The sequence below is a fragment of the Pleurodeles waltl genome, chromosome 3_1 (assembly GCF_031143425.1).
Source record: "Pleurodeles waltl isolate 20211129_DDA chromosome 3_1, aPleWal1.hap1.20221129, whole genome shotgun sequence".
NCBI classification, from domain to species: Eukaryota; Metazoa; Chordata; class Amphibia; order Caudata; family Salamandridae; genus Pleurodeles; species Pleurodeles waltl.
In genome coordinates, this window is record NC_090440.1 from 1,103,168,013 (window position 1) to 1,103,240,101 (window position 72,089).

Sequence of the window (72,089 nt, forward strand, 5' to 3'; positions counted from 1 at the left end):
CAGCTGAGCGGTGCAGAGACGGCGGTGCCCAGCGGAGCGGTGCTTGAGTTGAAGGGCCCAGTGGAGCGGTGCAGAGACGGCGGGGCCCTGTTCAGCGGTGCTTGTCTTGAAGGGCCCTGTTCAGCGGTGCTTGTCTTGAAGGGCCCTGTTCAGCGGTTCTTGAGACGGCGGTGCCCTGTTCAGCGGTGCTTGTCTTGAAGGGCCCTGTTCAGCGGTTCTTGAGACAGCGGGGCCCTGTTCAGCGGTGCTTGTCTTGAAGGGCCCTGTTCAGCGGTGCTTGTCTTGAAGGGCCCTGTTCAGCGGTTCTTGAGACGGCGGGTCCCTGTTCAGCGGTGCTTGTCTTGAAGGGCCCTGTTCAGCGGTTCTTGAGACGGCGGGGCCCTGTTCAGCGGTGCTTGTCTTGAAGGGCCCTGTTCAGCGGTTCTTGAGACGGCGGGCCCTGTTCAACGGTGCTTGTCTTTAAGGGCCCTGTTCAGCGGTGCTTGTCTTGAAGGGCCCTGTTCAGCGGTGCTTGTCTTGAAGGGCCCTGTTCAGAGGTTCTTGAGACGGCGGGGCCCTGTTCAGCGGTGCTTGTCTTGAAGGGCCCTGTTCAGCGGTGCTTGTCTTGAAGGGCCCTGTTCAGCGGTTCTTGAGACAGCGGGGCCCTGTTCAGCGGTGCTTGTCTTGAAGGGCCCTGTTCAGCGGTTCTTGAGACGGCGAGGCTCTGTTCAGCGGTGCTTGTCTTGAAGGGCCCTGTTCAGCGGTTTTTGAGACGGCGGGGCCCTGTTCAGCGCTGCTTGTCTTGAAGGGCCCTGTTCAGCGGTTCTTGAGACGGCGGGCCCTGTTCAGCGGTGCTAGTCTTGAAGGGCCCTGTTCAGCGGTTCTTGAGACGGCGGGGCCCTGTTCAGCGGTGCTTGTCTTGAAGGGCCCTGTTCAGCGGTTCTTGAGACGGCGGGTCCCTGTTCAGCGTTGCTTGTCTTGAAGGGCCCTGTTCAGCGGTTCTTGAGACGGCGGGCCCTGTTCAGCGGTGCTTGTCTTGAAGGGCCCTGTTCAGCGGTTCTTGAGACGGCGGGGCCCTGTTTAGCGGTTCTTCACATGTGTCTCCAGGGCACCAGATCTGGCCAATATCTGGTGTTCACTCGCCATCCGACTTCTCGCTTGCGGGGCCCTCCTGTGCTGGTGTCCCGTGCCCGTGGGTGTACTCCTTCACCCCCGGAATGGGTCTGGTGGGGCCCTCCTGGGCAGCTCGCCTGCTGCCGGACTTGTCGGCCGTGCTGCCCTTGCCATCCTTGCCTGATCCTCTGTGTCCCTTGCCTCCCTTTGGAGATGTGCCAGGTGGCACCCCACTTCCTGACGGTGCCTGGGTGGTGCCTGTGGAGGCTGCCGTCTCTGTCCTCTCGCACCGGCCCTTGCCTTTTTGGGATTTTTTCCCAGGGGGTGGGCTGGCTGTCCCTTTGCTGCTGGCCGATGTAGCTGCCCTCGAAGGTGGTGGCCTCCAATATCCCTGGACTATGGTCCTTGTAGGTCCAGGGCTTGTGGTGGCTCAGGTGCTGATTGGACTTTTACGAGATGGAGGGGGTGGGTCAGGTGATGGAAAGAGGTTAAGTTTGGAGAGGAAAAACTTTTTAGGAGCAATGGGAAGGGTAGGTGCAGTGGGTATGGGAGTGGAGGAAGAGGATGTGGTTGTAGGAGAGTCAAGTGTGCTGTTGTTGGGTGCAGGTGCTTGTGACGGAGGCTGTTGTGAGGTGGATGGCTGTTGGGTGGGTGGCTGCCTGCGTTTGTGTGGTTTGGAAGAGGGGGTGACAGACACACTGGGAGAGGACACAGGGGACGTGTAAATGGCAGTGGGGGTGGTGACTGCACTTGTGCGGAGTGTTCTGGTGGGTGTGCTGGTGATGGACGTAGTGGCTGATGAAGTGGTGCATGCAAGTGTGAGTGGAGACGTCACAGGGAGGGAGGAGGGAGACGAGGAGGAGGGGGACACAGAGGAGGCAGTGGCTGTTGGCATGTCTGCATGTGGATGTTGCTTGTGTGAATGCTTGTGGGATGTGTGGTGCTTATGTTTGGATGAGCTGACCTTGGGTGTTGAGGTGTGTGCAGGCTGGTCTGTAGGTGTGTCTGGGATAGGCAGAGGAACAGGGGAGTGGGACTGGGTGGAGGGAGTTGGAGGAGGGAGGCAGGAGACAGGGACAATGGCTGCCGTCAGTGCTGAGGCCAGAGCGTTGAACGATCGCTGATGGGCAGCCTGACCCGAATGAATGCCCTCCAGGTATGCATTGCTCCGATGCACCTCCCTTTCCACCCCCTGGATGGCATTCAAAAGGGTAGACTGCCCAACAATGAGCGTCCGGAGGAGGTCAATGACCTCCTCACTGAGGGCAGCAGGGGTAACTGGGGCAGGGCCTGAGGTGCCTAGGGCGAAGGAGATGCCCGCCTTGGTGTGCGAGCGGGCACGGGGCGAACGCTGAGGGGCTGCTTGGAGGGCAGAGCTGGTGCGCTGGGTGGCGGCTGTACCTGTTGTTGCGGTGGGCACGGATGTTGCCGCCACCACAAGGGAGCTCCCTTCCGAGGACGTGTCGGTGTATGATGTCTCCACGTGTCCCCGTTGTGGAGCCCCCCTCGCCCTCCGTCTCACTGGTGAAATCAGAATCCGTTGCATGGCCCTCCGGGGCCATGTGAGAGGCAGCTCCCTCGTGCTCCAATGCCACTTCTCCTCCGCCAGATGATGCTAATGCACACATGAACAGGAAGAGCAGACAAAAAAAGGGGGGGGAAATAAAGACATGTTGAGTGCATGCATTGGCAACACAGTTGGCGGAGAGGACAGACACAGAAGCCCCCTGCACTACGCCGCGCACTTGGGGTACACTACTCAATCAGTGAGACTTGGCCTACAAGCCAATGGACGACATCTGCACACATAGGTGACACAAGGCCATGGATAGGTGTACTTGGCACCCTACAGAGGTGGAGGGCGGGGGCACAGGGCCATGCCTTACGGAGGGGAGTAGCCTACAGAAATCGCCCTGGCCTAAGGATACCCACATCCCTCCTCCCCCACCCAGACACCTCCACTGCGCGCGAAGATAGCAGAATGTGCTTGTACTCACCCCCTTGTGTCTGCTGTGATGTCCTCACGCGCCCATCCAAATCTGGGTAGGCCACCGCCAGGATCTGAGACATCAGGGGGGTCAATTGACGGGTGGCACCCCTCCTACATTGGGAGGCCATCCCCAACAGAGCCTCCGCGGTCTTTCTGCTCCCGCGGCAGATGTCCTCCCACCTCTTGCGGCAGTGGGTGCCCCGTCTGTTGTGGACCCCCCAGGGTCCGGACGTCCTTGGCGATGGCACGCCAAATGTCGACTTTCTGATGGGCGCTGACCTATGTGACACGTACAGGGAGAGAAAATAAAATATCAACATTTTCTGCATGCTCGATGTGAGTGTCCCTCCATCCCCACCCTTGCCATGTGGCACATTCTCTCATCTGTCGTTTGATGCATGCCTCATACGCTCCCCTCCGCACCTTCGTTCATTCACCCCACTCAACCCAGGCATTGCCCACAAAGCATGGTCCCAGTGTACTAACCTGTTGGTCTGGAGGACCGTAGAGTAGCGCATACTGGGGGAGGACCCCATCCACGAGTTTCTCCAATTCTTCAGAAGTGAAGGCAGGGGCCCTTTCCCCAGTAGCAGCAGCCATTGTCTCTTCCAGACCGAGGTCACAGCATCACTTGCAGTATAGGTCCTCTCCTGTGGATGATCAGGTCTAGAGTGATTAAGCTGATAGAAAATGGCGGTCACGTCATTGGCTCCTGAAAGCCATAGGGTTCTATGTTAACCAATGCGGCTTTGCACCGCGGTCTTCGACCGCCTACCCCCACGGTGTGCCACACCAGCGTATTCACCTCACATCCCATTGTCACACTTCACAGGTCAGGCAGCCGCCATTTCAAGGGCCCACATGGCTTAATTTCTACTGCGTCACACAGGCCTAGGCCTTGCATTGCCACTCATACAAGCCATTCAATGCATAGCGAATCGTGTACTGTGCAAGCTGTGGGAACGTACCTGGGGTTTGCTTGACTCTGTTCTCCATGTTGTCCTTCCTAGGCACCGTCCGCTGGGACTTGCGAGGAGATGGAGGAATGTTCCTGTGTACAGACCGCTGGTGGACCTGTCGACAATGGAAGAAAGACATGTCATACTGACATACAGACTTGACCGAGCCACTATACAGGAACTGTGTGCCCAGCTGGAGCCAGACCTGATGTCACCCATTCGCCAACCCACAGGGATTCCCCCTCTGGTGCAGGTTCTGTCAGCACTCCATTTTTTGGCAAGTGGGTCATTTCAAACAACAGTGGCCATTTCATCAGGGATGTCTCAGCCTATGTTTTCTAAGGTTTTGTCCAGAGTGTTGTCTGCCCTGATGAAATACATGCGGACCTACATTGTTTTCCCTGAGGTGGGCGATTTGGCTACAGTGAAGGGTGATTTCTATGCCCTTGGACATATTCCCAACATCATTGGTGCCATTGATGGGACCCATGTGGCTTTGGTTCCCCCCAGTGAAAGTGAACAGGTGTACAGGAACATAAAAAGTTATCATTCTATGAATGTCCAGGTGGTCTGTTTGGCTGACCAGTACATCTCCCATGTAAATGCCAAGTTCCCTGGGTCAGTGCATGACGCGTACATCATGCGAAATAGCAGCATCCCTTATGTGATGGAACAGCTACAGAGACACCGTGTGTGGCTAATTGGTGACTCTGGTTACCCCAACCTGTCGTGGCTACTGACCCCAGTGAGGAATCCCCGGACCAGGGCAGAGGAACGGTACAATGAGGCCCATGGGCGGACTAGGAGGGTGATCAAGCGGATCTTCGGCCTCCTGAAGGCCAGGTTTAGGTGCATGCATATGACAGGTGGATCCCTAATGTACTCACCGAAGAAGGTGTGCCCGATCATCGTGGCCTGCTGTATGCTTCACAACCTGGCTTTGTGACGCCAGGTGCCTTTCCTGCAGGAGGATGGTCCAGAGGGTGGTGTTGTGGCAGCTGTGGAGCCTGTGGAGAGTGAAGAGGAGGAAGACGACGGGGACGACACAGACAACAGGGACACAGTGACACAACAGTATTTTCACAGGTACGAATCAACACCGCCATTTTACATGTACTTACAGTCTCCTGCCTCTCTACTGTCTGAGTTTCCCCCCAGTTTATGTTAACTGAGTTGTGACTTTCCCTTCCGTTTTCAGAGATGTGGGCCCCACTGCGTGACCTCTGCTTTGTTTGCCCATGGACTACAGCTGTGTGACAGTGGTATGTTGTCATCACAATGTAACTGAACATTTTGGCACCGTTATGTCTAATACATTTGTTCAAAATACAAGCAGACTCCAGATAATTTTAGTGCAATAAGTGATTTTATTTAAGTGCTAAATTTAGGGACATGCTTGAAAATCGGTGATGGGTGATGGTGGAGTAATGTCCATGGCAGAGTCCAGATTTTCAGTCTCACAGGTGCATTGTCCATATGCCTGTGGAAGGATGGAGCAGGGGCAGTTCAAAGTTGGACAGGGTGACAATGTGGGACAGTGGGATGACATCAGGGGGTATCCTTTGCTGGCGGGGGTCTTGGCATCCTACTCTGTCTTCTTCCTAGATCTCAGGTACCGCTTGCGGGGTGGTTCTTCTTCTGCAGGAGGTGGGGTTCTGGTGGCCTGTTGTTGTGTGGGGGCCTCCTGTCCACTAGCGCCGGCGGAGGTGGTAGGCTGTTCCTGGTCCATGCTAGTGACAGGGGCCCTTTGTGGTGCCACATGGTCTTGCAATGTGGTGACAATCTGGGTAAGAGCCACGACGATGGTCCCCATTGCGGAACTAATGGCTCGGAGTTCTTCCCTGAACCCCATGTACTGTTCCTCCTGCAGTACCTGGATCTCCTGGAACCTGGCCAGTACCGTAGCCATCGTCTCCTGGGAGCGGTGGTATGCTCCCATGATGGAAGAGAGGGCCTCATGGAGAGTGGGTTCCCTGGGCCTGTCCCCCCCCTGTCGCACAGCAGCCCTCCCAGTTCCCCTGTTTCCCTGGGCCTCTGTCCCCTGGACCGTGTGCCCACTACCACTGCCCCCAGGTCCCTGTTGTTGTTGGGGTGGTGGGTCAACCTGGGTGCCCTGTAGTGGTGGACACACCGCTGATTGACGTGTCCTAGAGACAGAGGCATGGGCCCGCTGGGTGGGAGCTGTGCTGGTGTTCCCAGAGGGGGGTAGGTCTGCTGTGGCCTGTGGCTGTGTGAGGGGAACCGACTGTCCCGAGGTCCCCGATGGGCCAGGCTGGTCATCTGGGTCCAGGGAGACAGAGCTGCTGTCATCACTGGGGGCCTCTTCTGGGGGTGGGATGGACATTTCTGGACCCTCCTGGGCGGTGTGGTGGCGTTCGGGTCCTGCAGGAGTGTAAGAGTATGGTTATTGCTTCTGTGTGTGCCATAGTGTGCAATGGGTGGGTGGCCGTGTACCCCAGTGCTGGCATTCCCTTGTGGGGGCTGTTGTGATGGTGGCTTGTGGGGGAGATGGGTATGTGAAGTGGGCATGCTTTGGTGATGGGTGTCCATGCTTTGTGGACGCATGCAGGGCTAGGTGTTGGGATGGGTGGGTTGTGATGGTGAGCCATTTGCAAGGAGTTGGTGTGATGGGAGTGGGGGTGAGGGTGGGGGTATGATTTGGCATGCAGGTGGGGTGGGGGGAATGAAGTAGTGAAGATTTGACTTACCAGAGTCCAGTCCTCCAGCTACTCCTGCTAGGCCCTCAGGATGCAGGATGTGCAAGACTTGCTCCTCCCATGCTGTAAATTCTGGGGGAGTAGGTGGGGGTCCGCCGCCAGTCTTCTGCACCGCAATGTTGTGCCTTGATACCATGGAATGCACCTTCCCCTGTAGGTCGTTCCACCGCTTCCTGATATCGTCCTGATTTCGTGGAAACTGTCCCACAGCGTTGACCCTGTCCACTATTCTTTGCCATAGCTCCATCTTCCTGGCAATGGTGGTGTGCTGCACCTGTGTCCCGAAGTGCAGGGGCTCTACCCGAACTATTTCCTCCACCATGACCCTGAGTTCTGCGTCAGAAAACCTGGGGTGTCTTAGGGGGGGCCATGGGGTGGTGTGGATGAGGTGTGGGGTGGTGTATGTGTTGTAGAGTGTGGTGAGTGTGGTGGTGTATGGTGTTTTGTGCGTGGATATTGTGTGGGTGATGTTGTGATTTGCCTCTGTGTGATGGTGTACTCTATTCTGTGCTGTCTCTCTCTGGCCTTCAGTTGCAATTGTGGTCGTAAGAGTTTGTGGGTGATGTAGGTGTGTGTTTTATATTGTAATGGGTGTGTGGGAGTGGTGTGTGTATGTGTCTCAGGTGTGTGTATTTTGAATTGTCCAATGTGGCTGTGTTTAGTAAAGGTGTGTGTATTTTGAGCGCGGCGGTGTGTACCGCCAATGGAATACCGCGGTTGAAAGACCGCTGCGGGGATTTGTGGGTCGGAATAGCATGGGCGTATTTCTGTTGGCGTGACGGTGGAGGTTTGGTCATCGCCAGTTTTTCGCTGGCCGTTGGTGTGGCGGACTTTTGTTGTTGTTGGTTTTTGGCGGTTTGCCAGTTGCGGGTCAGAATGACCGTGGCGGTTTACCGCGGCGGTGTTATGGCGGTCTTCTGACCGGCGGTAAGCGCCTTTTGCCGCCGAGGTCAGAATGACCCCCTATGTGTGCACAACATCAAGCATGATGTGTTGTACCCAGCTTACCTTCAAATCCAGGCAGGAGTTCCCATACATATATGTCAAATGCCAAAGAATGCAGTTAAACTTGTTAAAGTCACTATGAAGAGGAAGAAGAGTGGAACTGAAAAACACTTTCCCTCCCACTCCAACTCTGACATAGAGGAGCATTAAATAGTATCATACCCAGGGCCACTGGCATTATGTAACAGGAGAAGGCCAAATTATGCAGAAGGTTTGACTAAATTATGCGGCAAGAAAAGGCCAATTATGCAGCATAATGCAGCACACTTTGTAATGGAATTACTTCATTATTTTCTCATTTTTACACTTATTAGCACAGGTCATAGGTTGCATCTCATTAGTACTGGTCTAATACTAAAATAACGCATTAACCAACAGAAAGGTGACCATTCAACCTTTGGAAAGGGTGATGCTCTATGCGGCACATTGTGTTGCAGTGCCTTCAGTAACTTTCGCACTGTTTGAGCTAGGAACAAACAAATGTTTATGTCAAAATCCAAGGTACAAGGTCCTAACACAGCATAACTTCATCACTCTTTCTGAACCATTCTGAACTGGTTTACTTATTGTGTACTTCGCTGGACCCTTTTCCAAGTAGTTTGCTTGTATTCAATATAGCTACTTTGCAGAGGACCCCCTTTGTGTAAATTTTGCCTTCAGAGGAGGCAACGTAGCAATGCTTTATTCTGTCCTCGACCTCACCACATCACATCCCCGTTTCTATCCCTAAAATCAAAGAGTATCCTTTCTAGGTATTACTCATAGTTAGGAGCATGGATTTGGATGACACAGTCAGATCCCTTAGCAAATATGCTTTTCTATGTTTTTGGGGGGTTTATATAAGTGTTATGTGGTATTTTCACTGATTGTGGGGGTGTTGAGTGTGGGAGTTGAGATGGTAAGGGAGGAATGTGTTTACAGAGAGAAACATGAAATGCTACAAAAGTATTTAAGAATATTTTCCATATTAATAGGTAACCTGTCCATTATTAATTGGCATGTAATTTGAAATGCAGGTGCTTAGTCTTTTAACTTGGAAGAAAAGGGGATTGGAAAACCCGAAAAACATGCTCATGATTATGGCCTACCTGATGAAGCATAAAGTGGAAATAGCCATGTTGCAAGAAACACATTTGGGAACTCAATCCAGTAGCTTCTTAGCATGTTCATGGGGCCCGGTACAGGTATTTCCCTTCTTTCAGCCCACATTAGTGTTGAATAGCAATACTGATAAATAAAACCTCACATGCATGCATACACTCAAGACAGAACATTGACAGAACATTGATGGTTAAGGGAGTGATACACAGCTCTCCTGCTATTTTGATAAATACCTATTTCCCCAAGGTAGGTTCCCCAGAATTCGTTGGGGGAGGGAATTTAATTGTATCATCCACCCTGCAGTGGAGAGTGATAATCAACACTAGGTGAACCCCTCCCCCTGTGCCAAACTCCAGTGAGTTTTGTTTACATGGACAGACTACACAATGTCTGGCTTGCTACGAGACAGGCATATAGAGCTCACACTTAATATTCAAGAGTGTATGTCATACGTTTTCTCATAGATTTCTGTCTTGAATCAGTAGAGGTTCTGCAGCGCATCACAGAAGTCATATTCCTACTGCGGACTCTATTGGATCACATTCAGGAATTACTAGAGATCTCGGAGCAGAAGCATCATGTTCGCTTTTCGTCAGTCACACTTAGAGATGCTACATTGAGGGACGACTTGTAGATGGCCATAGCTGAGTTTTTGAACATCAATGTTGGATCTGTGGCCCAGCTGTCTACGAACTGAGAAATCAAGAAGGTGTTCATTTGGAGAGCACACTGGAATATTGCAAGCAAGAAGAATAGAGTTAGATAAGCTTGAGCAAACTCTAATGGCACTGGAAGTTAATTACGCTAAAGAATATGACCCAAAGCTCCTGAAAGGATTAAATGAGGCTTTGATCTCTTTTAGGGAACTAGAACACAGAGAATACAAATTCGTTGGTATAAAGACACTAGAACAGAAATATGATGAAGGGTAGAGACCCAGTAGGACATTAGCGTGGGTATTAAAATGCATTGATAGACAAACAGCGGTTCATGCCCTGAGAACTCACTCTGATGAGCTAATAGGAGGGGCTGAACATATCCACCAGGCATTCAGGAACAGTACACATATGTGTATGCACACAAAATCACCCCTTGACCAGAATATATTGAGCATTATCTAGATAGTATATCACTTATCTGGGTACAGTCCGGTAACTGTCCTTACTTGTAAGCGCCTATCATTGGGCAGGAAAGTCTAACATCTACTGAGGGTATGCCCGGTGGTAAGCATCCAGGATCCAATGGATTCACAATTTAGGAATATAAGACCATTCTGGACCTGAGACAGCAGAGCTGTGCCAGGAGCCTGAAGATCAGGGCACAGTACTAACAAGTACAATGGAGTCGGAGGGGTTATCATTGCTATTTTAAAACCTGAAAAAATGACATAGACTGTAAATCGTGCAGGACTCTTTGTCTAAAGAATTAAGATAAAAAGATTATTGCCTGAGCAACAGCCAACCAGCTAAACCCATTACAGAAAACTCTGGTTACCTATAAACAATCTGGGTTTATGACTGGGAGGGTGGCATTGAACAATTAGAACACTTTCTTTGCATTGGTGCATCAGATCAGGCCTGAGATAAACGCCCCATTTGTCCGACCCACCCAAGCATATTGGAGCAAAGATTTGAAATATTTTGCAACACAAAAAAGGACATTTTGCAGCACAAAAATTCAAATTCTGCTGCATTATTGCAGCACTTTTTTTTACTCCTGATCATTCCTTTTCAGTCTGAAATCAATAGAAACTGTTTTAGCAACGTGTTTCACTTTAAAACAGGAATGTTTGAAGTGTCTGAGAGTGTTTGTTTGCTATACAGGAAGAGGGAGTCCTGCTGAACTCAACGAGTCATTTCAGCAAATAAATTGGGATTACACAAATTCCCAAAACAAATGCGCAACTCAACACAAATCACAAACACATTTTCAATTACCGATGTGGATCAGCAAAGTAGCCACTGGCTTCCAACAGTTAAAATTAAGTCTGCATCTGCCATCAAGGAGGCCAACCAGGCAGCAGTATGCAACATATGATTGATACAGAATATTGTTAGCACGCTGGATCTTGGCACTTGTGTAGTTTGAAGGATCAGGTTTTGTGGGTCGTGCATTGAACTGACTGGACAGGTTACATTTTCATTGAGGCAGGTACTACTGTGACATTCACAGTTTACTGATGACTATGCCTCTCACTGGGGCATTGCTTCCATTGGTGCAGCTGGTGCAATGGTACTGAGGCCTCAACACCAAGGGTGAATTTGAACCATGATTATTGCAATACTTTAAAATTCAAACAAATATCTGGGGCTCAGTAGCATTTCCTTCCTTGTATTTGGGTCAATGACACACTGGCTACGCCACTGGCTCCCCCAGGGTCGGCCTTTGGACCAACCGTACCCTTGGCGAAAAGCAAATTGATGCACCCTATTAACTCATGTCTGCACCTCTGAACATCGTGGTCAATGCACACAAAGCACCATAAATGTAATTATTTCCTATACCCAGAACAGTTACTGTACTGGCAGCAACAGTACAAGCTTTGGTTGCAAAAACAAAATAGGTACAGGACAGATAGACAGGCAAGCTTCTTTGCCATGCTTGTGGATTGCAGGTACATTCTAGTCAGAGGCAATATTCCCATGGCTCATGCAAGTAGTTCATCTTGTCCTGTTGATTTTGTCTCGTGCTTCCTACTTTAGTTAAACGTTTTGATGTCAGAGTTCTAGGTTACAGAATATGTAGCCTTCATAGTCAAGAAAAATGATTGTCATCAAATTGGGTAACATGGCACCTATGCTAAGAAACGGCTGAATTGAACAAAGAAGAGCTATACAACAGCAGGTTATTAGAAAAAAATCGATTTGCAAACATTCATTCATTACAAATGTATCGAATTGAGGTAGATTACCACTGGACGTTATCGAAGTAAAAGTTGTCTCTTAAAATAACTGGCTAGTAAGTAAAAAAAAAAAAAAGCCGAATTCATATGCAGACAGACAAAAACACAACAAAGTGTCTCACTGATTGCATTTTAGAAACAATGGCCTGGCCCATCCGATGAAGGGTTCTACAATGAAATCTTATATTACAGTCACTGACTTCTTAAAAACGGAACCATAGATGCATGCCATTGCAAGAATAAGGCAAGAATTCATTCTACGCCATAAATAAAATATAGTCAGTTTCAACTGTATTATTGAAGTTCTAGGCCTGCTGCTAGGGGAGAAGGTGTACTTTCAATTGAAATACCTTTCTAAAATCACAAAGCCCCAAAAAGGCACATCTTCCTCGAGGGGCTGACTAAGAAGGAGAAACTAGCGGTGATTTATACCAAAAGTGATTGTACCCACCATGAGGCCCCCAAGCCCGGAAAGAAAAACACCCCTTTCCTTTCGTCTGCACAGCCAAACTCGACTGTGCACCGGCCGACCGCCGCATGGTGTGCCCTTCTTCGTAGTCTCAGAATGGTGCAGGAAGCTGTGACATAAAGAGGTCAAACTCCATTAACAATCATAAAAAGAATACTCATCTCCACATCAAAGGACTAAGAGGCAGCGTTAACCTCAATTCATGCTTTAGAACCGTGGAAAATGGAACTTGCATGGGAACTTGCATCGGAAGAGCCGAAGGTGTTTAGGCCCATATTTATACTCCCTTTGTGCTGAATTAGCGTCAGTTTTTTTAGGCTAATTCAGAGCAAACCTAACTCCATATTTATAGGAGGGGAAAATCTACCTTGCGTCAATGAGATGTAAGGTAGGCATTCCAGTCCAGAAAATGACGATATGGCCTTTGCGCCATATTTATCTCCCCATGCTAAAATCCAACACTGGGGGTTGGGGGCCTTAAATAATGGCAAAAAAGCTTTCTTAGTGCCATTATTTAACACCTGGGTCTGGGTAGGTATAAGGGGACCTGTAGGCAGATTTCCATGGTCGCAGACCATGGAAATTGCCCACATGTGCCCTTACCTGGCCCCAGGGACACCCCCACCCACCACCACCCACACTAGGAGGCCACTTATGGATGAGGGACCCATCCCAGGTAAGTCGGGGTGAGTATATAATGTTTTTATTCCCTACACCGCTCTGGCCCCTGACTTCGGGCCCCCTGCACGGCACTGGCCCCAATGGCCATGCCCAGGGTATTGGCATTGGGGTGGTGGGCATGGCTCCTTTCTTTACTAAGACACGAGCCATGTTCATGGGGATTGTGCACCAGAAAATGGCGCTACACTGCTTAGAGGCAATCTCTTTGCTTCTAAACAGTGTAGCACCATATTTTGCGCACAAGCCAGGGTTCCCCCCACGCCTCCCCAGCACTGTTAGCATCCTTTCCAAGGACACTAAGAGGGCCTTAGCGCTGGCTAGTGCCATTCAATAAATATGGTGCCCGGCCGGCGTCTAGGAATGGTGCTAGCCTGCGCTGTAGCGCAGGTTTGCAGCAAAAAATATAAACATGGGCCTTAGTGTGCCTAGATTTTGTTCCACTGTTCTCTCTCCCTGGTGCTCTTGTCCTTAATCTGTGCCGCTCCCAGTTTTGGAGGCCTGTTTGAATACGCATCACACATCACACTCACCGTAATGAGTCTAAGCGGCGGTGGTAGCACAAGGTCTCTCCGAATAGGCTGCCAGTACCTTGAAGGCAGATAGGGAGACCTTTTTATCTGCCCACAGTGACTGCCGGGGGACCTTTTTTTCTGCCTACGGTGTCTGCGAGGAGACTTTTATTTTTGCTTTTTTGTGGCCATTGCGCTTCATAGCTGATTTTGCGATTATTTAGCAAATCGCAAAATTGTGTATTGTGTAGAGATTCAACGCTTCAAAAGCACCCTTTCTGTTTGTGTGACTGCGCAGAATGGGGATTAGCTCCAATAATGTGAACCTCATCAGATTAGTGTATACTGAAACTAATGATTGTGTATATATTAATGGTTACACCGCTCATTCCTTTCCAGGATATAGTGGCACAAAACAGGGGTGTCCCCTCTTCCATCTTCTTTTCACTTTAGTCATCAAACCCCTCGCCACTTGGCTAGGTGAAAACCACAGGGGGAATACATTTCCTTTACAGAGTGTCTAATTGTCTCTATATGCAGAAGACATGAATTTTGTTAAGTTCCCAGAGATGAACTTTTCAGCCTTCCTAAGAGAAATATTCAGATGCGGAATGCTATCTGGTCTAGAATTAGCATTACATGGGGAAAATCAGAGATGTGCCCGCTCATAGATGCCGCAAAAAACAGCCTGTCCAATATTTTGGTATTTGTATAAGTAGTGATTGGGGGTTTACAGCACTTCAGATTCTTAGGGCTGATGAATTGTTTTCTCAGAATTCTAAGGGGTGAAGAGACAGACATAAAATTCTAAGCTTTATTTCAGTGCGACCCATTTGGCCACACATTCAACCTTGGAGATGGATTTAAAGTTTAAAGTATTTTTTCACAGACTCAAAGTGAAGCTTACATACATGAACCTCCAAAACATACCATAAATGTAAAGAATCACCAAAGACGAGTCAAAACCACGCACCACATGAAATTTCATCAGCATGTACAAGACCAATATTTCAATACTAAAAAATGTATAGTGCCTTGAATTCAGGCTTGAGTTCTCCTGTCTAGCCATCTAATGTAAATTCCTGACTATTCTATGTTTAAAGGGTTTTAAGAGAAAATATTAGCATTACAGAAACCTCTGTAGAGGTTCTGTCAAGAGCGATGTGAGGAGCATAAAGCTGCAGAGTCTATCAAGGAAGGAGAAGTCTGCACCTCTCGTAGATCCGCTCTAGTAAAGGGGCAAAGGAAATCTGCGTCTGCAACTGACTAACCAACACTCACATCTTTGCATTTTCAAGAGGCTGACCTCAATGCTGAATCTTTCCATTTTAACAAAAAGTCATAAATTGTAAATTTAATTGACACTTCATTGGTTGTGAATTTGGACGGGAGTTCAGTTACTGTCTCCACATTGCTCTTTCCATCTGTGGTAACATGTCTTCTCAGACCCTTCTATCTAAGGGCAACAATACACTTCTTCACTAGACAGTAGCTGGTCCCATCACACCTGCAGCTTAGAGAAATATGCAACAAAACATCCTTCTCATGGAAACCATTGAAAAAAAAATTCAGGCCTTCACTCCAGCTTAGATAATACAGACATAAATGCTCACTTGATTTACACGAGTACACGTACATTTCTCACCAATGTAATGAATGTAAAATGATGGTGGAAATATAAGTTCTAAACGTGATTCAATAATGATTAATAAATGAAATTTACATGGAAACATTCACATAAATATACTCGTACGTGCACTTTACTAATATGAATTTCAATGCACCACATTGTGGTGCTTCAGTAATGATTAGTAAATTAAATTTACATGGAAATATTCACATAAATGTACTCATACTTGCAGTTTACTAATATGCATTTCAATGCACCACGTAGTGTGAAAACCATTTACACATTACATAGGGAGCTCATTACTTCTTCATTTCACATTTTGAAACAACATAATGACACAGCCACATCCCTAGATTCCTGTATTTGTGTAATAACATCCCCTCTCTATTAGGTAAGTGCTTCTTTGCCACATTGAGGTCACTACTACTCAGTCTAGTATGGGGAGTGTAAAATGGGATACTGTTATATTACCATATTAAAAGAGTGGCTTTGGGGTCCCTGACCTAGAAAAATATTTCCACACAGCAGTCTTGTTATGTAACTTTCTGGTTTGATTGAGACTGCAGTTCACCCACCTACCTATTGAAAGAGATCAATTGGATATGTTAGAGTTATGCATTTAATTTGCGTAGAGGTCATCTAAACCTATTCAATTAGTACATATGGTGCGATGCACAAACTGGTCGATTTGGACCATGACTGCAGCTGCCGACTTGGAGACGCTCTACTCACCAACTTTAAAATTTCCAAAAAACATGTGTTTTCCCCTCTCATGGACAAAGGGGTTCTAAATAGGCTCTCGGAAAAGACTCTCTAATACTTAGTTGGCTTCTTCAGATTTCATCTAGACTCTTCTAGATGCTTCATATCATAATATTTACACTGATTGTCTTCCATTTCGACCTCTTTTTTCTTTCCCTTCCTTCCCTTTTGAATCTTCATTCTTGGAAAATGCTATATACAATCATTAAGGTCACAAGGAAAATAAGCACTAATAAACCTATTATGTACCCGCATCTACTTTTCTAATTTGGCTCCGTTACGTTTTCAGAATCAGATTATATTATCAATTAAATGCAGCAGCAGACTAGTATGTATCTGTTGGTTCCATAATGAGAACAGCAAACACATTTTAAATGTTCTAAAGTTCATTAACATATGTACAAATCTTTGTGAGACTTCCCTAACCTTTCTCCATATTCTTCTAAATGACAACCCTTTTTCTTCTTCTACTCGGGCCTAGGTATTTTCCTTATTTCCCTATCCCAATGAATATAAATGTCTCTAATGTTCACAAAACCATATTCAGAAATTACAATAAAAATTAATTCTACAGCTCAACCCCAATATTCAGTTCAATGAGGTGCAGCCAAACCTGTATGCCGACTCCAATATTCCCAGAACTCACTGTCTGTTTTATTTTCAGAGTCGGTTTACTCAGGTGAAGAATACCTATCACTAGGCACTCTTGTTCACTTTGACCTTCTTGGGGCAGCACCTTCACCCTCCCTTCCATTTAAGTCAGAGTTCCCAGTCTCTTCAGCGATCGTCTGAGGCACATTTTCTTTGGGCAAAGCCACTCTCGCTCATTCTTACCTTCTGGGCCATTGGTCTCCAGCTTTCACTCACTCTCTTCCAGCACTTGGTCCTTCATCAGTGTCTGATTCTAAGTTCACCACCCAACAAGGCTCTGTTACTCCTGCATAAACTTCGATTGTAGCTTGTTTCCAACTTCCTTCACACTGCTCAAATGCTGTTTCTGACTCTTGCTCGTCCCCAAAAGCTTGACTAACCTGCTGCTGTTCCCTCTCTCTCACCACAGGTTCTTCTTGAACAGGTGCTGTTGAATCAAGGGGACAAGAGTATGGGAAGCATGAATCCAATTAGGGAGACCTTCACACTTCACAGCAGTTGTTACAGCCCATGCCAGTGGGGCTCCAGACACTTCTTCCTGATGTGTTTCTTCACCAAGACCCAGTTGCCGGGACTTGGATCATGGGTTTGTTCTAGATGTGGAGGGGCTGTAACTGCTCCAACCTGATGAGACACATAGGCCCTCATTCCGACATTGGCCGGCGGCGGTCGCCGCCGGCCTGTCGGGGGCCGCCAGAATACCGTTCCGCGGTCGAAAGACCGCGGCGGTGATTCTGACTTTCCCGCTGGGCTGGCGGGCGGCCGCCTTCAGGCCGCCCGCCAGCCCAGCGGGAAAGAGGCTTCCACGATGAAGCCGGCTCGGAATCGAGCCGGCGGAGTGGAAGCTGTGCGACGGGTGCAGTTGCACCCGTCGCGTATTTCACTGTCTGCGAAGCAGACAGTGAAATACATTTAGGGGCCCTCTTACGGGGGCCCCTGCAGTGCCCATGCCAGTGGCATGGGCACTGCAGGAGCCCCCAGGGGCCCCGCGATCCCCCCTACCGCCATCCGGTTCCCGGTGGGAGAACCGCCGGGAACTGGATGGCGGTAGGGGGGGTCGGAATCCCCTCGGCGGCGCAGCTAGCTGCGCCACCTTGGAGGATTCCTATGGGCGGCGGTACACTGGCGGGAGACCACCAGTGTTGCCGGTCCGACCGCGGCTTTACCGCCGCGGTCGGAATGCCCATTGGAGCACCGCCGGCCTGTCGGCGGTGCTCCCGCGGTCCTCCACCCTGGCGGTTTGAAACCGCCAGGGTCGGAATGAGGGCCATAATGTTCTACATCAGCTAGTCCTTTGCAATAGTCAAGGACCATATCATCAGTAATGTTCACAAGTTAATTTGCATGAATCACTGGCAGTCTCATCGCCCTCTCCACAATAATCTTGTGGAAAAACAATCCATTCTTTCAATCAGGTTCACTTTAGAGACTAATCAACACAAGAGGCAGGGCATCAGGTCATTTCAAAGCAGATGTCAAAGCACACTCTTTTGCCAACCTGGATTCCAGGGTGCCATTCACTTGTTCCACAAGACCTAGGGCCAGATGTACGAAAAAACCAAATTGCGAGTTGCAATTTGCGAGTCCTTCCGACTCGCAAATTGCAACTCGCAATTTGGTATGCAGTACGGTGTCTCAGACACCGACTGCAACTCGCAATGGGGTCGCAATGACCCACCTCATGAATATTCATGAGGTGGGTCTCAAATTGCGGCCCCATTGCGAGTATAGGCACTCGCTAACATGGAGGCCTGCTGTAGTCAGCAGGCCTCCATGTTAGCAACCTGCTTTTCAATAAAGCAGTTTTTTTTTTTTTTTTAAATGTAGCCCGTTTTCCCTAAGGGAAAACGAGCTGCATTTCAAAAAATCCGAAACCTTTTGTTTCGGTTTTTTCAGGGCAGGGAGAGGTCCCTTGGACCACTCCCTGCCCTGAAAAAATGTTTTGGGGTCCATTTACAAAGGGGAAGGGGTCCCATGGGGACCCCTTCCCGTTTGCGAATGGGTTACCATCCACTTCAAGTGGATGGTAACTGCGACTCCATTTGCGACCGCATACGCGGTCACAAATGGAATTGCATACCATTGCGAATCGCAAATAGGAAGGGAACACCCCTTCCTATTTGCGATTCGGAAATGCATTTTGCGAGTCGGATCCGACTCGCAAAATGCATTTCAACATAGCAAAGTGGCTTTTGCGAGTCGCAAACGGCGTTTTTCGCCGTTTGCGACTCGCAAAACCCTTGCTACATCTGGGGCCAGATGTAGGAAGGAAGCAATTTGCGAGTTGCAAATTGCGAGTCCTTCCGACTCGCAATTTGCAACTCGCAAATTGCTATGCAGTATGGTGTCTCAGACACCGACTGCAACTCGCTATGGGGTCGCAATGACCCACCTCATGAATATTCATGAGGTGGGTCGCAAATTGCGGCCCCATAGCGAGTATAGGCACTCGCTAACATGGAGGCCTGCTGTAGTCAGCAGGCCTCCATGTTAGCGACCTGCTTTTCAATAAAGCAGTTTTTTTTTTTTTTAAATGTAGCCCGTTTTCCCTAAGGGAAAACGAGCTGCATTTAAAAAAATCCGAAACCTTTTGTTTCGGTTTTTTCAGGGCACCACTCCCTGCCCTGAAAAAATATTTTGGGGTCCATTCACAAAGGGGAAGGGGTCCCATGGGGACCCCTTCCCGTTTGCGAATGAGTTACCATCCACTTCAAGTGGATGGTAACTGCGACTCCATTTGCGACCGCATAAGCGGTCACAAATGGAATTGCATACCATTGCGAATCGCAAATAGGAAGGGAACACCCCTTCCTATTTGCGATTCGGAAATGCATTTTGCGAGTCGGTAACGACTCGCAAAATGCATTTCTGCATAGGAAACACGCATTTGCGAGTCGCAAACGGCAAATTTTGCCGTTTGCGACTCGCAAAGTGCTTCCTACATCTGGCCCCTGGCCCCTAATGCCTTAGGCCTATGGCTGCAATGTAATCTCTGTTCCGTTTGCAATTCTGCACACAACAATCTCAGGACCCCTTTGTTGAAATGAGTTCCTCGATCTGGTTCTAAAGGTCGGGAAACCAAATCAGTAAATGAATTCCCTCAGCAATAGGTTGGCCAATGTGAGATTATCATTTTCTCTAGCTGGATATGTCTCAACCCAACAGGAAAAGATGCACACCACAACCAACAAATTAACTCAACCTATTGTATGCAGACATTTCAATAAAGTCTAACTGCACCCTGATAAAATGCCCCCTGACCTTCCTGTGTGACTCAGAGCATCTGCATTTCTTTTTCCAACATTGTTCTGTTGGCATACATTGCACCTATGGCACAACACTTCAGCCATCAACCTGAATTTATGATTGAACCAAGATTGTCTAAACAACCTCACCATAGGGTCCCTGCCAATGTGAGCTCTATCATGGAAATATCTAGCCATCGAAGGTAACAGGCTATTTGGAAACACTGGTATTCCATCAGTCTAAAACCCCCAAACCATCATCTCTTTAGAGCCAACCTGCTCTGGCCCAACTCTGTTTTTCCTCCTCATACACTTCCTTTTCAAGCCTTATTACTTCATCCCAAGTATCAGTTGTTATCAAGAAAAGGTTAAAGTTAGTCTCATCAATCCCCTCACTTGTAAATTCACCATTAAATGTACAAACATTATGAGCACACTATTTTGCAACCTCATTTGCGTATCTATTCCCAAAGTCACATGATCATCTCCAGAACGATGTGCAGAGCACTTCACCACTGCAACCTGCTCAAGCAATTTTAATGCATCAAGGAGGCTTCTCACTTCTTTGCCATTCTGAATCGGAGATCCGGAGGACATCATGAACCCCCACTGGGACCATAGTTGTCCGAAGTCATGAACAACACCAAAGTCGTACTGACTATCGGTGAAGATTGTCACCTTCAACTAATTTGAGACACGGAATGCTCTAGTAAGAGCAATCAACGTTGCCACTTGTACAGAGAATAATCCATGAAGCCAAGAAGTGTTCTACAACTCAAAGTGTACAGACAGCATAAGCTGCTCTTAAACTTCAACCACTGTCTTGCAAGCATGAACCATCTACAGAGAGCACAGAATCAGATTCAGACAATAATTCATCACGTGTATCTGGTCTTGGCTTGGTGCACAGTCCAGTAACATCAAGACAGTCATGGCCCCCTTCGCAATCATCATTGCTTCCTTGACCCAGAACTAGAAATAGAGTAGAAGGATTCAAAACACATCAATGTTTGACAGTCACGTTTTCTGCAGCTAACATATTGTGCTCATACTTAGTGAGCTGGGTGTTTGTGAAATATGGAGTCCTAGTTTTAGTCAACAATAGTTCAACAGAGTGAGGAACGTACACAGTCAATGAGTGGTCCATAACAATATTTTCACATCTCTTGAACTAGTGCTGACTGTGGCAATGGCTTTTAGGCAGCCTGGCAGTATAGAAGTTACAGGATCCAACATGGCATAAATATAAGCCACAGGTCTCTCAGCATTTCCAAGTGTTTTTGTCAGCTCTGAGAGAGAACAGCCCTCCCTCTCACTACCAAAAACTACAAATGATGTGTTCTAATCAGGCATCCCTAGAGTCAGTGCATGACAGAGACATTTTCTCAGCTCTAGAAAGGTGATGAGACAGTCATTATCCCATGGTACCAGATCGGACACATCCTTGTGTGCTAGCCTCCTTAAAGGCTTGGCCACCAGGAAAAAGTTGGCTATCCACTGTATACTGTACCCCACCATTTCCAAAAACATCCTGATTCCTCTCTAAGTGGTTGGCAGATCCATTCTCCAGATGGCTGAGATTCTCTCTTGCAACACTTTTCTCACTCCAATCCCAGTATGGAGTCTAAGATATTGCACCTCTTTTTTGTAATACTCCAACTTTCCTGAGGGCACCTTGCATCTATTCTCAGCTAGGTGGCTTAGTAATGGAATAGTATTGTGTCAACAAGCTTCCTGGGTATTCAATGCCACCATTAGGTCATCAATATCTTCGATCAGGACCAAATTACAACGCATAACCAAAGATTCCAGCTTTAAAAAAAATCTGATAAAAAATTAAAGGACTCTCCATATACCCTGTAGAACTGAGCACCATGCTAAGAACCTATTTCTGAGCTGAAATGCAAAGAGAAAATGGCTATCTTCATGCAATGGTATTGAATAGAAGGCCTGACACAAATCAATAACAGGGTACCACTCTGCCTCACATGGAATATGAAACAATATCACAGCTGGATTCAGTACAATGAGGCAACAAGGAATAACAAAGTCCTCCACAATCCTATATGTACCACTTGGTTTCTGAAGACCCATATTTGGCGAATTGCAAGGACTGCCCATTATTTTGTTTAGAATCCCTTGCTGTATCATTGACTAAGTTGCAGGAGTTATCCCAGCAATCGTTTCAGGGGTCAAATTGTATTGCAGCGTTCTCAGGTGTTCAGCATTTAGGCCCTGATTTATACTTTTTGGTGCAAAACTGCTATAACCCAGTTTTGCACTAAAAGGTTTAGCACTAGCTTGCACCATTTATATGCACCAGCCGCGCACCATATTTATGGAATGGTGCAAGCCTGTGCAAAGGGTAGGCTAGAGTAAAACAAAAATGACGTTAGTCAGTAATTTTCTGATGCAAAACCATCCATACCACATGACTCCTGTCTTAGAAAAGACAGGAGTCATGCCCACCACCCCAATGACTAGCATAGGGGACCAGGGTCCCCTAGGCATGGCCATTGCACCCATTGCCATGTAGGAGGGGGCATTTTGGGGCCCCAATGGCACTTTAAAAAAAAATACTTACCTGTACTTACCTATACTTACCTGGGACGGGGTTCCCCACCCCCTGCTGTCCCTCTGGTGTGGGTGGGGGTGTCCCTGGGATGGGCACCTGTGTGCTTATTCCACGGTGTTTCACCATGGAATTAGGCCCACAGGTCCCCTAACACCTGCCCTGACCCAGGCGTTACAAAATGATGCAAAGCAAGCTTTGGACCATTTTTTGACCTCCTTCTCCCTCCTGTCCGTGATTTTAGCATGGTGGGGATAAATATGGTGCTAAGACCATAGAGTCATTTTTTGCACGGGAACGCCTACTTTACATCTCATTGACGCAAAGTAGGTTTTCACGTCCAAAAAATGACTTTAACTCAATATATTTGGCATTAGAAGGGTTGGCCCCATGACGCAAATTTGGCACAAAACAAGTATAAATATGCCCCACAGTTTGATAGAAATTCAGACAGGCTCAACACCTTTTATCATTCCAATATCCTTTCCTGAAAAATCCCACACTTCATGTTTGACTGTTTCTCTCAAACCTGGGGGCAAGTCATCAACAGTCAGTAAGGTCAACAAAGTACGGCAAGACTCGTTTCTGATTACTTTAAGGATATCATCCTCATCTTCAGTTTGTATCTGTATTCCTGCAAGTGTGCAAAAGATAACGTAATTCAGTCTAGAAAGCAAATCTCTTCCCAAGAGATTCACTGGGCTAGAATCACATATGATAAATATGTGTTTGTCTGCAAAGGATCCTATTTTCACTGTAACTGGGGCAGTTTCAAGAGTTGCCATCTGTTTATTCTTCACCCCAAAAACTTGGACTGTTTTTCCCGAGAAGGGTAGGTTTGGGATTTCTACTGAAAGTAGAATTGATAATACCAGTATCGACCAGGAATAACACTAAATGGGCATCCTCTTCACTATCTATAAAGGGCTCACTCTGGTCTCTCTCTAAGGCTGCGCCAAGTATGCAGTCTTCCTCTCCTCTCAGGCACCATCAGGCTATCTGATCAGAGCCATTTATCCTGCTCGATTCAAACCAAGGAAACTGTTGGAAAAGGTTGTTATCTTATGTCACATTTGCATTCATCCTCAAATTCTGATTCATATTCTGACCCCACCCAACAGTGTTCTTCTGTGGCATCAGAGGTGGTAGGACTTGCATCACTGGACCTTGGGGCACATTGAAAATGTGTTTTCTGGGAATTTGTGCACCCAGTATCTGATTAGCATTATTATTCTGAGACGAAATAACTGCTGCATTTTGGATCTGATTAGCAGGATTTAAACAACATTCCCACTTCCAATGTCCTAGCTTATTGCAGATGTGACAAAGAGTTGACATTGTTAGACTAGTTACATCCACTGCTGTACTAAGGTCAATAGGGACTCCTCAGCCTCTACCCTGCATTGAGTTTGGTGCTTGCTGATATGCCCCCTTCATAGTCCCAACGTTACTTGCAACTGGGGGCATCTTCTTCTGAGGGATAGTTCTTTGATCTGCCTTCATCTGAGCAACCATAAGCTTTTCCTTCAACTTCTTCTGTTTCATCTCAATCTCATCATGGTAGTACTTGGCACACCACAAAATGCTGGCAATCAACTTATTCTACCAACAAATCAAATGTTCCTGAATGATCATGCTGATCTCTGGTCTCAAACCTGTCACAAACATTGAAGCAAAATGTTCCATATACTTGGCCTTTAACGTCTCTAGACCACTGTACTGTTTGAAAGCTTGCAATAAGTGTTCATAATAAGCATCAATCAATTCTTTTTACTCCTTTTGTCAATTTTGACCCAATCAACATCTTGGAGAGGGACCTTCCCTTTCAAAAACGTCATGATGTCATGTTGGCCTTCATCACCAATGGTGAAGGCCCTTTAGTTAGTTGATTTCTAATTGGTTCTGTCTCAAACCACTAAACAGCTATCTTCCACTGCTTCTAAAAATCACTAGGAACAAGAATGTCAAAAACATATTGAAATCAGCCCACAATACCTGTGATATTTTCACAAATCTTTCAACCTGTCTATACCATTCCACTGTTTTTTTCTTCAGTTTGAAGAAATTGTTGGTAAATGATGCAAGATGACATTTGTTCCATGGTACATGCATGTTACCTCCACAAGGCACTTCTTGTAAGGGAAAGGTTGTAGCACCCCTACTCCCGGAGGGATTCCCCTGAAGGCTTCTTTACCTCCTTTTTTACCCTTTTATTTTCCTACTTATCTAATGTGTTTTATGTCCTTATATTATAGATGAATTCCCTAATTTGAGTTTTCATCCCTGGTATTTTCATATTACTAATGTCCTTTTCACTAAAGCACACTCGATAGCTCATTTGTAAAGCTTTGGTATTATTCAAATCCACTTCATATTTGTGTGCAAATTCTGCCAATCTATCGTAAACTTGCCCTGTTCGTCTGGTAACCCCCTGCACATAAATGTAAGTTCATCCTCCTGATACACATCTAATCAATCCAAACCAATGTTTCCAACACTCATCGCATCCAGTTCTGTGTTAAGCTTCGTCACTTCTAACATTTTTTCTTTCAGTGATGACTGAATTGTGCCCTCACTCACCTGTGCACTCACATTTTCTCTAGATAGAGTGCTCTCTTTAAAATCTTTCACCCACTCGTATATCTCTTGGGCACTTATTGTTCTATACACTGCAAGAATGTTAGATCTGATGTCATTTCCTTGAGCATTATTTCTGAGGTTAAGTGGATGTTCCCACACAGGAGATGCATGAGTAGGTATTTTCTGATAAGTACCTATGGAGGTACATTCTGGCATATTCAAAGTCGAATCTTCACTGGCTTCACATGGAGTATTGGCATGTGTCAGGATCAAAGGGACAAATTCTCTCAAATCTGGACTTTTTGGAACTTATCTTTGGCCACCAACAGGAGCAGGCATAGTCAAATTATGTGTTGTTCATGGATCCATCTGTTTAATACATAGGAACTGCCTGGCCAATAGTTACTGAAACAGTAAGAGCATCTACAGTGCTTAGTGTAGGATCTACTGGAACACACTCTCTAAAACCCTCACTACTCAATTCATGAGGTACATTTACTGAGGTAGCTCCCTCAGGATGAGGAGTCATCTTGGTTAGGGCTGTAGCAAAAGTAATCGGTCCTCCCCCACTAGCACCATTGCTTCCACCCTCAACTCTTGCTTCATTATATTGATGTGGGCATTCGGACAATAGTGCATCCAAAAAACCATCTACAGATTCGCTACCACTAGCTTCATTCACATCGTCCTGTCCCTTTGATATATTTTCCTATGTTTTCCGGATCTTTCCCTTATAAGCTTCTTCCTCTACATTCTCTAAGGTTATGGTTGATTACAACCTAACTCACTCAATCATATCTTTCCACTATCTTTTCTGTTCTGCATCCCACCTAGCATCTGCATAGACAGGTATAGTTTGCCTTGCTCTACCCTGGTATTTCTCCCTCTCTCTGGCATGTGCAGCACACTCCCATGCACTGATTGCTTCATATTATGAAGGCCTAGGAGGTGGCTACATTTCCTATAACACCTTTCTCAAATTTTCAATAATTCTCAAATTAAATGTGCCATATTGTAGAAATCTCGAAGCACCCTCCTTTTATGTAATCTTGTGCCATTGACCAAGCCAAGCACGTGTGAAGCCCTACTTTGATCGCAATATTGTGACCTGGGGTATCTTAAGAAGGCACCTCCTCACCCTCCCTGATAGGAATATGAAGAACATCACCTCTAAACAAATCTCACATAACTTTAAAACACTTACTTTTCTTAATTAATGTCATCAATTTTCAGAAGCTCTGTTTCAGTTCAAAACAATGCTGAATTGACAATCCCTTGTTATGAAGCAACCACCAATCACAGTGCAACTCCCTATGATATTGTCAGCCACGAACAGCGCAACACTACACAAACTGACCTATACCAGTGTGGCGCACCATGACATAAATCTCACTTCTCCCAGCAGTTTCCCCTGCTTTACAATCTGCATGCACACTCTCTCCGCAATATCACACACCTACAAAAATACGTTACAGTAACTCTTTGCCTGCTCCACTAAAAAATAAATTGTTTTCACTACACAGAAGTTTCCAAACACTTTGAATGAAATTTCAGCCTGCGAGGGTACAGCTTCTCTATGAACATTAAGGTCAACTATAGTAATCGTCCCACATTTCCACAAAGTAAGTCCCTATCTTAGCTGTGCTGTTGATGATGTCTAACAACAAACACAACCACGTAGCATACAATTTAACATGGTGTCTTTTGCACCTTTTAATACTATCCCAGGATCTTAGGTCATGTCGGATCGGATTACCTCATCAAATCCTTTATAAATCACCACATTCGCGTAGCATACAAAACATCTCTGCAAGACACCATCCAGACTCACAAACTAAACATGAACTGCTGCAATTTGCAACCCTATTAATAATCACACTTCTGCTGCCAACGCAACATCAGATTTCCAGTATTTTGCCAAATCTCCAACTCTAGGCATGGGCCACAAGAAATGGGCTCTGGGACTAACTACTCTAGAACCTGCTTCCCTTTCTCCCTACTTTGGAAAGAGAACCACCCTTGTCGATATTATCTGATTGGGTGGTTTACAGCACTTCAAATTCTTAGGGCCCAATGAATCTTTTGCTCAGATTTCCGAGGAGTGAAAAGACAGACATACAATTCTAAGCTCTCATTCAATGCAACCCATTTGACCACATATTTGACCTTGGAGATGGATTTAAAGTTTGAAGGATTTTATTACAGACTCAAAGTCAAGCTTTCATATATGAGTCTCAAAAACAGACCATAAATGTAAAGAATACTAAAGGCGAGACAAAACGATGCACCACATAAAATTTAATCAGCATATAAAAGATCAATATTTCAATAGCAATGATACAGAAATTAAGAACGGTGTATGGTGCATTGAATTCAGCTTTGAGTTCTGTCTAACCATCTAATCTAAATTCTTGACTATTCTATGTGTGAAGGTTTTTCAGAGAAAATGTCAGCAATACAAAAACCTCTGTAGAGAATCTGTCAAGAGAGATGTAAGCAGCTTAAAGCAGCAGAGTCTAGCAAAGCATAAAACGTTTGTACCTCTCACAAGATCCACTCTAGTCAAGGGGCAAAAGAAATCTGTGCCTGCAACTAACTAAACAACACTTAAATCTTTGCATCTTCGAGAGCATGACCTGAGTCAAAACTTTCCATTTAAACAACAAAGTTATAAATCGCACATGTGATTGACACTTTCATCATTTCAAGTTGCATGTGTTCATCCCTGGGTCTCTCCCATGCTCAGGAATTTGTAAGGGTGTTCAGTTACTGTCGCCACACTAGTCTTTCTGTCCTTGGTAAGTGTCTTCTCCGGCCTCCTTATCTAACCACAGCAATACATTTCTTCATTAGCCAGTAGCTGGTACTACCACACCTGCAGCTTAGAGAAATATATATGAAAACAAGCTTCTCATGGAAAGTTTCAACCATTTAAAAGAAATTCAGACTGTCACTCCATCCAAGTTAATACAGACATAAATGTGTACTTGATTTTAATGAGTATACATACATTTCTCATGTAATGAGTGTAAAATGATTATGAAAATGTAATTTCTAAACACTAGAGAATAAACGTACTTCAATGATGATTAAAAAAGTTAATTTACATGGAAGCATTCACAAAACTTTACTCATTTACTGATATTCATCTCAATGCACCACGTTGTGTGAAAACCATTTACACATTACATAGGAAGCTGATTACTCCTTCGTTTCACATTCTGGAAAAACATAATGGCACAGCCGCATCCCTAGATTCCTATATTTGTTTAATACCATCCCCATTGTATTAGGCAAACACTTCTTTGCCACATTGAGGTCAAGACTAATCAGACTAATAAGGGGAGCGTAAAATGTGATACTGTTGCATTACTATGTGAAAAGAGTGGCTTTGGGGTCTCTGATCTAGATAAATATTTCCAGCCTGCAGTCTTGCTATGTGACTTTCTGGTTTGATCGGGCTGCAACACGCCCACCTACCTATTGAAAGAGATCAAGTGGACATGTTAGAGTGAAGTGTTTCATTTGCATAGAGGCCATCTAAATCGATTCAATTAGTACACATGATGCAATGCACAAACTGTCCGATTTCGACCCTGACTGGAGCTGCTGACGTGGAGCGGCTCTACTCACCAGCTCTTAAAATCTCCAAGAAACATGCGATTTCCCCTTACATCGGCTAAGGGGTTCTAAATATCATGCTTCAGGCAGGAATCCCTGAAACCGGCCAGTTATTTGATAGTGGTACATTTCCAACGGTAGAGCAATTTTGAGGAGACAGAATGATTAACATTCTAGATATATATTTATATACGTATATATTTATATTTAAAAAGTACAATGGCAGATACAGCAAGGAGAAAAATGGTTTACCATTCAAATTCTCTAACAAAAGAACATGCTTTTGTATTTAGATCCAACTATCTTTCGTTTTGTTCCTTGTATTTTTCTGTTTAAAACTCCAGATCTTTATCTCTGATTTGGGATGCAGCTTGGCAGATTGGTGCCAGCCCCATATGGTCTATGACGATAGCATGCCTTTGTCCTCTTAGTACAACTATTAATGAAACCTGTCACAATACTAATCAGTAACTCCACTTACAAAACCTACTAGCCAAGGACTCCCAGAATTCACTCTGAGGGGCAGTTACAATTAGTGGAGATAAATAAATAAATCTCAACATTACCTTTTTACTGGGAAGCTTTCAATCTGGTATGAATATGTAGTGAAGTGGATGAGGTCACCTTGTCCCTTACATAAAATGCTGTTTCAGGATCAAATTAGATTTCTAGATTGGTGTATGTGATCAACATGCTGCAGCATAACTTAATTTGTCATGTACTTTGGGTAAGACACTCAAATTTGTAATCTGATTTCATATATCAATTATAGTTGTGTGAATTACACATCAGATAAAGGGGGTCATTCTGACCTCGGCGGTAAAAGCCGCTTACCGCCGGTCAGAAGGGCGCCACAATACCGCCACGGCCGCGGTCAGCCGCCACGGACATTCTGACCCACAACTGCAAAACCTCCAAAAATCCACCCTCCACTGCAGTCCGCCACATCAGCGGCCAGCGGTAAACTGGAGAAGACCAAACCTCCACCGCCACGCCAACAGAAATACGCCCATCCCATTATGACCCGCAAATCCACGCGGCGGTCATTCAACCGCGGTATTCCATTGGCGGTACACACCGCCGCGGTCAAAATACACACACCTTTACAAACCCCTACCACATTGGACAATTTGAAAGGCACACACCTGAAACACATACACACACCACTCCCACACATCCAATACCATATAAAACACACACCCACATCACCCACAAACCCCTACCAACAAAAACCAGAGACGAAGGAGAGAGAGACACATCAGAGAATAGATAGCCAGACACACAGAGGCACACCACAACATCACACACACCACATAGAAGCACAAAGCACCACACACCAAAACACACATCATCACATACACCACCCCACACCTCATACACACCACCCCATGGCACCACAAAGGCACCCACGCTTTTCGGACCAAGAACTCCGGGTCATGGTGGAGGAAATCATACGAGTGGAACCCCAGCTCTTCAGCTCACAGGTTCAGCACACCACCATAGCAAGGAAGGCGGAGCTCTGGCAGCGGATCGTGGACAGGGTCAACACGGTGGGACAGCATCCCAGAAATCGAGAGGACATCCGCAAACGATGGAACGACCTACGGGGGAAGGTGCGCTCGATGGTCTCGCGACACAACATCGCAGTGCAGAAGACTGGCGGGGGACCCCCACCCACTCCACCCGAATTCACAACATGGGAGCAAGAGGTACTAAACATCCTGCATCCTGATGGCCTCGCTGGAGTACACGGAGGAATGGACTCTGGTAAGTACAAGGCCAACCACTTCACCCCCCCCCCAGCATGCTAACCCCCACCCTCACCCCAACCCCCCAGCACACATCCTCCCTGAGAATGTCTCTCCAGCACAACCCACCCAACACCAACCCCTGCATGCCATCCCCAAACTATGGGCACCCATCACCTAAGCATGACCACTGCACATACCCATCCCCCCCCCCACAAAACACCCTCACAACACCTCCCCCAAGGGAATGCCAGCACTGGGGAACAAGGGCACCCATAAAACGCAAGCTAATGCACACACAGAAACAATAACCATACCCTCTTACCCCATGCAGGACCCGAACGACAACACACCGGTCAGGAGGGACCAGAAATGTCCATCCCACCCCCGGAACAGGCCCCTAGTGATGACAGCAGCTCTGTCGACCTGGAACCTGACGACCAGCCCGGACCATCGGGGACCTCTGGGCAGTCGGTTCCCCTCACCCAGACAGAGGCCACTGCAGACCCAACCCCCTCTGGGAACAACAGCACAGCTCCCACCCAGCAGGCCCATGCCTCTGTCTCTAGGACAGGTCAAGCAGCGGTGTGTCTACCACTACAGGGCCCCCAGGGTAACCCACCAACCCAACAACAACAGGGACGTGGGGGCAGTGGGAGTGGGCACACCGTCCAGGGGACAGAGGCCCAGGGAAACAGGGCAACTCGGAGGGCTGCTGTGCGACAGGGGGGGGAGGAGAGGCCCAGGGAACCCACTCTCCAAGAGGCCCTCACCACCATCATGGCAGCCTACCACCACTCACAAGAGACGATGGCGACGGTACTGGCCAGGTTCAAGGAGATCCAGGCACAGCAGGAGCAACGCTACATGGGGTTCAGCGACCAACTCACCAACATCTCAACCGCTATGGGGAGCATAGTCCAGGCCCTGAACCGTATAGAGGACACGTTTTGGGACCATGTGGCATCACACAGGGCCCCTGTCACTAGCCAGGAACAGGAACAGCCAACCACCTCCGCCGGCGCTAGTGGACAGGAGGCGCCACCACAACGACAGCCCACCAGAACCCCACCTCCCGCTGAACAACAACCACCCCGCAAAAGGAGCCTGAGATCAAAGAAACCGACAGAGTAGGATGTCAAGACCCCCGCCAGCATCACATACCCCCTGAAGTCCTCCCACTGTTCCACATTGCCACCCTGTCAAACCTTGAACTGCCCCTGCTCCATCCTGCCACAGGCATATGGACAATGCACCTGTGAGACTGAGAACTGGACTCTGCCATGGACATTACTCCACCCCCACCCATCACTGTTTCACTATCATGTACCAATATCTATGCACTAATAATAAATCACACATTGCACTGAAATCAATCAGGACTCAGCCTGTCTTATTTACAAATGTATGACACATTACATATCAATTACGTATTTTTAACATTGTGAATTACACATACCGAGGTAACTTAGCATTAGTCCATGGGCCAACCAAGCCGAGGTCACGCAGTGGCTCATACAGCACAGAAAAGGGAAGGGAAAATCAAACATCATGTTTATAGTTCTGGGGGGAAATCGACAAAGTTGAGATGCAGGAGGCTTTCAGGAAATGTAAAATGGCATGGGTGATTATTACCTGTGTGCTACTGGAAATACTGTTCTATTACTCTGTCCCTGTTGTCTGTGTCGTCCTCTGAGTCTTCCTCCTCTTCACTCTCCGCAGGCTCCACAGCTGCTTCAACACCACCATCTGCACCATCCTCCTGCAGGAAAGGAACCTGACGTCGCAATGCCAGATTGTGAAGCATACAGCAGGCCACGATGATGTGGCACACCTTCTTTGGTGAGTACATCAGGGATCCCCCTGTCATATGCAGGCACCTAAACCTGGCCTTCAGGAGGCCAAAGGTCCTTTCGATGATCCTCGTAGTTCGCCCATGGGCCTCATTGTACCGTTCCTCTGCCCTGGTCCGGGGATTCCTCACTGGGGTCAGTAGCCAAGGCAGGTTGGGGTAACCAGAGTCACCTATTAGCCACACACGTTGTCTCTGTAGCTGCTCCATCACATAGGGGATGCTGCTATTTCGCATAACATACGCGTCATGCACTGACCCTGGGAACTTGGCATTTACATGGGAGATGTACTGGTCAGCCAAACAGACCACCTGGACATTCATCGAATGATAACTTTTCCTGTTTCTGTACACCTGCTCATCGTCTTTTGGGGGTACCAAAGCCACATGGGTCCCATCAATGGCACCAATGATGTTGGGGATATGTCCAAGGGCATAGAAATCACCCTTCACTGTAGGCAAGTCACCAGCTCCGTAAGAGTTTCATCAGGGCAGACAACACTCTGCTCAAAATCTTAGAAAACATAGGCTGAGACATTCCAGATGACATGGCCACTGTTGTCTGGAATGACCCACTTGCCAAAAAATGGAGGACTGACAAAACCTGCACCAGAGGGGGAATCCCTGTGGGTTGGCGGATGGGGGACATCAGGGCTGGCTCCAGCTGGGCACACAGTTCATGGATAGTGGCACGGTCAAGTCTGTATCGAAGTATTATATGGCGTTCTTCCATTGTCGACAGGTCCACCAGCGGTCAGTACACGCGAGGATTCGTCCTTCTCCTCGCAAGTCCCAGCGGACGGTGCCTAGGAAGGACAACATGGAGCACAGAGTCAGGCAAACCACAGGTACGTACAGACAGCTTGCACAGTTAAAGAATGGCAATGGGTTGAAAGGCGTGTATGTGTGGCAATGCAAGGCCTAGGCCTGTGTGTCGCAGTCAAAATTAAGCCATGTAGGCCCTTGAAATGGCGGCTGCCTGACCTTTGAAGTGGGACAATGGGATGTGAGGTCAATGCGCTGGCGGGGCACACCGTGGCGGTAGGCGGTCGAAGACCGCGGCGCAAACGCGCATTGGTTAACATTGAACCCTATGGGTTTCAGGAGCCAATGACGATGTGCGCCGGCGGTCGCGGTACGCACCGCCGCGGTACGCACCGCCGCGGCCGTGAGCGCCATTTCCTAGCTGATTGATCACTCGAGACCTGATCATCCACAGGAGAGGACCTATACTGCAAGTGCTGCTGTGACCTCGGTCTGGAAGTGACAATGGCTGCTGCGACTGGGGAAAGGGCCCCTGCCTTCACGTCTGAAGAGTTGGAGAAGCTCGTGGATGGGGTCCTCCCCCAGTATGCGCTACTCTACGGTCCTCCAGACCAACAAGTGAGTACACCGGGTGCACATGGAATGGGCTATGCCTGTGTGGATTGGGGTGGATGTAAGTTGGTGGGGTGGGGGGCGAATGAGGAGTGCAACGCACGACAGATGAGAGCATGTGCCATATGGCAAAGTTGGTGGGGGGGGGGCCAATCACATCTAACATGCAGGTCATTGATGATTTCCTCCTTTCCACCCTGTACATGTCAAATAGGTCAGCGCCCATCAGAAGATTGAGATTTGGCGTGCCATCGCCAAGGAAGTCCAGAACTTGGGGGTCCACAACAGACGGGGCACCCACTGCCGCAAGAGGTGGGAGGACATCCGCCGCGGAACAAGGAAGACCGCAGAAACACTGCTGGGGATGGCCTCCCAACCTAGGAGGGGTGCCAGTCGCACCATGACCCCCCTGATGTCCCGGATCCTGGCGGTGGCCTACCCTGAATTGGATGGGCGCTTTAAGACATCACAGCAGACACAAGGGGGTGAGTATCAGCACATTCTCCTATCTTTCTGCGCAGTGGAGGCGTCTGGGTGGGGGAGGAGGGCTGTGGGTGACATTAGGCCAGGGCGCTTTCTGTAGTGTAGTCCTCTCCCTTAGGCATGGCCCTGTGCCCCCGGCCCCCACCTCTGTAGGGTGACAAGTACAGCCATTGATGGTCCAGCATCACCCATGTGCGCGTTTGACGTCTCTTGGCCTGTTGTCCTAGTCAGTAGTACTGAGTAGTGTACCCTGAATGCGTGGCTTAGTGCATGAGGATCCTGTGTCTGTCCTCTCCGCCAAGGTGTTGACATTGCATGCACTCAACCTGGTCTTCTTTTTTCTCCCCCCACCCTTTCTCTTCATCTTCTTGTGCATGTGTGCATTAGCATCATCAGGCGGAGGAGATTTGGCATCGGAGCACGAGGGAGCTGCAGGACACAAGGCCCCGGTGGGCCCAGGAACAGACACCGAGGGCACCAGTGATCCGGAGGGCGAGGGGAGCACCACGACGGGGACCGCTGGTGAGAGCAGCGACAGCGACACGTCCTCGGATGGGAGCTCCCTAGCGGTGGCGGCAACATCCGGGCCCCCCGCCTCTACAGGTACAGCCGCCACCCAGCGCACCAGCCCCGCCCTCCCAGCAGCCCCTCAGCCTACGCTCCGTGCCCGCTCGCCCAGGAAGGCGCGCGTCTCCTTCGCCCCAGGCACCTCAGCCCCTGCCCCTGTTGCCCCTGCTGCCCTCAGTGCGGAGCTCATTGACCTGGTGAGGACGCTCATTGTTGGGCAGACGACCCTTTTGAATGCCATCCAGGGTGTGCAAAGGGAGGTGCAACAGAGCAATGCGTACCTGGAGGGCATTCATTCGGGTCAGGCTGCCCATCAACGAGCGTTCACTGCTCTGGCCTCAGCACTGACGGCAGCCATTGTCCCTGTTTCCAGCCTCCCTCTTCTTACTGCCTCCAGCCTGTCTCTGTCTCCTGTTCCTCAGCCTATCCCATCCACACCATCTGACCAGCCTGCACACACCTCAACACCCTGACAGCACACCTGACTCTCCTACAACCACATCCTCTTCCTCCACTCCCATCACCACTTCTCCTACCCTTTACCTTGGACCTAAAAAGCTTTTCCTGGCTAATCTTGACCTCTTTCCCTCCGATGAGCTCCCCCCTCCATCTGCAAAGAGTCCCAAGAGCACCGCAGCCACCACCAGCCCAGCTTCGAGTGTCACTGTTGTGCATGGGTTCTGGAGTCCACCCTTTGCCAGCAGTGACACATCGATCAGCAGCAAGGACACGTCCAGCCCCCCCCCCCGGCAAGAGGACCCACAAAAACAAGGGCCGCCGTGCGAGGACTGACAGGGCTGCCCCCAAGGAGCAATGTGCGGCCACTTCACCAGCCACACCATCTAGGGGAGGCAAGGGCCCGAGAGCCCCATCAAAGGAGCGGAAGGGCAGCAGGAGCGCGGAGAAGGTGGACCCCACATGTCACATCCCAGCTGGGAAGGAGGACACTAAAGAGGCCAGGAGTCCGTCCCCGAAGGGTCCAGAAACGTCACGGTCCGAGGGCGACTGAGCAGGGAGTCCAGGCCAGGTCTGGCTCCCTTGACCTGCTGGATGAGCACCGCTGAACAGGGCCCGCCGTGGAGAAGAGCACCGCTGAACAGGGCCCGCGGTGCAGAAGAGCACCGCTGAACAGGGCCCCGCCGTGGAGAAGAGCACCGCTGAACAGGGCCCGCGGTGCGGAAGAGCACCGCTGAACAGGGCCCGCCGTGGAGAAGAGCACTGCTGAACAGGGCCCGCGGTGCAGAAGAGCACCGCTGAACAGGGCCCCGCCGTGAAGATAGGCACCGCTGAACAGGGCCCCGCCGTGCAGATAGGCACCGCTGAAGAGGGCCCCGCCGTGAAGATAGGCACCGCTGAAGAGGGCCCCGCCGTGAAGATAGGCACCGCTGAAGAGGGCCCGCCATCTCAAGCACCGCTCCGCTGGGCCCTTCATCTCAAGCACCGCTCCGCTGGGCCCTTCTTCTCAAGCACCGCTCCGCTGGGCCCTTCATCTCAAGCACCGCTCCGCTGGGCCCTTCATCTCAAGCACCGCTCCGCTGGGCCCCGTCGTCTCAAGCACCGCTCCGCTGGGCCCTTCTTCTCAAGCACCGCTCCGCTGGGCCCTTCTTCTCAAGCACCGCTCCGCTGGGCCCTTCATCTCAAGCACCGCTCCGCTGGGCCCTTCTTCTCAAGCACCGCTCCGCTGGGCCCTTCATCGCAAGCACCGCTCCGCTGGGCCCTTCATCTCAAGCACCGCTCCGCTGGGCCCCGCCGTCTCAAGTACCGCTCCGCTGGGCCCTTCATCTCAAGCACCGCTCCGCTGGGCACCGCCGTCTCAAGCACCGCTCCGCTGGGCACCGCCGTCTCAAGCACCGCTCCGCTGGGCCCTTCATCTCAAGCACCGCTCCGCTGGGCCCTTCTTCTCAAGCACCGCTCCGCTGGGCCCTTCATCTCAAGCACCGCTCCGCTGGGCCCTTCATCTCAAGCACCGCTCCGCTGGGCCCCGCCGTCTCAAGCACCGCTCTGCTGGGCCCTTCTTCTCAAGCACCGCTCCGCTGGGCCCTTCTTCTCAAGCACCGCTCCGCTGGGCCCTTCATCTCAAGCACCGCTCCGCTGGGCCCTTCTTCACAAGCACCGCTCCGCTGGGCACCGCCGTCTCAAGCACCGCTCCGCTGGGCCCTTCTTCTCAAGCACCGCTCCGCTGGGCCCTTCATCTCAAGCACCGCTCCACTGGGCCCTTCATCTCAAGCACCGCTCCGCTGGGCACCGCCGTCTCAAGCACCGCTCCGCTGGGCACCGCCGTCTCAAGCACTGTTTATGGTTCACTGTGCCCACCATGCCTCCTCCTTGACCAGTGGAGACTGTCATCCACCTGATGGACTGTGGCTTTGCACTCCCCAGGATGGTACAGTGGGCAGCCCACCCACTGTAGAGACATTGAGAGACTGTGGCTTTGCACTCCCCAGGATGGTACAGTGGGCAGCCCACCCACTGTAGAGACATTGAGAGACTGTGGCTTTGCACTCCCCAGGATGGTACAGTGGGCAGCCCACCCACTGTAGAGACATTGAGAGACTGTGGCTTTGCACTCCCCAGGATGGTACAGTGGGCATGGTGGCTCCTCGTGGATCTGGCGTCGTGGACTCATGTGGCTGTGGTGCCCCCCCCTTCCCTTCCCCCTGAGGTGCCTGTAGTTTTTACATCTGATGCCCCTGCAGTGTTCTCTCCAAAGGACTCAGGTCTCCTGTGTGGGCTTTGCCCTTGTTTCTCAAAACTTTGGCCCACGGACATGATGAATTCGTCGGATGTGCAGGACTTGTTACTTCAGTTATACACTGATGTGTATATCATTTGTTTTCTTGTAAATATCTTTCATGGTTGTACGATAATTTTCAGGAGCTTTTTGGTACATAAATATTTATTCCAAATTTGATTATGTCATAGCATTTTTCAGGGGTGTTTGGGTGGTGTCACTGTGACTTGTTGCTCTGCATCGGTGTGTACATAGTTGGGGGGGGGGTCGCATATGTGTGTGCCCGTAACCTTTCGTCCTCCCCCCTCCCGTGTGTCGTAGGTGCAGTACTCACCGTTGTCATCTGCGCCGGACTTCGTACTCGTGGTAGATGAGAAGGTAGACGAGAGCAGGTAGGATGTTTAATTCGGGTTCCATGCTGTCCTCCTTCCTCCTGGAGTGCGTAGTGGTGTGCGTTTTCCCGTTCGTAGTCTGTTTCCGCCGTGTTTTTATCGGCGGTGCTCCCGCCCCGGAAAAGGTGGCGGATTGGTGAGTTGTGATAGTGTGGGGGGTACATTGTCTGCCGCCTGGCTGTTGGCGGTGACCGCCGCGCTGTTTGTTTGTACCGCCGTGGCGGTCGGAGTGTTAAAGTGGCTGTCTGTGTTGGCGGTTCCCGCCAGGGTCAGAATTCCATTGTTTTGACCGCCAGGCTGTTGGCGGGTTGGCCGCCGCTTTAACACCGACCGCCAGGGTTAGAATCACCCCCAAAGTGTCTGTAATTCCAGTGCAAGGACATTACATAACATAACAGAGTTGATAGTGTGCATCATAGGACACCGAGTTATAGACCTATTGAGCAAAACATTATCATTGTAGTGATATTGGCACAGACATTGGGTGCTTCTTCTATGCCTCTCTGAGATATTGACCAACAGAGAGGGCCCACAGGATATAGAGCAGGAAGCTATACAGAGGCAGCACCAGCGGCAGCTCCTCCTTTATGAAAGAAGAGCGTCGCCTTCCTGCCATCACGCAAGCATGACAAATGAAAAGATGATAATACTATTTCATTGTCATTTTAGTTTTCTTCACAAGACGAGTTTTAGGGGCAGGCCATGATGATGACAGCACTGAAGGAGGAGTGGTGTGCACCGCTGTCAGTCCGCATGTCGATTTGGACAAACCTAGCTGCGTTGCTTGGTAGAGAACAGTAGGCACAGGCTTCCAGTCCCTCTAGGAGTTCAAAACCAGCTTGCTCACACCAATCACTGTGCTTCTCTTATAGTATTGCCCAGCATGAGAGAAGCGTGTGGGTTGGTATAGAGGAATCTGGGAGCCTGTGCACTTGCAGCAGAGGAGCACAGAGGCAGCAAGGAGACGAGCAGCAGGTAAGTGTTTCTCATCATCATCATCATCATCAACACACCTTTATTTGGCTGTAAGCCATAAAAGGAAAATACAATCAAAAGAAACATCGTTTCAACAGCAGGTATTCACATGAATAGTAAAACCTATTTACATAAATAAATAACAGATGACGCTCCTAAGATCAATAAATAACAATCATTTTCATCATTACCTTGACTGAAAGTTAAAAAAAGTTTATAAAATTAATCTCCTGCCCAAAGTAATACCACTACTTTATTAGCTAGCTAATAAAAAGCTATTTAACCATTATCTAAAACAATAAATAGGTAAGAAGGAATATTCTTAAAATGCATAAATACCTATATTTTCCTTCATATAAGAGACTAAAATTACATCTTAAGCAAGGTAACTTCCCAGGGTCTGTTAACTTGCTTGGAAGAGAACCTATTAACCACTTGAACAATCATAAAATTTATCTATAGATGTTTATCAAATCTGAGCTTATTAAAACCTCAGGCCCTCCTTGTCCATGATAAATGAGGTCGCTAAGAGGAAGCAACTTATTCCAAAGACAATGGATGGGGTGGTGGTAAACCTAAGCAGTCTGGTCGCTTCATTGTCATTTCTAATTCCTTCATTCCTACAGATAGGTCGAATCCATTTTTTCCTTGGTTTATCATAGGCTTTTTAGAATAACAAAACATCATCCACCGTTTCAGTAGTCTCCATATTACACAACCCACACTTCGCCTCATGATTATTCTCACTCTGGGGACTCCATTTAATAGTAAAAGCCTTAGTCTGAAGGATCACATATCGAAACTTCATAAATAGTGTTTTCGCTTGCCTAGGGTGGATTGTATCTAACCAATCCTCAGCTCTTGGTGTTGGTTTAATATCCAAAAAGCTCGATGTCAATCTACCCAAATCCTTATTGCGAAAAAGTCTAATCGAGGAAAATTCCCAGTATACTTGCTTTAATGGAATCTTGGGTTGTAGCGTAAGTGTATGGGGTTCGTCCCAATAGGGTTTCAGCCCTAGGTTGTAGAACCAATACCTTACATGATGTAACCACAGGAGAGAGACTGATTTGTCAAGGTCCATTATCTCCATTAGTGCTTGCTTATAATGAATCAGTTCTGGAATTGTCCAAAGTCTACAACAATAAAGTAATGGCCTCAAAACTGCCAATTTACCTATTTGCTTCACATTTATATCATAAGTGAGAGGGATTAACGAGTAGATGGTGGCAATCCCAATACCCCCCTCAAAAAGCTGTTTTCTTGGGATACTAGTGAGTTTAGATTTACAATTCCCCAAAGTTCGGCACCGTATAAGGCAGCAGCCTGCGCTTTGTATCTATAGACCTCAAACACTGGTGAAACAATCCCAGTTCTTGAACTTTTATAGTTGTTGTTTATTGCCGTGGAGCTGTGAACTAAAGAAGTTGTAGCTTTGTTAATTTGCGGCGTCCAGGACAACTTAGCATCCAGCAATATCCCTAGGTAGTTAAAAAAATTACGTGTTCTAGTTCATGCCCACTGACCACAATACTCCTTTTAAGTGCTTTATGAGGATTAACAGTCAAATACTTTGTTTTGTTTGCGTTTATCTCCAGCCCCTTCAGGTTACAGTATTTGCTAAACATTCCTAATAAGGATTGTAGACCTATGGGAGTTTGCGACAATAAGATAGTATCATCTGCAAAGAGGAGAGCAGGAACTGGGTCTCCATTCAATCTTGGCGAGTCATGATTACTCTCTTTTAAATACTCTACCAGGTCATTGATATACAGCGAAAAGAGAGTTGGGGCAAGCACACAGCCCTGCCTCACTCCCCTTTTAATAGGTATTGGGTCAGTCAGCTCTCCATTTGGGCCCCACCGTACTTTTGCGTGAGTATTTTTGTGCAACCTCTTTATCTGGAACAGGAGACTCCCCGGCATACCCTGCTTCCCCAATGCAGTCCATAGAGAGTCTCTTGGAACCAGATCAAAGGCCGCACTCAAATCTTCAAACGCAATATACAAATGGCCCTTCTTTAGTTTTGTGTATTTCCACATTATTGCTAGTAGCCTGAAGACCTCGTCAATTGTACTTGTCTGCTGCCTGAAGCCTGCCTGTATATTGTCAAGATGTTTTCTTCCTCTATCCAACAACCTATTCTATTCAACAACTGCCTAGCATAATTTTGTTTGCATAACATCAATAAGGCTAATTGGCCTATAATTCCCAGGGTCCTCCCTAGATCTTTTTTTATGGACAGGGATTATTTCTGCACCTTTCCATGTCTCAGGAACTGGCTTCCCCCTTGCTATGGCATTACTGAGTAATTTTACATAAGGTGCCCAGATTTCTATGTTATGCTTGAACAGATCCCCAGGGATTTTGTCCAAACCTGGGGCTTTGCCTAATTTAATTGCTTCAATGGCAGTCACTGTTTCTTCCAGGCTAAACTGTATAACAGGTAAAATACTCCAAAAAGATACTTCTTTGGACCAAGAAAGATATGCATCAAGGTTGGGCAAGTCAGAATAGAGGTACGTAAAATGGTTGACCCAGGCACTAGAATCTATATGATGTTCAGTACTGTATATCCCCTCTTTCCTGCCATGGGTAACTATTTTCCAGAAAGCAGCTGTATCGTTGCGTTTAGCTGCCTCTAAGAGGTCATGCCATTTTTGATCCTCCCAGTTTTTTTGTACTGTAGCCAACATTTTCTTATGACCAGCCCTTGCCTGTTGCACAGCTATTGAGTTTTTCTGTTTAAGGGCCTCTACCAATGATGTTTTCCTCTCTCTGCATTCAATGGTACACCAAGGATTAGATGAAGTAATTTGCTCCTTGTCCTTTTTATTTTTTTGTTGTATCTGTTTAGTGAAATAAGGTCTTAGTGCAATACTCATGGATTGATGAATATCCATAATAGGGATATCAGTACAGATTTTGTGGGCTTGGGGTTCCATTAATTCTATATATTTATTATAAATATTGGTCATGACACCCAAATTGCCCAATATCACCGGCCATTTTACTGCCCTTCGATTATTACTAAGAGTGGGTTGCAGCTCCACCTTATCCTTTTCCATGGATTTCAATTCTGCGAGGTAACCCCTAAGTTCAACTACTTGCGGAAAATGATCACTTTCCCTCCTCTTATCTATTTTAAAGGTCACTATTCTCTCCCACGTAATAGTGCTATGCATAATATAATCTAATTTTGAACCTATATTACCTCTTTGAAAAGTGTCCATATTAAGACCACCTTGGCCCACTCTACCATTACACGCCCTCAATCCATGCTTTAATGTGAGGCCCATGAGTTGCAACGCAGCAACCGTACCGGGGACCGACTCTTCGATTGAAAGGTGGGGGACTGCTCTTGCTAGGTCTTCCTCTTCTGCCAGATGTTCAAGACCAATTATAGGCTCATAGTTGCAATTAAAATCTCCCCCAGTCATGATTGACTCTCCTACCGAGATTTTTAACCAGCCCCCCAGACGACCTTCCTCTCGCTGCAGCAGTTGCACTAATAAAAAAAGTTTTGTATCCCAGCTTATGCAGTGGATCCTTTAACCAAGTCTCTTGAAAGAGACAGACATGGAACTGTTCTATGTAATCATGCCAGTCAGGGTCTATAAGCTTACTTTTTAGGCCTGCTACATTCCAGGAGACCATAGAGACCAACCCACTTCCAATTGCAGTCATTTCATTGGTAGTAGGGCTCTGAGATATTGTCAGTTCCTTTCTACAGGGTAAGTACTCCTCAAAGCTTCCTCCCCCTGTGACTTGATAATTAATTCCTTCCTTCCTCTGCTACTGTTAGGTCTCTGATTGGTCCCAAATATACTTGATTTAGTCAATCAACTGTTTCAAGGTGAGAATCTCCTTTTCTCATTTGCGCTCCCTCATCCCCAGGTTTGCTACTCTGTGCTATAGACTTACAAATATAAGGATCCAGGCTAAATCTCATAGCATTTTCCGTGGGTGCACTGACTCTCTGTTCCATGGTGATCAAACCTTCAATTAGTCTTTCATCCCTTAATATCAGAGCGACAGCGCCTTGCATCCCAGCCTCTCCTGGGATCCTTTCCGCCCTCGCAATATCTGAGCGGATTAAGGATAAACAATGTTGTTTATGCCTGATCCAATGTGTAAGTTTGTTCTTTAGGGAATCCTCATCCTCTCTACTGTTTTGAGCCAATTTCGGAACATTTAGCAAGTAAACTACATCAGTCCTAGGGGACCTTGTTTTTCCCTCATGGTGTCTACTCCTTATAAAAGAATGCATGCTACCATTATGTGATAGAGTGTAGGGTTTAAATATGCTTTCCATCTTCTCTTCCTGTAACCCTATTCCCAAACGTGACTCCCTTCGGGGATTCACAGGTTCTTGTCGTAGTTCTCCTGCCTTAACTACGGAGTAAATACGAATCCCTCTATTACACTCATTTTCCCCTCTCTCACATTCTTGTGGTGCATGTGTTATACTGGCTGTAGTTGAAATAGAGTTGGGCTGGGGCATTCAAAGTTTGGGGGGACATGCATCTACCTTGTACATGTAATGATACTAATGAAGTCTCCTCTGTGCTCTGGTCTCTAAGGGTTCCCGTATCCCCCCCCTTTTTCAGAGGAGCTGATAGTTTTCCCACTTAGAGTTTAAGCTCTTTCTAACTTCCTGCATTAGTCAAGTCATTAGGTCATAAAGATCTGTTAAACTCCTTGTTTTGCATTTTAAACAGTTCTCTAGATCTTGATTAGCTAATGGTGTCTTCTCTATAGCTTTCTGTTCCAAGGGGGTGGTTTGATCGTGCATACCCACAGATTTCCTCTCTTGGGCCTTCTGCGCTTTGCTTGTAACAGGTTCTGCCAGGACTGCATACTTGTTAGAACACACAATGTCACTCTTCTGCACATGGCCCTTCTTCTTAATACTTTCTAGTGTAATTAGAGGATGGCGCTTGGCCCGAATTATATCATCTTTTTGGCTAGCTATCCAATTAACGGGGGATAGATTTTCCTCTTGCTGGCTGTCTCTCTCTTTCCTATCAATTGGTTCCGCTTTCCCTGCTTCTGTTTTCTTTGTATAGTATGAAGTTATCTTTTTATCCGAACCCTCCCGAGATGTAGTCCTATTACTTAGTAAAGACTCAACCTCCTCTATGAGGTCATCAATTTCGGATATCGTGCAATTTTCACCCGCATTTCTAAGTTTTTTTCTCTAAAAGGTATCAACGTCCCACTTGTTGTTAAATTCTTATTTAATAAAGCTCTCCAAATTATAATGACAACAGGAGAGCTGAAAAGGAGAGGCTAATATTAATAAAGCTGCCTAGAAATATTATAGCCCAAATTAAATTATATAAATAGTCTCAATACTGGGTAGCAGTCTGGTCTCTTACTGTAGATGAAAGAGGGGGGGCCCAGCCCAGTCTCCTACTTTCTCTGACGGGCACACGTCGGCCCGCCCTTGGCCCGGGCTTTGCCCGGGCGCCGCCCGCGCACCTCCCGCAAGTCGGGAGTGCTGTGCTGGTTTTAAAGGGCTCCTGCCCTTTAACAGTTGGCTGCCGTCTCCTCCTCGGCCCCCGGGTAGGAAGGAAAAATAAATAAAAGCGCGTCCCGCGAGGCGGGAGCGCTGTGCTGGTTTTAAAGGGCTCCTGCCCTTTAACAGTTGGCTGCCGTCTCCTCCTCGGCCCCCGGGTAGGAAGGAAAAAAAATAAAAGCGCGTCCCGCGAAGTGGGAGGGCTGTGCTGGTTTTAAAGGGCTCCTGCCCTTTAACAGTTGGCTGCCGTCTCCTCCTCGGCCCCCGGGTAGGAAGGAAAAAAAAAAATAATGCATCCCGCGTAGCGGGAGCGCTGTGCTGGTTTTAAAGGGATCCTGCCCTTTAACAGTTGGCTGCTGTCTCCTCCTGTTTCTATTTTTGTATTATTTTTGTCCCCGCACTTCCCCGTCAGTCTTTTTAAATACCAGCCTCTACTAAGTAGCACCAAAAATGATTTACATAATTGTAGCCCCAGAGGATACAAGGGGAACTGATACTCTGCCCCGGGGCACTAGACATCGAAACCAGCTTTGAATGTTTAATCTACGCTCTGCACTCATGGGCTACTTCCAGTGGTCAGTTGTAGGACCCTTTGTTCATTCTGAACTGTTCTGGTTGATATACTCACAGGTGTACAACACCTGTTGGCCTAAAGAGCTTGTTAGGATGGGCATCAGTGAAGCCTCTAGTGTGTTCTTTGTGACTTCACACGCAACAGACAGGAGAGAAAAGTATCACCTCTTTTTTATTTGTTCCCAGTGGCAGCGCTAGGACTGATATAAAACGAGGGATGAGAGGCACATTTAGGAAATTTCACTGGTACATTTTAAAATACTGCAACTTTTTTTTATTACAAAAATGATGGCTTCATGATTTTTAGTGACTCACAAAATAACTAAAACTTATAGGGTCTTATGCAGAAGCATGAGAAATATAAGTGTTTTTGGGGACTACCTGTCCCAGGGTTCCTGCTGCAAGAAGGGGCGGGAGGAGGAGGCAACAGAGAACAGTTGGTGCTATGTAGTGCACAATTCATATCAGCTTGTGTGGGGTGCTGTGCTTGTGGGGACTACCTGTCCCAGGATTCATACTACAAGCAGAGGTGGAAGGAGAGGGCTCCAGGGAACATTTGATGTCATATAGTGCACTTTTCATTCCCGCTGCACAGAATGCTGTGTTTGTGGAGACTATTATCCTTGGACGTCTGCTGCAAGCAAGGGTGGGAGAAGGAGGCCCTAGGGACATTTGGTGCTATATATAGAGCACTCTTCTTGGTCACTGTGTGAGATAAGCATGGGCCATGCCCAGGCAAAACTGGGACCAAGGGAGGTCCCATTCTGCTCCAGGAAGAGGCAGGGCCACCCCCCCTTGGTTCTGCTGGCTGGCCCTAGCCACTCTGAGTATGATAACACATTACTGGTAAGACCCAAGTGCTGACATTTGTTCTTGGAGATATGTGTGCACTTTGCCAATTATACATTATTGCTTATGAACCACTGGTATTGACTGTGCTACCTTAGTTGATGTCCTTCCCGGGATTGGGTCATTTAAAATCAATCTTTTTTTACTTCTATCTGGGTTCTTATCTGGATTGTGTGCTGAATTATGGTAAAAGAAAGGTGGCAGAGGCTCCTGCATCAAATTCAAATAGGCCTAAAGCAACAAGGCATGCAGATGTAGCCCCCTCTCGCTTTCTGAAATTGATTGACTAAAAACTAGCACTGTATACAGCCCACTCCAGCCTCAAGGTTTGAAAAACCGGGACAAGAAGCACCCTATAGTCGAAAATATAGGAACATATGAAATAGGGTTAGGCGATTCTGAGGCCGACCAGACCCCTACTGCAGACACCAAAGAGTCCACACCAACCTCCGCACCTGCCCAGCTAGACCATTCTAAGATGGAAACCAGTATCTGGCTTTCCTTCTGTGACCAGAGTTTGGAAATTTGTATTGGGGGAGCAAGTAAGGAGGGCAAGGTAAATGAGACCAATTTAGCCCCGGATCTAATAGGCCTCAGTAATTATGAGTATACACAACCATTTCAGACATTCAAACTGCTTACGCCACGCCCCGATTCAGACAGGGCAAGTAACATTCTGGGCGAGACTGTAGTGGGAAACTCCAATGAGGCTGGTATAGACATGATCGAAAAGGGTATAACATCTCCTCATGACACTTCATTTGCAAGAGAGAACCTTGTAGCTGAAGTTCCCCAAGACAAAATAGATGGTCTAGACACCGTTCTTAGCTGGAATATTGCAGGGCTGGAGAACAAAATTAGTAATCCTTAGTGGGGCAAATTCATAGATAAACATAAAATATGTCTATTCCAAGAAACGTGGGCACTGGAACCCAAATACAGAATTGGTTACAAAAGTTACTGGGTCCCAGCAACTAAGGTGAACTCAGGGAGACCTTCAGGTGGGTTGCTTATATGGCTCAGCTGTTCCCTTAAATGTCGGATTGAAACAATTGATTTGGGTTGTCCTGATTTGATGGGTTTATCAATACCATCTCTAAGTGAGAAACCACTCCTAATAATTAACATTTATAATAGGAGCTTGGGTAGCAAATCCGAGTCGGACACATTGACTATTTTGGATAGCCTCCTCTCTTGCAAATCATCTTCCCACTTTATCCTTAAAGCAGGAGATTTTAACGTCACATTTGAACCCTACCCGCTGGCTCAGGAACTATACAAAGATGAGGACGCCTACTGGGGTATTCCCCAACTGGTGTCAAGCAAAAGACCAAAAATGAACAGACTAACACATCAGGTTGTGGATATTACACTTGCGCATGGCCTGCGGGCCTGCAATGGTCGTTCTCGCTCGGACCCTGATCTTCACCCTACATTTAGACGTGGAGCACAGAAGAGCCAGATAGATTATATTTTGCTGGATCTCCGGTTGTGGGGTTATATGGTCGACATGAACATTGTAGAACATGAGGAAAGTGATCATGAGCCATTGATTTTATCTCTTAGGAACATATTACCCCTACTTGAAGCCTCCTGTCTCAAGACCCATGAGCAACAGCTCACATTGACCAATAATAGACGAAATGTTAAATGGGAATCCTTGAGTACTGACTTAGTCACATTGGCATCTGTGTACAGACAGTTGGCGGATCATATGGAACGCATACCTCAGCTTTTAGAAGATAGTGGTGGGCTTATAGCAGCCCACACACAACTATTTAATTCTCTAAAATATCTTTTTACTAAAGAGTCTGCCAAAAAAGCTAAAAAGAAGTGCAACGCAAGGTGGTTCAATCCGGTATGCAGGGAAACACAGCACAAATTACTGAGAGCTTTAAAAGGGGGTCAGCCAGACCATATAAGGAAAGCCAGGAAAGACTACAAACAGGAACTAAGTAGAGCCCGTAGGAGATGGGATGAATCCAGATGGGTTTCCCTCCTGGAGTCTGCTAAAACAAATGACATCTCGAAATTCCGGAAATTGGTGGCTGATGCCAGTGAAGAACCTAACCGTTCGCCTGGTGCCTCAATACTCCCCGTAGAGTGGACAGATCACTTTTCCCGACTATATTCTGGGATCGCTGGTGTTACTCCCATGGAATTGAATCATATTATGATCTTTGAGACCCCCAAAATTGAATTTACCCTGGCAGAAACCAAGGCTGCCATTGCTTCACTGAAGTGGGGAAAGGCCCCCGGCCTTGATAAAATTCCAGGCGATCTGTACAAGACAAGTCCAGATATATGGGCCCCATATCTGAACCTGATTTCCAACACAGTAGCTGCAGGAGCGCCTGTCCCAAGCTCCTGGATGGGAGCGGAGATAGTCCCCATCTTTAAGAAAGGCAGCCCCTCTAACCCTGCTAACTACCGTCCAATCTCTTTGCTTGATAACTTCCAAAACCTTTTTGCAAATCAAATTTTGTCTCGTTTAGAAGAATGGATTCTGGAATCCAATGCTATTTCCGACCTACAAGCAGGGTTTAGGCCAGCAGTCAGTACTATAGATCAGGTGTTAAGATTTTTATCAATCAAATGGAAGACTGTGGAAGTAGGAGGGGCTAACCTTTTTGTAGTTTTTATTGCTCTTAGAGCCGCGTTTGATCTGGTCCCCAGAAACCAGCTATGGCTGACACTAGCCAATATGGGTATCCCACATGGCCTCTTGAAACTCATCGTCCGATTACACGAGAATACCTACGCACAAATTAGGAGTGGCAAGGATGGTGACTTAACTGATTCAGTGGCTATTGAGAGAGGAGTCAGACAGGGCTGTGTCTTGGCCCCCACCCTTTTTCTTTTATACATAAATAACTGTGTCAAGTATTTAGTGATCACTATCCTCAGAGTATGAATCTCTTAATATCTCCCCTTTTAGCAGCTAGGGAAGATAGTATTATACTGGCAGATGATATTGAACTGGCACCGCGTAATGGATATACTATGAAGTGGGCCCAGATAGACCCCAAGTCTTTACTGAAACAGGTAATACGCCAATGTAAACACGCCTTCGCAGACTGTCTAAGAGAGAACCCACATCCAGGGCAATGTCTAAGTGCGTTTACAACGATTACACAAACCATAAAAGAAGCCCTCACTAACAAAAGCAGTAAGGTAGAGAAAAAAAGGATGTCCGGATGGTTTGACCATAACTGCACCCAAGCACATAAGAGACTGAAAAAGGCCCTAAATGCCCCAAAAAGGTGCTGGAGTGATATACGCAAACGCAGACAGGAATATAAGACAGCAATAAGGAAAAGGAAATTGACTATAAAACAAACTTGTGGGAAACCCTCCATATAGCAAGTCGCAAGAAAGATAACATACTCTTCTGGCAGACAATAAATTCCCCTATGTTAGGGGACAGTGACACTCCTAGGATGGAAATTGCTATCTCCGAAGAAGTCTGGGTAGCACATTTCTCTAATATATATTCCCTGATGAGTGACACACCAGACCATACCCACGACCACGATGCACAGGAAAGTCCGCGCCTAATCATAACCCCCCAATTTAGCCTTCAGGAGGTAGAGGAAGCTTTAATAGAAAGTAAATCAGGGAAAGCGCCCGGCCCTGATGGCGTTCCGATTGATTTATTCAAGGCCAACACGGAGTTGTGGGGGCCTGTACTGACGCAGACATTGAGGGCTATCTGAACATGCGGACCCCTACCATCTTGGAGAGACTCTAACATAATCCCAATATATAAGAAGGGTGACCGCCTCAATCCAGCCTGTTACAGGCCAATCTCCCTGCTGGACACAACAGCTAAAATTGCAGGGAGAATAATTCTGAACAGGCTACAAACATGGGCAGAGGAAAATAATGTGCTAACCCCGGTCCAGTATGGATTCCGAAAAGGAATCGGAACAGTGGAACAAAGTTTAAATCTAAGTCTTATTATTGCAAAGTATACTAAGATCAGAGCAGGCAACCTGTACCTGGCCTTTATTGATTTATCATCAGCCTTCGACTGTGTGATTCATGATAAATTATGGGATATTTTAAACAGCATGGGGGTGGAACCGGCCATAATTCAATTTATTCGTGAAATGTACACAGGGAGCAGAGCAAGAGGGAGGTACGGCCTAAAAGGGGAATGCACTCGCCCCTTTGGTCTATGTAGAGGATTGCGCCAAGGCTGTGTTCTTGCTCCGTTCCTGTTCTCAATGTACATAAACAACCTAGACAAAGAACTGGCCACTAAATATAAAGATTTACCCCAAATAGATAACCGACCTGTCCCAGCATTACTTTACGCAGACGACGCTGTACTAATGGCTAGGACCCCAATAGCTCTCCAGAAACTCTTAACAACCTGCATTACATACATGTCACAGCTGGGTCTTACTGTCAACCGCTCAAAAACTTTTATCATGAACTGCGGTGGGAAGCGCGGGAAGTCTTATAATATCACTATTGCAGATAGCAAGGTCGAAACCGCGCAATCTTTTTCATACTTGGGCATAACTCTTGACAAGTTGGGTTCCTGGGCCAACTGTAGGAAGATGAAGAGTTTGCACTTGATTAAAACAACGATGGCACTACGACTCTTCTCCAAAAGGCTTGGGGGGATTACACCACCTAACATGGTAAAGGTCTACAAAGCCAAGTGCATTCCAGCTATTACGTACGGGGCAGTAATTTGGGGTCATACAAACTGTGATCTAGTTCAGACTGTGGAGAATGATTTCCTACGACACCTGTTGAGGGTACCAAAAGGTACTTCATCGTACGTCACGCACTCGGAACTTGGGGTTCCTTTCATTGCAGACCTGATAAAGATACAGCCATTGCTATTATGGCATAAAGTCTGGACCTCGGAGCACACCAGTTTTAATAAGGCCATTCTTAGTGACTGTACGAAGTCATTATACATATCAAGGGTACCATGGCTAAAATACATCACAACCTTTTTTTGAAAAATTGGGCAACAAAGACTACTACTCAAATCCAGCCTCGTTGCAGAAGATATCTAGAAAGGACCTGAGCAAACTGGCATTAAAACACCTAGAAGACATACGCTGGGGTGTGGAATAAAAAAAAAACTTCAGTCATTCATAACCAAATAATTTTGACGGCGGAGGGCATGCAGCCTTACTTGGCAAACATGGTACTCCCTCGCCACCGTTATGTCCTTACCAGACTTAGGCTAGATACGTTTCATCGCCTAGTTTCATTTCCAACTATGAATGATTGGTCCATCTTGTTAAAACCATGCCCCTGTGATGCAAAAACACCGCAATCGACAATTCATGTGGTCTTATTTTGTAATTTTTACGCCTACCTGAGGAAACGCCTAGTTGTTCCACTTTTAAGGAAAATTAACCTCCCCCAATGTCGCACAGCCTACGCCTGTCTCCAGTCACTCTCTTCCTTAGAAACGTGTGGAATTTTAGCAAATTTTTTATGTTCGGTATTAAAGAGAAGGAAATCCATGGGGGAGGTGTTCTAAATATAATCTACCGTGATAGGTTTCTTCCATTGTTGTGTTTTTTTTTTTTTTACTACATTTTTACTACATTTTTATCGTTTTATCTATTCTGTCTTTTATTCTTTATTGAAACACATGTATTATAACCAGAGATCTTTTTTATGACTGTTATGTCTTTTATGACTTGGTGAAAGTCGAATAAAGATTTGTACTACTACTATTTAGTAAACTGCACTAATGACTCCCCAAAGTTGGCCGGGATCAAAGTGCCATGTTTACTTTATGCGGATGACACTATCCTGCTGGCCAAAACATCTATGGGAATCCAGAATCTAGTTAACCAGTTCTGTGCATTCTGCAGAGATTACGGGTTAGATATCAATGTTAAGAAAACCAAACTCATGATATGCAGTGCCCCGAATAAGAAGCTTAGAGCAAATATAAAGATGGATTCAACCCACCTGGAGAGGGTAACGGAATACGATTACCTGGGTATTAGATTATCTGATAAGGGCAGCTGGGATGCAGCTATAAGGAAAGGAGCACTTACCATCAGCCAAAGATGTGGAGTGATAGGATGGAAGGCTAGCACTGCAGCAAGCCCCCCCTCACTCTTATTTCTGAAATTTACAAAGTCCAAATCCGTGCCGCTGCCCTTTATGGAGCAGAACTCTGGGGATCACATAGACAACTGGACACTCTTCAATCCAAAGAAAATAACTTCCTTAGACACATATCCAGACTAGGGAAGGGCACGCCGATGCTCCCCCTAAGACTGGACCTGGGCTTAAACAGTATTAAAGATACAGCATACCTAAGGCCACTTCTGTACTGGGTTAGAGTATGGAAAACGGAAGAACTCGAATCTTTTAGGACAGCAGTCAAAGACCTATTGCCACCTTGCTATGGATGGGAAAAAGTTTGTTGGTTAAGGGAGATGAAAGCAGCTTGTGTCAAATTGGGTTTAGCCCATTATTGGGAGAGGCCCGAGATGATTCCTGCTAACGCTATGCTGCTGATTAAAGACCGATATTGGGGAAAAATCCATGAGGAATCTCTTGGCTCAAATGGTTTAGGTCGGCTGACAGCAGAGTTTCTGCTGGTTAAGCACGAACCTTCACCTGAAAGCTTCCTCGATCTCCCTATACCAGCCCGTGCTCGCTCTTTACTACTGCAGTTCAGATACGGAACATTGGCGGTCAACAGCTTCACGGCTCGTTGGTCGTCCAATAGTCCTTTGTCTGACAAATGTATAAATTGTCACCTATGCAAGAAAACTTCTGAGCATGTCCTATTTTTCTGTCCTTTGTACAAAAGCCCTCGAGGAAAGTGGATCATTCCTCTGTGCAAAACACTGCTAACACAAAACCGAACTAGTGTATATAGAATATGTAAATATGACACTTCCATGCTGATAGTGAGCTCTGTTTCCAAATACTTGGCAGCAGCATGGATAATCCGTAGCAGGATTATCACAGATCTTAATCCACTGGTTGAAGAACGGTCCAGTAGTTAGCGGACTAGTGCCCTTTTACAACAGACTGGGATTTTAAATATAACTAATAGTGTGATCTATTGAGGATATCAGACTGTATCTCTGTGTATGTTGCCCAGTGGGCTACCCCAATTAAAGTGACCTATAGTTCCTTAGCATATACTATATACCATTTTATAAATGGCAAGACGCAATTTATCTGATCAATTTACTTAAGAGAACTGGCCAATCTAGGATACCCTTTTCCATCGTCTGACTCCTGACTTCTAACTCTTATAAACAGGAGCTATTGCATGAAGTTTTTATGATTTAATCTATGTAGAAATCTGTTTCAGAATAAATTTTATGCGCTCTTTTAGTAACAAACTGATTTGCATTATCTTAGCACTCAGCACCTTGCATAGGGCAAGATTTTAGTATCTTTGTAAAAGTCTTGTTTTAATTATTTATGGAACTTTTTTATGCAGTACTATGAACATTTTCGATAAGCAGTGTATGTAGGAGGCTGGACTGGCTTGTAGTGAGTACCAAGGGGTACTTGCACCTTGCACCAGGCCCAGTTATCCCTTATTAGTGTATAGGGTGTCTAGCAGCTTAGGCTGATAGATAATGGTAGCTTAGCAGAGCAGCTTAGGCTGAACTAGGAGACGTGTGAAGCTACTACAGTACCACTTAGTGTCATATGCACAATATCATAAGAAAACACAATACACAGTTATACTAAAAATAAAGGTACTTTATTTTTATGACAATATGCCAAAGTATCTTAGAGTGTACCCTCAGTGAGAGGATAGGAAATATACACAAGATATATGTACACAATAGCAAAAATATGCAGTATAGTCTTAGAAAACAGTGCAAACAATGTATAGTTACAATAGGATGCAATGGGGAAACATAGGGATAGGGGCAACACAAACCATATACTCCAAAAGTGGAATGCGAACCACGAATGGACCCCAAACCTATGTGACCTTGTAGAGGGTCGCTGGGACTATTAGAAAATAGTGAGAGTTAGAAAAATAACCCTCCCCAAGACCCTGAAAAGTGACTGCAAAGTGCACTAAAGATCCCCTAAGGACAAAGTAGTTGTGTTAGAGGAATAATGCAGGAAAGACACAAACCAGCAATGCAACAACTGTGGATTTCCAATCTAGGGTACCTGTGGAACAAGGGGACCAAGTCCAAAAGTCACAAGCAAGTCGGAGATGGGCAGATGCCCAGGAAATGCCAGCTGCGGGTGCAAAGAAGCTTCGACTGGACAGAAGAAGCTGAGGTTTCTGCAGGAACGAAAAGGGCTAGAGACTTCCCCTTTGGTGGACGGATCCCGCTTGCCTTGGAGAGTTGTGCAGAAGTGTTTTCCTGCCGGAAGGACGCCAACAAGCCTTGCTACACGCAAATCGTGCGTTTGGTGTTTTTGGACGCTGTTGGGGCCCAGGAGGGACCAGGAGATCGCAAATTGGACCTGCAGAGAGAGGGAACGTAGAGCAAGACAAAGAGCCCTCACTGAAGCAGGTAGCACCCGGAGAAGTGCCAGAAACAGGCACTACGAGGATGCGTGAAACAGTGCTCGCCGAAGTTGCACAAAGGAGTCCCACGCCGCCGGAGACCAACTTAGAAAGTCGTGCAATGCAGGTTAGAGTGCCGTGGACCCAGGCTTGGCTGTGCACGAAGGATTTCCGCCGGAAGTGCACAGGGGCCGGAGTAGTTTGCAAAGTCGCGGTTCCCAGCAATGCAGCCCAGCGAGGTGAGGCAAGGACTTACCTCCACCAAACTTGGGCTGAAGAGTCACTGGACTGTGGGGGTCACTTGGACAGCATCGCTGGATTCAAGGGACCTCGCTTGTCGTGCTGAGAGGAGACCCAAGGGACCGGTAATGCAGCTTTTTGGTGCCTGCGGTTGCAGGGGGAAGATTCCGTCGACCCACGGGAGATTTCTTCGGAGCTTCTGGTGCAGAGAGGAGGCAGACTACCCCCACAGCATGCACAAGCAGGAAAACAGTCGAGAAGGCGGCAGGATCAGCGTTACAGAGTTGCAGTAGTCGTCTTTGCTACTATGTTGCAGGTTTGCAGGCTTCCAGCGAGGTCAGCGGTCGATTCCTTATCAGAAGGTGAAGAGAGAGATGCAGAGGAACTCGGCTGAGCTCATGCATTCGTTATCTAAAGTTTCCCCAGAGACAGAGACCCTAAATAGCCAGAAAAGAGGGTTTGGCTACCTAGGAGAGAGGAAAGGCTACTAACACCTGAAGGAGCCTATCAGCAGGAGTCTCTGATGTCACCTGGTGGCACTGGCTACTCAGAGCAGTCCAGTGTGCCAGCAGCACCTCTGTTTCCAAGATGGCAGAGGTCTGGAGCACACTGGAGGAGCTCTGGACACCTCCCAGGGGAGGTGCAGGTCAGGGGAGTGGTCACTCCCCTTTCCTTTGTCCAGTTTCGCGCCAGAGCAGGGGCTAAGGGGTCCCTGAACCGGTGTAGACTGGCTTATGCAGAATTGGGCACATCTGTGCCCAACAAAGCATTTCCAGAGGCTGGGGGAGGCTACTCCTCCCCTGCCTTCACACCATTTTCCAAAGGGAGAGGGTGTCACACCCTCTCTCAGAGGAAGTTCTTTGTTCTGCCATCCTGGGCCAGGCCTGGCTGGACCCCAGGAGGGCAGCTGCCTGTCTGAGGGGTTGGCAGCAGCAGCAGCTGCAGTGAAACCCCAGGAAGGGCAGTCTGGCAGTACCAGGGTCTGTGCTACAGACCACTGGGATCATGGAATTGTACCAACCATGCCAGGATGGCATAGAGGGGGCAATTCCATGATCATAGACATGTTACATGGCCATATTCGGAGTTACCATGGTGAAGCTACATATAGGTAGTGACCTATATGTAGTGCACGCGTGTAATGGTGTCCCCGCACTCACCACAAAGTTCAGTGAATTGTCTCTGAACAATGTGGGGGCACCTTGGCTAGTGCCAGGGTGCCCTCACACTAAGTAACTTTGCACCTAACCTTTACCAGGTAAAGGTTAGACATATAGGTGACTTATAAGTTACTTAAGTGCAGTGTAAAATGGCTGTGAAATAACGTGGACATTATTTCACTCAGGCTGCAGTGGCAGGCCTGTGTAAGAATTGTCAGAGCTCCCTATGGGTGGCAAAAGAAATGCTGCAGCCCATAGGGATCTCCTGGAACCCCAATACCCTGGGTACCTCAGTACCATATACTAGGGAATTATAAGGGTGTTCCAGTAAGCCAATGTAAATTGGTAAAAATGGTCACTAGCCTGTTAGTGACGATTTGGAAAGAAATGAGAGAGCATAACCACTGAGGTTCTGATTAGCAGAGCCTCAGTGAGACAGTTAGTCACTACACAGGTAACACATTCAGGCACACTTATGAGCACTGGGGCCCTGGGTTACCAGGGTCCCAGTGACACATACAACTAAAACAACATATATACAGTGAAAAATGGGGGTAACATGCCAGGCAAGATGGTACTTTCCTACACAACCCCCCCCCCCAAATGAAGGACAATAAGACTAGCCATGACCTGATGAGTCTTCATTGTCTAAGTGGAAATATCTGGAGAGTCCATCTGCATTGGAGTGGCTACTCCCAGGTCTATGTTCCACTGTATAGTCCATTCCCTGTAGGGATATGGACCACCTCAACAATTTAGGATTTTCACCTTTCATTTGTTTTAGCCAAAGTAGAGGTTTGTGGTCTGTCTGAACAATGAAGTGAGTGCCAAACAGGTATGGCCTCAACTTCTTCAGAGCCCAGACCACAGCAAAGGCCTCCCTCTCAATGGCAGACCAACGCTTTTCTCTAGGGGTCAACCTCCTACTAATAAAAGCAACAGGTTGATCCTGGCCATCAGAATTAAGTTGTGATAGGACTGCCCCTACTCCTAATTCAGATGCATCAGTTTGGACATAGAATTTTTTAGAGTAACAAGGGCTTTTTAGGACAGGTGCAGAGCACATGGCCTGCTTCAGCTCCTCAAAAGCTTTCTGACAGTTTGCTGTCCATAATACCTTTTTAGGCATTTTCTTGGATGTGAGGTCATTAAGAGGGGCTGCAATGGAGCCATAGTTCTTAATGAACCTCCTGTAATACCTAGTGAGGCCTAGGAAGGCTCTCACCTGAGTCTGAGTGGTAGGGGGAACCCAATCAATAATTGTTTGGATTTTCCCCTGAAGTGGTGCAATCTGTTCCCCACCAACAAGGTGTCCCAGATAAACCACCTTACCCTGCCCTATCTGGCACTTTGAAGCCTTGATAGTGAGGCCTGCCTTTTGCAGGGCCTCCAAAACTTTCCATAGGTGGACCAGGTGATCATCCCAGCTGGAGCTAAAGACAGCTATATCGTCCAAATATGCTGCACTGAAAGCTTCCAGCCCTTGCAGGACTGTGTTCACCAACCTCTGAAAAGTGGCAGGTGCATTTTTCAAACCAAAAGGCATTACAGTAAACTGGTAATGTCCTCCAATGGTAGAAAATGCAGTCTTAGGTTTAGCATCTTCTGACAATTTGATCTGCCAATACCCTGCAGTCAAATCAAAAGTGCTTAGATACTTGGCAGATGCCAGTGTATCTATAAGCTCATCTGCCCTGGGTATAGGGTGAGCATCAGTTTTGGTTACCAAGTTGAGACCTCTATAGTCTACACAAAACCTCATTTCCTTCTTTCCATCTTTAGAATTGGGTTTTGGTACCAGTACCACAGGAGAAGCCCATGGACTGTCAGAGTGCTCAACCACTCCTAGTTCCAACATTTTCTGAACTTCTTGCTTTATGCAGTCCCTGACATGGTCAGGCTGCCTATAGATCTTACTTTTGACAGGTAAACTGTCTCCAGTATCTATAGTGTGCTCACACCAAGAAGTGGTGCCTGGCACAGTGGAGAAGAGTTCTGAAAATTGTCCTAGGAGATTTATGCAATTGTCTTTCTGCTCAGCAGTAAGACAATCAGCCAAAACTACACCTTCCACAAGAGCATCTTGATCTGTGGAAGAGAAGAGATCAGGTAGAGGATCACTGTCTTCTTCCTGTCCCTCATCTGTTGCCATGAGCAGGGTGAGATCAGCCCTGTCATAGTAGGGTTTCAGGCGGTTGACATGGAGCACCCTAAGGGGACTCCTGGCAGTGCCTAAGTCAACCAAGTAGGTGACTTCACCCTTCTTTTCAACAATTGTGTGGGGTCCACTCCATTTATCTTGGAGTGCTCTTGGGGCCACAGGCTCCAAGACCCACACTTTCTGCCCTGGTTGGTACTGAACCAAAACAGCCTTCTGATCATGCCATTGCTTCTGGAGCTCTTGGCTGGCCTGAAGGTTTTTACTGGCCTTTTTCATGTACTCAGCCATCCTTGATCTGAGGCCAAGTACATTGTCCACAATATCCTGCTTAGGAGCTTTTAAAGGTTGTTCCCAACCCTCCTTTACAAGTGTGAGTGGACCCCTAACAGGGTGTCCAAAAAGAAGTTCAAAGGGGCTGAAGCCCACTCCTTTCTGGGGTACCTCCCTGTAGGCAAAAAGGAGGCATGGTAGAAGGATATCCCATCTCCTGCGGAGTTTTTCAGGGAGTCCCATAATCATGCCTTTGAGAGTTTTATTAAATCTCTCCACCAGTCCATTTGTTTGTGGATGATAGGGTGTTGTGAATTTGTAAGTTACGCCACACTCCTTCCACATGGCCTTTAAGTATGCAGACATGAAATTGCTTCCTCTGTCTGATACTACTTCCTTTGGGAAGCCCACCCTGGAAAATATTCCCAGGAGGGCCTTTGCCACTGCAGGAGCTGTAGTGGTCCTTAAAGGAATAGCTTCAGGATATCTTGTGGCATGGTCCACTACCACCAAGATAAACCTATTGCCTGAAGCAGTAGGAGGGTCAAGGGGGCCAACTATGTCAACCCCTACCCTTTCAAAGGGAACCCCAACCACAGGCAGTGGGATAAGGGGTGCCTTTGGAGTGCCACCTGTCTTGCCACTGGCTTGACAGGTTTCATAGGACTTACAAAATTCCTTTGTGTCCTCAGACATCCTAGGCCAATGAAACAATAGAACCAATCTGTCCCAAGTTTTCATTTGACCCAGGTGCCCAGCTAGGGGAATGTCATGTGCCAGCGTTAGGAGGAACTTTCTGTACTCCTGAGGAATCACTAATCTCCTGGCAGCTCCAGGTTTAGGATCCCTATGCTCAGTGTACAAGAGGTTGTCCTCCCAGTAAACTCTGTGAGAGTCACTGACATCCCCATTAGCCTGTTTGACAGCTTGCTGTCTGAGACCCTCTAATGTGGGACAGGTTTGCTGTGCCACACTCAGCTCCTCCCTGGCAGGCCCCCCTTCACCCAAAAGCTCAGCAGTGTCTGCTTCCAGCTCCTCTGGTGTAGGTTCTGCACAGGGAGGGAATTCTTCTTCCTCAGAATTAGAATCCACTGTAGAGGGAGGGATAGTAGGAAGTGGTTTGCTTCTACTAGCCCTAGCTTTAGGGAGCACTTGGTCCATTGTTCCAGGATCCAAGCTTCCCTGTCCTTTTTGCTTTTTGGCCTGAGCCCTTGTCAAAGCAAAAATATGCCCTGGGATGCCCAGCATTGCTGCATGGGCCTCCAACTCCACATCTGACCAAGCTGATGTCTCCAAATCATTCCCTAATAGACAGTCTACAGGTAAATCTGAAGCTACCACAACTTTCTTTGGACCAGTTACCCCCCCCCAGTTGAGATTTACAACAGCCATGGGGTGGCTTTGTGTTATGTTGTGAGCATCGGTTACTTGGTACTGGTGTCCAAGTATGTGTTGTTCAGGGTGCACCAGTTTCTCAATCACCATTGTGACACTGGCACCTGTGTCCCTGTAGGCCTGGACCTCAACACCATTTATTAGGGTTAGTTGCTTGTACTTCTCCAAGTTATGGGGGCAAGCAACCAAAGTGGCTAAATCAATAGCCCCTTCAGAGACTAAAGTAGCCTCTGTGGTCTCCCTAATCAGACCAACCCCAACTAAATTACCAAAAGTGAGCCCAGCTACTCCCTTGGATTGGCTATTAGTAGGTTTGCTCCCACCACCACTGCTATTAGTAGGGACACTAGGTGTAGCAGTAGGGGTTGTAGTGGTAGGAGCTGTGGTGCCTTTCTTTGGACAACTGGGATCTGTTGTCCAATGGCCTTTTATTTTACATAAATAGCACCATGGTTTCTTTTCCTTGTTCTGATTAAAGGAGGATTTGGACCCACCACCCCCACCAGAGTGTTTTTGTGGGCCTGATGAAGACTCATTTTTAGATTTGTCCCCACCCTTGTCAGAAGACTTACCATCCTTCTTTTTGTTGCCATCTTTGTCACCCCCTGTATGAACTTTTCTGTTCACTCTTGTTCTGACCCATTAGTCTGCCTTCTTTCCCAATTCTTGGGGAGAGGTCAGATCAGAGTCCACCAAGTACTGGTGCAACAAATCAGACACACAATTATTAAGAATATGCTCTCTCAGGATTAAGTTATACAGGCTGTCATAATCAGTAACTTTACTGCCATGTAACCACCCCTCCAAGGCCTTCACTGCCTGGTCAATGAAATCAACCCAGTCTTGTGAAGACTCCTTTTTGGTCTCTCTGAACTTTATCCTGTACTGTTCAGTGGTTAAGCCATAACCATCCAGGAGTGCATTCTTAAGAACTTGGAAATTATTAGCATCATTTTCTTTTACAGTAAGGAGCCTATCCCTACCTTTTCCACTAAATGATAGCCATAGGATAGCAGCCCACTGCTTTTGAGGGACATCCTGTTCAGCACAGGCCCTCTCAAGTGCAGCAAACCACTTGTTAATGTCATCCCCCTCCTTACAAGGGGGAACTATCTTGTGCAGATTCCTGGAATCATGCTCTTTTGCAGGATGACTATGGGGAATACTGCTGCTGCCACCATGGGTATCTAAACCCAACTTCTGTCTTTCCTTCTCTAATTCTAAAGACTGTCTATCCAAATCCAGCTGTTGCTTCTTGAGCTTCAGTCTGGTTTGTTCCACTCTCAATCTATTGAGCTCCCTTTCTAACAATCTGTCATCAGGGTGGGTGGGAGGGACATTTCTAGATACAGAGGTATGATGGGAATGAACAGAAGGAGACCTGTCCCTTACAGAGGGCACCCTAACAGCTTGGCTACCAGTATAATGTGAGAGCACACCATCAGTATGGTGTGAATCAACCTCTGTACCAACTATGCTAGACTGTCTAGTAATGGGCAGGCTGAGAAGTTTCTTTCCTGAATCTTTTCCTGGGGGAGTCCCTGGATCAGATTGAGAACCATTAGCTACTTTTTCACCAGATTGGGCACTTATGGCCTTATCCTGTACTCTAAGCATGTTAATTAACAGTTCTAAGGAAGGATTCTTCCCTACACTCAAACCTCTCTCTATGCAGAGACTCCTTGCTCCTTTCCAGCTAAGGTGATCATATGCAAGTTTGGACAGTTCAACATTTTTTCCTGTGCCAGACATTTTTTAGAGAGAGTTAAAGTGATAGAAAAAGAGAAAAAAGTTTTCAGAACTTTTTGGAAAGACAGAAAAAAACTTTTTAAACTTTTAAGAACTTTTTGAAAGTTTAGAAGTACTTTTCAGCACTTAGAAAAGAGTGAAAAGAGGAAATGCAAAACTTTTTGGCTATGTGTATATACACTGACCTTGTTTTGTATATTTTTCTCTTATGAAAAGTACAATGACAAGAGTGGTAAGTAGTCTCAAGCACTTATCCCACCACTGCACAACCAATGTAGGAGGCTGGACTGACTTGTAGTGAGTACCAAGGGGTACTTGCACCTTGCACCAGGCCCAGTTATCCCTTATTAGTGTATAGGGTGTCTAGCAGCTTAGGCTGATAGATAATGGTAGCTTAGCAGAGCAGCTTAGGCTGAACTAGGAGACGTGTGAAGCTACTACAGTACCACTTAGTGTCATATGCACAATATCATAAGAAAACACAATACACAGTTATACTAAAAATAAAGGTACTTTATTTTTATGACAATATGCCAAAGTATCTTAGAGTGTACCCTCAGTGAGAGGATAGGAAATATACACAAGATATATATACACAATAGCAAAAATATGCAGTATAGTCTTAGAAAACAGTGCAAACAATGTATAGTTACAATAGGATGCAATGGGGAAACATAGGGATAGGGGCAACACAAACCATATACTCCAAAAGTGGAATGCGAACCACGAATGGACCCCAAACCTACGTGACCTTGTAGAGGGTCGCTGGGACTATTAGAAAATAGTGAGAGTTAGAAAAATAACCCTCCCCAAGACCCTGAAAAGTGAGTGCAAAGTGCACTAAAGTTCCCCTAAGGACAAAGTAGTCGTGTTAGAGGAATAATGCAGGAAAGACACAAACCAGCAATGCAACAACTGTGGATTTCCAATCTAGGGTACCTGTGGAACAAGGGGACCAAGTCCAAAAGTCACAAGCAAGTCGGAGATGGGCAGATGCCCAGGAAATGCCAGCTACGGGTGCAAAGAAGCTTCGACTGGACAGAAGAAGCTGAGGTTTCTGCAGGAACGAAAAGGGCTAGAGACTTCCCCTTTGGTGGACGGATCCCTCTCGCCTTGAAGAGTTGTGCAAAAGTGTTTTCCCGCCGGAAGGACGCCAACAAGCCTTGCTACACGCAAATCGTGCGTTTGGCATTTATGTGGACGCTGCTGCTGCCCAGGAGGGACCAGGAGGTCGCAAATTGGACCTGCAGAGAGAGGGGACGTCGAGCAAGACAAAGAGCCCTCACTGAAGCAGGTAGCACCCAGAGAAGTGCCAGAAACAGGCACTAAGAGGATGCGTGAAACGGTGCTCGCCGAAGTTGCACAAAGGAGTCCCACGCCGCCGGAGACCAACTTAGAAAGTCGTGCAATGCAGGTTAGAGTGCCGTGGACCCAGGCTTGGCTGTGCACGAAGGATTTCCGCCGGAAGTGCACAGGGGCCGGAGTAGCTTGCAAAGTCGCGGTTCCCAGCAATGCAGCCCAGCGAGGTGAGGCAAGGACTTACCTCCACCAAACTTGGGCTGAAGAGTCACTGGACTGTGGGGGTCACTTGGACAGCGTCGCTGGATTCGAGGGACCTCGCTCGTCGTGCTGAGAGGAGACCCAAGGGACCGGTAATGCAGCTTTTTGGTGCCTGCGGTTGCAGGGGGAAGATTCCGTCGACCCACGGGAGATTTCTTCTGAGCTTCTGGTGCAGAGAGGAGGCAGACTACCCCCACAGCATGCACAAGCAGGAAAACAGTCGAGAAGGCGGCAGGATCAGCGTTACAGAGTTGCAGTAGTCATCTTTGCTACTATGTTGCAGGTTTGCAGGCTTCCAGCGCGGTCAGCGGTCGATTCCTTATCAGAAGGTGAAGAGAGAGATGCAGAGGAACTCGGCTGAGCTCATGCATTCGTTATCTAAAGTTTCCCCAGAGACAGAGACCCTAAATAGCCAGAAAAGAGGGTTTGGCTACCTAGGAGAGAGGAAAGGCTACTAACACCTGAAGGAGCCTATCAGCAGGAGTCTCTGACGTCACCTGGTGGCACTGGCCACTCAGAGCAGTCCAGTGTGCCAGCAGCACCTCTGTTTCCAAGATGGCAGAGGTCTGGAGCACACTGGAGGAGCTCTGGACACCTCCCAGGGGAGGTGCAGGTCAGGGGAGTGGTCACTCCCCTTTCCTTTGTCCAGTTTCGCGCCAGAGCAGGGGCTAAGGGGTCCCTGAACCGGTGTAGACTGGCTTATGCAGAATTGGGCACATCTGTGCCCAACAAAGCATTTCCAGAGGCTGGGGGAGGCTACTCCTCCCCTGCCTTCACACCATTTTCCAAAGGGAGAGGGTGTCACACCCTCTCTCAGAGGAAGTTCTTTGTTCTGCCATCCTGGGCCAGGCCTGGCTGGACCCCAGGAGGGCAGCTGCCTGTCTGAGGGGTTGGCAGCAGCAGCAGCTGCAGTGAAACCCCAGGAAGGGCAGTCTGGCAGTACCAGGGTCTGTGCTACAGACCACTGGGATCATGGAATTGTACCAACCATGCCAGGATGGCATAGAGGGGGCAATTCCATGATCATAGACATGTTACAAGGCCATATTCGGAGTTACCATGGTGAAGCTACATATAGGTAGTGACCTATATGTAGTGCACGCGTGTAATGGTGTCCCCGCACTCACAAAGTTCAGTGAATTGTCTCTGAACAATGTGGGGGCACCTTGGCTAGTGCCAGGGTGCCCTCACACTAAGTAACTTTGCACCTAACCTTTACCAGGTAAAGGTTAGACATATAGGTGACTTATAAGTTACTTAAGTGCAGTGTAAAATGGCTGTGAAATAACGTGGACATTATTTCACTCAGGCTGCAGTGGCAGGCCTGTGTAAGAATTGTCAGAGCTCCCTATGGGTGGCAAAAGAAATGCTGCAGCCCATAGGGATCTCCTGGAACCCCAATACCCTGGGTACCTCAGTACCATATACTAGGGAATTATAAGGGTGTTCCAGTAAGCCAATGTAAATTGGTAAAAATGGTCACTAGCCTGTTAGTGACGATTTGGAAAGAAATGAGAGAGCATAACCACTGAGGTTCTGATTAGCAGAGCCTCAGTGAGACAGTTAGTCACTACACAGGTAACACATTCAGGCACACTTATGAGCACTGGGGCCCTGGGTTACCAGGGTCCCAGTGACACATACAACTAAAACAACATATATACAGTGAAAAATGGGGGTAACATGCCAGGCAAGATGGTACTTTCCTACACTGTACTAACTGTTAATGCTTTTATTTATGTGATGGTTTATGACTTTCATCCTCTTGTATGTACGACTATTTTTAAATTTTTAAATGGTCTAAATTTAGACCGAATAAACTATTGATTGATTGAAGGCATGCAGCTGAAAATTGTATTGTCCATGAGATCGAGGAGCTGATTGTGGAGGACGAGAGTATACTCAACACAGAAAAGAAATTGTCACAAACTTTGAGTAAAATTAAACACTTCTAAATAGGTGTCTTTGAAGCGTAACGTACCCCTGTTAGGGAAACTTCCGTTGCTAACAAAGAACTTTCAGTGACTACAGGATTTATTAATCCTTCACAGGATAGGGCCCAGACATCCACTTTACCCACCTAGGAGGCCCCCTGTACTACAGTAGCTACTGCTCACAAAGGGTCCATTCTTCAACCCATTCTACTTTGCCTAAGTTACATCAATTACCATACATTGCAGGCAACATTTCTGAGATCTAATGTGCTTGCAGCTAAAGATGTGAAGAGAATATAGGCATTGGATAAAATAGCATTATAGCCCGTCGCAGCGGGCTATACCGGCCATTAAAGGTTTGATCCAGCCTTTGACAGGCCAGAGTTGAAGGGAACAGGACTTTAACGCAAGTATGGCCCAGCGACAGAGGGCTATAAGGTTACTGGAAGGCAGAATGTTCTGATTAATAAAACAAGGCGTCATGGAGCTCGAGGGGTTTGAAATTCCCTCCAGCTTAATGAGAACTTTGTTCACAGCAACAGCTATGAATGACAACATTGGAAGTTTGGAGCTTCAGGCTTTTACCTGCCATTAGAAGCACCGAGCACTCCATTGTTTTCAATGGAGCTCCCAACCTTCCACTTTTCTAATAAAGGCATTAAGATCCTAATGGAATAGCTTTCTTTAATATAAGATGTAGGGCCACATGTACGAAGGTTTTTGCACATCACAAACAGCGAATCGGGCTGTTTGCGATGTGCAAAATGCACTTCCCCATGTACAAACCCAGTTTACCGAATCGCAAAACGGGATTGCGACTCGCAATTAGGAAGGAGTGTTCCCTTCGTAATTGCAACTCGCAGTCCCATGTATGATTGTTTTGTGACTGCGAATGCTGCCGCAAAAAAATCGCAGTTAGCACTAGTGTCACACTGGTGCTAACCCATTTGCAAACAGGAAAGGGGTCCCCAAGGGGCCCCTTCCCCTTTGTAAATATCACTGAAAAAAATGAAACATAAACATTTCATTTTTTGTTTTTGAAATGCAACTCGTTTTCCTTTACGGGCGGCATTTAAAAAAACAAAAACTGCTTTATTTAAAAGAAGTCACAGACATGGTGGTCTGCTGTCTCCAGCAGGCCACCATCCCGGTGAGGGCCGCCATTCCCAAAGGGGTCGCAAATTGCGACGTACCTCATGAAGAATCATGAGGTGGACATTTGCGACCCCCTTGCGAATCGCTATTAGTGTCAATGACACTATACTACATTCGGATTTGCGACTTGCAAATTGCGAGTCGCTCTAACTGGCAATTTGCGAGTTAGCAATTCTGAACTTTGATACATGTAGCCCGTAATCTCTTCATAGCATTGTAGGCTACAGGGTTTACAGGAGGTCATTAATTTAGCTATAGCACTATCTACTAGCCAGAGGGCCTCTGGTATGCCTGAGCCTCAAAGCAAAACCCTTCCCGCTCAGTCAGCCATTGATGCAAACTGTCCTAACCATGGCTACATGCAAGGCAAGATATAACCTCTATCCTGTTAAGGCTCAAATAACATTTTAAGAATGACTCAAAGAGAAAATACTGGCCAGAGGGGGAGCTTGGATTTTTACGAAAACAACAGGAAAAAGCTGTTGCAACCCCAAAGCCACAACAGTCTATTGATAAACCCCTGGAACTGTATCTCAGCTTTGCCCCACAAGTAGTGTGGGGGTGGCATTACTTTGTCTTCTACAACACAGGGGCTGACCTGCAAAGGAATTTACTGTAAGGCTGACAAATTTGTTCTTACCTCTACATTCAACCAATAAGTGGTATAGCTATCTTATTTTGATTGATGCTTTTATAAACCTTATTTTAACATTGGTTTAGATTATATTTTCATGATTTACTGTATAAGCTTTATTATCTAGTTTCATGAGGCATGTGATCCTTAGCTATAGGTAAATGTTTGATTTGCTGTCTGTGTGAGGTTTGGAATCTAATGTAGCCCAATGTCTTCCAGGGTTTTTTATATCTGTTTTTAAAATCAAATGGCTATTTTTAGTAATTGACGTTATATTCTGTAGTATAAGCTCTTTTCTTTATAAAACTGTGACATTTTTGAAGTGGGAGCTTAAACATTACGTATAACCAAATGTTTTATTTATTTTTCTTGACTATGATGACTATTGTGATGACATTTATTGACACACACACATAGGGAGTCATTCTGACCCTGGCGTTCGGTGATAAAGCGGCGGCCAACCCGCAAACAGGCCGGCGGTCAAAAAAATGGAATTCTAACCCTGGCGGGAACCGCCAACACAGGCCGCCACCTTAACACTCCGACTGCCATGGCGGGACCGACAAACAGCGCGGCGGTCACCGCCAACAGGCAGGCGGCAGACAATGTACCACCCACCCTATCACAACTCACCAATCCGCCACCTTTTCCGGGGCGGGAGCCCCGCCGATAAAAACACGGCGGAAACAGACTACGAACGGGAAAACGCTCACCTATACACACTCCACGAGGAAGGAGGACAGCATGGAGCCTGAATTACACATCCTACCAGCTATTGTCTACCTGCTCATCTACCAGGACTACAAACGCCGGAGCAGACGACAACGGTGAGTAATGCACCTACGACACAGGCGAGGGGGGAGGAGGAAAGCTTACGGGCACACACATGCGCCATACACCCACCCCCCCCCACAAATACCTACACCCCAATGCAGAGCAACAAGTCAGAGTGACACCACACAAACCCCCCGGAATAATGCAAAGACACAATTTAAATGATCTATAAAATATATGTATAAATAGCTCCATTGAAGGAATGGCAAATATGCCATATAAAAGATACAAAAATAAATAATGAACATAGTCAACAATATATACATAGGCAAAAAGTCCTGCACATTCCGTCAAAGTTCCATAGTCTGTGGGCCAATGTGTCCAAACACATGGGCAAAGCCCACACAGGAGACCAGATACCATTGGAGAGAACATTGCAGGGGCATCAGATGATAAAACTACAGGCACCTCAGGGGGAAGGGAAGGGGGGGCACCTCAGCCACATGAGTCCACGACGCCAGATCCACAAGGGGCCTCCATGCCCACTGTCCCATCCTGGGGAGTGCAAAGCCACAGTCTCACAAGTCCCTACAGTGGGAGGCTTGCCCACTGTCCCATCCTGGGGAGTGCAAAGCCACAGTCTCTCAAGTGTCAACAGTGGGAGGCTTGCCCACTGCACCATCCTGGGGAGTGCAAAGCCACAGTCTATCAGATGGATTACCGACTCCACTGTTATTGGAGGAGGCATGGTGCCCAGAGTGCTTCCTGAAGCCCTGCTCGACACAGAACCGGCACTGTCAATGGGCCAGCGGTGCTTGACAGGAAGGGCCCAGCGGAGCGGTGCTTGAGACGGCGGGGCCCAGCGGAGCGGTGCTTGACAGGAAGGGCCCAGCGGAGCGGTGCTTGACAGGAAGGGCCCAGCGGAGCGGTGCTTGAGATGAAGGGCCCAGCGGAGTGGTGCTTGAGACGGTGGGGCCCAGCGGAGCGGTGCTTGACAGGAAGGGCCCAGCGGTGCGGTGCTTGACAGGAAGGGCCCAGCGGAGCGGTGCTTGACAGGAAGGGCCCAGCGGAGCGGTGCTTGACAGGAAGGGCCCAGCGGTGCGGTGCTTGACAGGAAGGGCCCAGCGGAGCGGTGCTTGAGACGGCGGGGCCCGGCGGGGCCCAGCGGAGCGGTGCTTGACAAGAAGGGCCCAGCGGTGCGGTGCTTGACAGGAAGGGCCCAGCGGTGCGGTGCTTGACAGGAAGGGCCCAGCGGAGCGGTGCTTGACAGGAAGCGCCCAGCGGAGCAGTGCTTGAGACGGCGGGGCCCAGCAGAGCGGTGCTTGACAGGAAGGGCCCAGCGGTGCGGTGCTTGAGATGAAGGGCACAGCGGAGCGGTGCTTGACAGGAAGGGCCCAGCGGTGCGGTGCTTGACAGGAAGGGCCCAGCGGAGCGGTGCTTGAGACGGCGGGGCCCAGCGGAGCGGTGCTTGACAGGAAGGGCCCAGGGGAGCGGTGCTTGAGATGAAGGGCCCAGCGGAGCGGTGCTTGAGGTGGCAGGGCCCAGCGGTGTGGTGCTTGACAGGAAGGGCCCAGCGGAGCGGTGCTTGAGACGGCGGGGCCCAGCGGAGCGGTGCTTGAGATGAAGGGCCCAGCGGAGCGGTGCTTGAGACGGCGGTGCCCAGAGGAGCGGTGCTTGACAGGAAGGGCCCAGCGGTGCGGTGCTTGAGATGAAGGGCCCAGCGGAGCGGTGCTTGACAGGAAGGGCCCAGCGGTGCGGTGCTTGACAGGAAGGGCCCAGCGGAGCGGTGCTTGAGACGGCGGGGCCCAGCGGAGCGGTGCTTGACAGGAAGGGCCCAGCGGAGCGGTGCTTGACAGGAAGGGCCCAGCGGAGCAGTGCTTGACAGGAAGGGCCCAGCGGAGCGGTGCTTGAGATGAAGGGCCCAGCGGAGCGGTGCTTGAGACGGCGGGGCCCGGTGGAGCGGTGCTTGACAGGAAGGGCCCAGCGGTGCGGTGCTTGACAGGAAGGGCCCAGCGGAGCGGTGCTTGACAGGAAGGGCCCAGCGGAGCGGTGCTTGACAGGAAGGGCCCAGCGGTGCAGTGCTTGACAGGAAGGGCCCAGCGGAGCGGTGCTTGAGACGGCGGGGCCCAGCGGAGCGGTGCTTGACAGGAAGGGCCCTGCGGAGCGGTGCTTGACAGGAAGGGCCCAGCGGTGCGGTGCTTGACAGGAAGGGCCCAGCGGAGCGGTGCTTGAGACGGCGGGGCCCAGCGGAGCGGTGCTTGAAAGGAAGGGCCCAGCAGAGCGGTGCTTGACAGGAAGGGCCCAGCGGAGCGGTGCTTGAGATGAAGGGCCCAGTGGAGCGGTGCTTGAGACGGCGGGGCCCAGCAGAGCGGTGCTTGACAGGAAGGGCCCAGCGGAGCAGTGCTTGAGATGAAGGGCCCAGCGGTGCCGTTCATGTCCCGCCGGGGCCCTGTTCAGCGGTGCTCCTCCCGCCTGGGCCCTGTTCAGCGGTGCTCCTCCCGGCAGGGCCCTGTTCAGCGGTTCTTGTCCCAGCGGGGCCCGTTCAGCGGTTCTTGTCCCGGCGGGGCCCTGTTCAGCGGTGCTCCTCCCGGATGGGCCCTGTTCAGCAGTGCTCCTCCCAGCAGGGCCCTGTTCAGCGGTTCTTGTCCCGGCGGGGCCCGTTCAACGGTTCTTGTCCCGGCGGGTCCTGTTCAGCGGTGCTCCTCCCGGCGGGGCCCTGTTCAGCGGTGCTCCTCCCGGCGGGGCCCTGTTCAGCGGTGCTTCTCCCGGCGGGGCCCTGTTCAGCGGTGCTCCTCCCGGCGGGGCCCGTTCAGCGGTGCTCCTCCCGGCGGGGCCCTGTTCAGCGGTGCTCCTCCCGGCGGGGCCCTGTTCAGCAGTGCTCCTCCCGGCAGGGCCCTGTTCAGCGGTGCTTGTCCTGTGTGTCTAGGGAGCCAGACCTGGGCAAGACTTTCCGCTCATTCACCATCCGAACTTGCGGTCGTGGCGCCCTCCTGTGATGGTGTCCTGAGCCCGTGGGTGTCATCCGTCACACCCGGAATGGGGCTGGTGAGGCCCTCCTGGGCAGCTCACCTGCTGCCTGACTTCTCCGCCCCGCTGCCCTTGCCCTCCTTCGCTGGAGCTCTGTGGCCCTTGCCTCCCTTGGATGATGTGGCAGGTGACGGGGCAAGGCTACTGTCCTTGGTGGCAGCCGTCTCAGTCTTGTTGCGCAAGGCCTTTTTCTTTTTTGTCCTCTTCCCAGGGGGGGGGGGCTGGCTGTCCCCTTGCTGCTGGCCGATGTTCCTGCCCTAGGATCTGGTGGACTCCAATAGCCCTGCACTATGGTCACAGTGGATGCAGGGCTGGTGGTGGCTGAGGTGCTTTTTTTACTCTTCCCAGATGGAGGGGGTGGGTCAGTGATTGGAACGAGCTCAAGGTTCGAAAGGAAAAGGACTTTGGAAGGACAGGGACGGGTAGGTGTAGTGGGTTTGGGAGTGGAGGAAGAGGATGTGGTTGTAGGAGAGTCAAGTGTGCTGTCTTTGGGTGCAGGTGCTTGTGACGGAGGCTGTCGTGAGGTGGATGGCTGTTGGGTGGGTGGCTGCCTGCGTTTGTGTGCTTTGGAAGAGGGGGTGACAGACACACTGGGAGAGGACACAGGGGACGTGTAAATGGCAGTGGGGGTGGTGACTGCACGTGTGCGGACTGTAATGGAGGGTGTGCTGGTGATGGAAGTACTGGCTGATGGTGGTGTGCATGCAGGTGTGAGTGGAGACGTCACAGGGAGGGAGGAGGGAGATGAGGAGGTGGGGGACACAGAGGTGGTAGTGACTGTTGGCATGTCTGCATCTGGATGTTGCTTGGGTGAATGCTTGTTGGATCTGTGGTGCTTAAGTCTGGATGAGCTGCCCTTGGGTGTAGAGGTGTGTGCAGGCTGGTCTGATGGTGTGGATGGGATAGGCAGAGGAACAGGAGACTGCGACTGGGTGGAGGGAGTCAGAAGAGGGAGGCTGGAGACAGGGACAATGGCTGCCGTCAGTGCTAAGGCCAGAGCGTTGAACGATCGCTGATGGGCAGCCTGACCCGAATGAATGCCCTCCAGGTATGCATTGCTCCGATGCACCTCCCTTTCTACACCCTGGATGGCATTCAAAAGGGTAGACTGCCCAACAATGAGTGTCCTGAGGAGGTCAATGACCTCCTCACTGAGGGCAGCAGGGGTAACTGGGGCAGGGCCTGAGGTGCCTGGGGCGAAGGAGATGCCCGCCTTCCTGGGCGAGCGGGCACGGAGCGAAGGCTGAGGGGCTGCTGGGAGGGCGGGGCTGGTGCGCTGGGTGGCGGCTGTACCTGTTGTGGCGGTGGGCACGGATGTTGCCGCCACCGCTAGGGAGCTCCCTTCCGAGGACGTGTCGGTGTCGCTGACGTCTCCACGGGTCCCCGTTGTGGAGCTCCACTCGCCCTGCGTCTCACTGGTGTACTCGGAGTCTGTTGTATGGTCCTCCGGGCCCATGTGAGACGCAGCTCCCTCGTGTGCCGATGCCACTTCTCCTCTGCCTGATGATGCTAATGCACACATGAACAGGAAGAAAAAGAAAGAAAATGGGGGGGGGGAGAAATGAAGACAGGTTGAGTGCATGCATTGGCAACACCGTTGTCAGAGAGGACAGACACAGAAGCCCCCTGAACTAGGCCGCGCAATCGGGGTACACTACTCAGTTATTGTGACTAGGCCTACGGGTCTATGGACGACAAATGCACACATGGGTGAGGCCGGACCATGGATAGCTGTACTTCGCACCCTACAGAGGTGGGGGGCGGGGGCACAGGGCCGTGTCTAATGGAGGGGCCTAGCCTACAGAATGCACCCTTGCCTGAAGATAGCCACAGCCCTCCTCCCCCACCCAGACACCTTCACTGCGCGCAAAGATAGCAGAATGTGCTGATACTCACCCCCTTGTGTCTGCTGTGATGTCCTCACGCGCCCATCCAAATCGGGGTAGGCCACCGCCAGGATCCGGGACATCAGGGGGGTC